The sequence below is a fragment of the Danio aesculapii genome, unplaced genomic scaffold (assembly GCF_903798145.1).
Source record: "Danio aesculapii unplaced genomic scaffold, fDanAes4.1, whole genome shotgun sequence".
NCBI classification, from domain to species: Eukaryota; Metazoa; Chordata; class Actinopteri; order Cypriniformes; family Danionidae; genus Danio; species Danio aesculapii.
In genome coordinates, this window is record NW_026613647.1 from 2,827 (window position 1) to 74,915 (window position 72,089).

A 72,089-nucleotide genomic window follows, 5' to 3' on the forward strand; every position below is an offset into this window, starting at 1 on the left:
TGGGCTATCCCAGGGGTCTGTCTCTCTCCCTGGGTTGCAGTTTGGGCTCTTGAGGGCCCCTTGCCTTCCAGCTGATGGATCTCTGACCTCAGCGGGCTGCCCCAGGGGTCTGAAACTCTCTCTGGGTTGCAGTTTGGGCTCTTGAGGGCCCTTTGGCCTCTAGCTGCAGGGTCTCTGACCCCAGCAGGTTGCCCCAGGGGCCAGCCCCTCTTCCTGGGTTGCAGTTTGGGCTCTTGAGGGCCTTTTGCCCTTTAGCTGCAGGGTCTCTGACCCCAGCAGGTTGCCCCAGGGGCCTCCCACTCTCCTTGGGTTGCAGTTTGGGCTCTTGAGGGCCCCTTGCCCTCCAGCTACAGGGTCTCAGACCCAGGCAGGCTGCCCCAAGGGTCTGCCACTCTCCCTGGGTTGCAGTTTGGGCTTTTGAGGGCCCCTTGCCCTCCAGTTGCAAGGTCTGTGACCCCACTGGGCTATCCCAGGGGTCTGTCTCTCTCCCTGGGTTGCAGTTTGGGCTCTTGAGGGCCCCTTGCCTTCCAGTTGATGGATCTCTGACCTCAGCGGGCTGCCCCAGGGGTCTGCCACTCTCTCTGGGTTGCATTTTGGGCTCTTGAGGGCCCCTTGCCTTCCAGCTGCAGGGTCTGTGACCCAGGCAGGCTGCCCCAGGGTCCAGCCACTCTCCCTGGGTTGCAATTTGGGCTCTTGAGGGCCCCTTGCCCTCCAGCTGCAGGGTCTCTGACCCCAGCAGGCTGCCCCAGGGGCCTGCAACTCTCCCTGGGTTGCAGTTTGGGCTCTTAAGGGGCCCCTTGCCTTCCCCCTGATGGGTCTCTGACCCCAGCGGGCTGCCCCAGGGGCCTGCCACTCTCCCTGGGTTGCAGTTTGGGCTCTTGAGGGCCCCTTACTCCAGCAAGCTACCCAGGGGCTAACTTCTTTCCCTAGACTTGTAGTCTGGACCCTAGAGGGCGCCCTTGCCCTCCACTTAAGGGTTCCCTGAACCAAGCAAGATTCCCGGGGGCCTAGCTCACTCCCTGGACTTGCAGTCTGGGCCCTAGAGGGCCCCTTAGCCCTCTACTTAAGGGGATCCTGACCCCAGCAAGCCACCCATGGGCCTACCACCGTCCCTGGACTTGCAGTCTGGGCCCTGAGGGCTCTCTTGACCTCCAGCTAAGGGGTCCCTGACCCCAGCAAGCTACCCAGGGGCCAACCTCTCTCCCTGGTCTTGCAGTCTGGGCCCTAGAGGGCCCCCTTGCCCTCACACTAAGGGGTCCCTGACCCCAGCAAGCTACCCAGGGGCTAACCTCTCTCCCTGGACTTGCAGTCTGGGCCTAAGAGTTCCCCTTGCCCTCCACTTAAGGGGTCCCTGACTCTAGCTAGCTACCCAGGGGCCAACCTCTCTCACTGGAATTGCAGTTTGGGCCCCAGAGGGCACCCTTGACCTCCACCTAAAAGGTCCCTGACCCCTGCAAGCTAACCAGGGACCAACCTCTCACCCTGGACTTGCAGTTTGGGCCCTAGAGTTCCCCCTTGCCCTCCACATAAGGGGTCCCTGACTCCAGCTAGCAACCCAAGGGGCCAACCTCTCTCCCTGGACTTGCAGTTTGGGCTCCAGAGGGCGCCCTTGACCTCCACCTAAAAGGTCCCTGACCCTTGCAAGCTACCCAGGGGCCAACCTCTCTCCCTGGACTTGCAGACTGAGCCCTAAGGGCTCTCTTGCCGACCAGCTAAGGGGTCCCTGACCCCAGCAAGCTACCCAGGGGCCAACCTCTCTCCCTGGTCTTGCAGTCAGGGCCCTAGAGGGCCCCCTTGCCCTCCACCTAAGGAGTCCCTGACCCTTGCAAGCTACCCAGGGGCCAACCTCTCTCCTGGTCTTGCAGTCTGGGCCCTAGAGTTCCCCCTTGCCCTCCACTTAAGGGGTCCCTGACTCCAGCTAGCTACCCAGGGGCCACCTCTCTCCCTGGACTTGCAGTTTGGGCCCCAGAGGGCGCCCTTGACCTCCACCCAAAAGGCCCCTGACCCCTGCAAGCTACCCAGGGGCCAACCTCTCTCCCTGGACTTGCAGTCTGAGGGCTCTCTTGACCTCCAGCTTAGGGGGCCCTGACCCCAGCAAGCTACCCAGGGGCCAACCTCTCTCCCTGGATTAGCGGTCTGTGCCGCAGAGGCCCCCTTGTCCTCCACCTAAGGGGTCCTTGACCCCAGCAAGCTACCCAGGGGGCAACCTCTCTTCCTGATTTTGCAGTCTGGGCCCCAGAGGCCCCCTTTCCCTCCACCTAAACAGTCCCTGGCCCTAGAAACCTACCCAGGGGCCTTCCTCTCTCCCTGGACTTGCAATCTGGGCCCCAGAGGCCCCCTTGCTCTCCACCTAAGGGGTCCCTGACCCCTACAAGCTACCCAGGGGCCAACCTCTCTCCCTGGACTTGCAGTCTGGGCCCTAGAGGGCCCGCTTGCCCTCCGCCTAAGGAGTCCCTGACCCTTGCAAGCTACCCAGGGGCCAGTCTCTCTCCTGGTCTTGCAGTCTGGGCCCTAGAGTTCCCCCTTGTCCTCCACTTAAGGGGTCCCTGACTCCAGCTAGCTACCCAGGGGCCAACCTCTCTCCGTGGATTAGCGGTCTGTGCCCCAGAGGCCCCATTGCCCTCCACCTAAGGGGTCCCTGATCCCAGCAAGCTACACAGAGGCCTACCTCTATCCTTGGACTAGCAGTCTGGGCTCTAGTGGCCCCATTGCCCTCCACCTAAGGGGTCATTGATCTTAGAAAGCTACCCAGGGGCCTACCTCTATCCTTGGACTAGCGGTCTGGGCCCAAGAGGCCCCCATGCCCTCTGCCCAGGAGGTCCCTGACCCCAGCAAGCTACCCAGGGGCCAACCTCTCTCCCTATACTTGCAGTTTGGGCCCCAGAGGGCACCCTTGACCTCCACCTAAGGGGTCCCTGACCCCAGCAAGCTATGCAGGGGGCAACCTCTCTCCCTTATCTTGCAGTCTGGGCCCCAGAGGCCCCCTTTCCCTCCACCTAAATAGTCCCTGACCCTAGAAACCTACCCAGGGGCCTTCCTCTCTCCCTGGACTTGCAGCCTGGGCCCCAGAGGCCCCCTTGCTCTCCACCTAAGGGGTCCCTGACCACTGCAAGCTACCCAAGGCCCAACCTCTTTCCCTGGACTTGCAGTCTGGGCCCTGAGGGCTCCTTTGCCCTCCAGTTAAGGGGTCCCTGACCCCAGCAAGCTACCCAGGGGCCTACCTCTATCCCTGGACTAGCAGTCTGGGCCCAAGAGGCCCCCTTGTCCTCCATCTAAGCGGTCCCTGACCCCAGGGAGCTACGCAGGGGCCAACCTCTATCCTTGGACTAGCAGTCTGGGCCCCAGAGGGCGCCCTTGACCTCCACCTAAAGGGTCCCTGACCCTAGCAACCTACCCAGGGGCCTTCCTCTCTCCCTGTACTTGCAGTCTGGGCTCCAGAGGACCCCTTGCCCTCAATCTAAGGGGTCCCTGACCCCTACAAGCTACCCAGGGGCCAACCTCTCTCCCTGGACTTGCAGTCTGGGCCCTGAGGGCTCTCTTGCCCACCAGCTAAGGGGTCCCTGACCCCAGCAAGCTACCCAGGGGCCTACCTCTCTCCCTGGTCTTGCAGTCTGGGCCCTAGAGGGCCCCCTTGCCCTCCACCTAAGGATTCCCTGACCCCTGCAAGCTACCCTGGGGCCAACCTCTCTCCCTGGTCTTGCAGTCTGGGCCCTAGAGGGCCCCCTTGCCCTCCACCTAAGGAGTCCCTGACCCTTGCAAGCTACCCAAGGGCCAACCTCTCTCCTGGTCTTGCAGTCTGGGCCCTAGAGTTCCCCCTTTGCCCTCCACTTAAGGGGTCCCTGACTCCAGCTAGCTACCCAGGGGCCAACCTCTCTCCCTGGACTTGCAGTTTGGGCCCCAGAGGGCGCCCTTGACCTCCACCTAAAAGGTCCCTGATACCTGCAAGCTACCCAGGGGCCAACCTCTCTCCCTGGACTTGCAGTCTGGGCCCTGAGGGCTCTCTTGCCCACCAGCTAAAAGGTCCCTGACTCCAGCAAGCTACCCAGGGGCCAACCTCTCTCCCTGGTCTTGCAGTCTGGGCTCTAAAGGGCCCCCTTGCCCTCCACCTAAGGAGTCCCTGACCCTTGCAAGCTACCCAGGGGCCAACCCCTCTCCTGGTCTTGCAGTCTGGGCCCTAGAGTTCCCCCTTGCCCTCCACTTAAGGGGTCCCTGACTCCAGCTAGCTACCCAGGGGCCAACCTCTCTCCCTGGACTTGCAGTTTGGGCCCCAGAGGGCGCCCTTGACCTCCACCTAAAAGGTAACTGACCCCTGCAAGCTACCCAGGGGCCAACCTCTCTCCCTGGACTTGCAGTCTGGGCCCTGAGGGCTCTCTTGCCCACCAGCTAAAAGGTCCCTGACTCCAGCAAGCTTCCCAGGGGCCAATCTCTCTCCCTGGTCTTGCAGTCTGGGCCCTAGAGGGCCCCCTTGCCCTCCACCTAAGGAGTCCCTGACCCTTGCAAGCTACCCAGGGGCCAACCTCTCTCCTGGTCTTGCAAACTGGGCCCTACAGTTCCCCCTTGCCCTCCACTTAAGGGGTCCCTGACTCCAGCTAGCTACCCAGGGGCCAACCTCTCTCCTTGGACTTGCAGTTTGGGCCCCAGAGGGTGCCCTTGACCTCCACCTAAAAGGTCCCTGACCCCTGCAAGCTACCCAGGGGCCAACCTCTCTCCCTGGACTAGCAGTCAGAAGGCTCTCTTGCCCTCCCGCTAAGGGGGCCCTTACTCCAGCAAGCTACCCAGGGGTCAACTTCTCTCCCTGGTCTTGCAGTCTGGGCCCTAGAGGGCCCCCTTGCCCTCCACCTAAGGAGTCCCTGACCCTTGCAAGCTACCCAGGGGCCAACCTCTCTCCTGGTCTTGCAAACTGGGCCCTACAGTTCCCCCTTGCCCTCCACTTAAGGGGTCCCTGACTCCAGCTAGCTACCCAGGGGCCAACCTCTCTCCCTGGACTTGCAGTTTGGGCCCCAGAGGGTGCCCTTGACCTCCACCTAAAAGGTCCCTGACCCCTGCAAGCTACCCAGGGGCCAACCTTTCTCCCTGGACTAGCAGTCAGAAGGCTCTCTTGCCCTCCCGCTAAGGGGGCCCTTACTCCAGCAAGCTACCCAGGGGTCAACTTCTCTCCCTGGACTTGCAGTTTGGGCCCCAGAGGGCGCCCTTGACCTCCACCTAAAGGGTCCCTGACCCCAGCAAGCTACCCAGGGGCCTACCTCTCTCCCTGGATTAGCAGTCTGAGCCCCAGAGGCCCCATTGCCCTCCACCTAAGGGGTCCCTGATCCCAGCAAGCTACCCAGGGGCCTACCTCTATCCTTGGACTAGTGGTCTGGGCCCCAGAGGCCCTCTTGTCCTCCACCTAAGGGGTCCTTGACCCCAGCAAGCTACCCAGGGGGCCAACCTCTCTCCCTGATCTTGCAGTCTGGGCCCCAGAGGCCCCCTTTCCCTCCACTTAAATAGTCCCTGGCCCTAGAAACCTACTCAGGGGCCTTCCTCTCTCCCTGGATTAGCGGTCTGTGCCCCAGAGGCCCCATTGCCCTCCACCTAAGGGGTCCCTGATCCCAGCAAGCTACCCAAGGGCCTTCCTCTATCCTTGGACTAGCGGTCTGGGCCCCAGAGGCCCCCTTGTCCTCCACCTAAGGGGTCCCTGACCACAGCAAGCTACCCAGGGGGCAACCTTTCCCCCTGATCTTGCAGTCTGGGCCCCAGAGGCCCCCTTGCCCTCCACCTAAATAGTAACTGGCCCTAGAAACCTACCCAGGGGCCTTCCTCTCTCCCTGGACTTGCAGTCTGGGCCCCAAAGGCCCCCTTGCTCTCCACCTAAGGGGTCCCTGACCCCTGCAAGCTACCCAGGGCCCCACCTCTCTCCCTGGACTTGCAGTCTGGGCCCTGAGGGCTCCCTTGCCCCCCAGTTAAGGGGTCCCTGAACCCAGCAAGCTACCCAGGGACCTACCTCTTTCCCTAGACTAGCAGTCTGGGCCCAAGAGGCCTCCTTGTCCTCCAACTAAGGGGTCCCTGACTCCAGCTAGCTACCCAGGGGCCAACCTCTCTCCCTGGACTTGCAGTTTGGGCCCCAGAGGGCGCCCTTGACCTCCACCCAAAAGGTCCCTGACCCCTGCAAGCTACCCAGGGGCCAACCTCTCTCCCTGGACTTGCAGTCTGAGGGCTCTCTTGCCCACCAGCTAAGGGGGCCCTGACTCCAGCAAGCTACCCAGGGGCCAACTTCTCTCCCTGGTCTTGCAGTCTGGGCCCTGAGGGCTTCCTTGCCCTCCAGCTAAGTGGTCCCTGACAGCAGGCTACCCAGGTTCCAACCTCTCTCCCTGGTCTTGCAGTCTGGGCCCTAGAGGGCCTCCACCTAAGAAGTTCCTGACCCCTGCAAGGTACCCAGGGGCCAACCTCTCTCCCTGGACTTGCAGTCTGGGCCCCAGAGTCCCACTTGCCCTCAACCTAAGGGGTCCTTGACCCCAGCAAGCTACCCAGGGGCCAACCTCTCTCCCTGGACATGCAGTCTGGGCCCTAAAGTTTCCCCTTGCCCCCCACTCAAGGGGTCCCTGTCTCCAGCTAGCTACCCAGGGGCCAACCTTTCTCCCTGGACTTGCAGTTTGGGCTCCAAAGGGGTGCCCTTGACCTCCACCTAAAAGGTCCCTGTCCCTTGCAAGCTACCCTGGGGCTAACCTCTCTCCCTGGACTTGCAGTCTGGGCCCTGAGGGCTCCCTTGCCCCCCAGTTAAGGGGTCCCTGACCCCAGCAAGCTACCCAGGGGCCTACCTCTATCCCTGGACTAGCAGTCTGGGCCCCAGAGGGCGTCCTTGACCTCTACCTAAAGGGTCCCTGACTCCAGCTAGCTTCCCAGGGGCCAACCTCTCTCCCTGGACTTGCAGTCTGAGGGCTCTCTTTCCCACCAGCTAAGGGGGCCCTGACTCCAGCAAGCTACTCAAGGGCCAACTTCTCTCCCTGGACTTGCAGTTTGGGCCCCAGAGGGCCCCCTTGCCCTCCACCTAAGGAGTCCCTGACCCTTGCAAGCAACCCAGGGGCCAACCTCTCTCCCTGGTCTTGCAGTCTGGGCCCTGAGGGCTTCCTTGCCCTCCAGCTAAATGGTCCCTGACAGCAGGCTACCCAGGTTCCAACCTCTCTCCCTGGTCTTGCAGTCTGGGCCCTAGAGGGCCTCCACCTAAGAAGTCCCTAACCCCTGCAAGCTACCCAGGGGCCAACCTCTCTCCCTGGACTTGCAGTCTGGGCCCCAGAGTCCCGCTTGCCCTCAACCTAAGGGGTCCCTGACCCTTAGCAAGCTACCCAGGGGCCAACCTCTCTCCCTGGACTTGCAGTCTGGGCCCTAGAGTTCCCCCTTGCCCCCCACTTAAGGGGTCCCTGACTCCAGCTAGCTACCCAGGGGCCAACCTGTCTTCCTGGACTTGCAGTTTGGGCCCCAGAGGGCGCCCTTGACCTCCACCTAAAGGGTCCCTGACCCCAGCAAGCTACCCAGGGGCCTACCTCTATCCTTGGACTAGCGGTCTGGGCCCCAGAGGCCCCCTTGTCCTCCACCTAAGGGGTCCTTGACCCCAGCAAGCTACCCAGGGGGCAACCTCTCTCCCTGATTTTGCAGTCTGGGCCCCAGAGGCCTCCTTTCCCTCCACCTAAACAGTCCCTGGCCCTAGAAACCTACCCAGGGGCCTTCCTCTCTCCCTGGACTAGCAGTCTGGGCCCCAGAGGCCCCCTTGCTCTCCACCTAAGGGGTCCCTGACCCCTGCAAGCTACCCAGGGCCCAACCTCTCTCCCTGGACTTGCAGTCTGGGTCCTAGATGGCCCCCTTGCCCTCCACCTAAGGAGTCCCTGACCCTTGCAAGCTACCCAGGGGCCAACCTCTCTCCTGGTCTTGCAGTCTGGGCCCTAGAGTTCCCCCTTGCCCTCCACTTAAGGGGTCCCTGACTCCAGCTAGCTACCCAGGGGCCAACCTCTCTCCGTGGATTAGCGGTCTGTGCCCCAGAGGCCCCATTGCCCTCCACCTAAGGGGTCCCTGATCCCAGCAAGCTACACAGAGGCCTACCTCTATCCTTGGACTAGCGGTCTGGGCTCTAGAGGCCCCATTGCCCTCCACCTAAGTGGTCACTGATTCCAGCAAGCTACCCAGGGGCCTATCTCTATCCTTGGACTAGCAGTCTGGGCCCAAGAGGCCCCCATGCCCTCCGCCCAGGAGGTCCCTGACCCCAGCAAGCTACCCAGGGGCCAACCTCTCTCCCTATACTTGCAGTTTGGGCCCCAGAGGGCACACTTGACCTCCACCTAAGGGGTCCCTGACCCTAGCAACCTACCCAGGGGCCTTCCTCTCTCCCTGGACTTGCAGTCTGGGCCCCAGAGGACCCCTTGCCCTCAATCTAAGGGGTCCCTGACCCCTACAAGCTACCCAGGGGCCAACCTCTCTCCCTGAACTTGCAGTCTGGGCCCTGAGGGCTCTCTTGCCCACCAGCTAAGGGGTCCCTGACCCCAGCAAGCTACCCAGGGGCCTACCTCTCTCCCTGGTCTTGCAGTCTGGGCCCTAGAGGGCCCCCTAGCCCTCCACCTAAGGATTCCCTGACCCCTGCAAGCTACCCAGGGGCCAACCTCTCTCCCTGGTCTTGCAGTCTGGGCCCTAGAGTTCCCCCTTGCCCTCCACTTAAGGGGTCCCTGACTCCAGCTAGCTACCCAGGGGCCAACCTCTCTCCCTGGACTTGCAGTTTGGGCCCCAGAGGGCGCCCTTGACCTCCACCTAAAAGGTCCCTGACCCCTGCAAGCTACCTAGGGGCCAACCTCTCTCCCTGGACTTGCAGTCTGAGGGCTCTCTTGCCCACCAGCTAAGGGGGCCCTGACTCCAGCAAGCTACCCAGGGGCCAACTTCTCTCCCTGGTCTTGCAGTTTGGGCCCCAGAGGGCCCCCTTGCACTCCACCTAAGGAGTCCCTGACCCTTGCAAGCAACCCAGGGGCCAACCTCTCTCCTTGGTCTTGCAATCTGGGCCCTGAGGGCTTCCTTGCCCTCCAGCTAAGTGGTCCCTGACAGCAGGCTACCCAGGTTCCAACCTCTCTCCCTGGTCTTGCAGTCTGGGCCCTAGAGGGCCCCCTTGCCCTCCACCTAAGAGGTCCCTGACCCCTGCAAGTGTAGTGGAAAGTTGCGCTGGATCTCGACAAACATCTTCTAGGTTTCAAAAAAGAGGCTGAGGTCTTCGAAGTTCTCAAGTTGAAGCAGTTTATTGTTACAGCAGAGATGGTCGATCGAGCTCTCTCCCACTCAATGTCCAAAAACCCACAGTTTATATACAGTTTCTTATCCATAGGTATCATGAGATATGATTTAACATCACCCTATTCCCGGCTCCAATAGGATCCTAGCTTTTTAATTAATGGCTGTATGTTTTTCTGTTTTTACATATCTTAAAGGTCACATAGCATGTGCTTACAATCATGTGTTTGCATATGATCATGTTGTTTCCATACTTTCTAAATGATTCTCCTTATGTATGCTATTTTGGCGAGGGTTGTTTTTGTCTTGTTCAACATATACATTGTCTAAATGTATTGATGTTTGTATGTCTCTTCTGTATCACTTGAATATAGGTCTTTCTATAAATTTTAACAGTATATTTTAATAGTAATCTATATTTTAATGGTGGCAGATTATATAGTGATTACATAATAAAAGTTCCACTATATATAGTGATTACATAATAAAAGTTCCACTATAAATCCCCCCTCAGGGGCTTTATCAAAAAAGTCCCTTTCCTAAATCCCTCGCTGAAGTGCAACTTAAGAATCTAACATTTCGCTCAGTTTTTAACATTCTTGTGCAACCAAAAAAGTTGCCCATCTACATCCTTATCAATTGTCAGCATCCTTGCGCCACACTTCAGAGGAGAAACGGAACCAAACATCTCCCTCCACTTTTGGCTTTAGAAGGAGTAAAAGATCCCGCTCTCCCTAACTAAATACTTTCTTGGGGAGTTTAACACTCAACAATTATTAGTCATGTTAAAACATATGCTTTGTCAACTTTGCTCACAGCAGTGGTTATATAACATATATACTTGATTAATCAACACACAAAAGAAAATCTCAATATTTGCAGAACATTCATAGCCCCTGTAAAAGAACTATATCTGATGTTTCATCCCACGTCGCCAGAGGTACTTCTGAGTACTGTCTGGTGTTGGAGCAGACAGTGAGGTTTTAAACCTCCAGTAGATTCTGCTCTTCTTCTCCTTTGTTGCTGGATACTGGAGTGTCCCTTGACCCGTAGTCATCTCCCCTCTTTCCTCGTGTACATCTCCGGTATCAGCTCCGGCAGCTTCGATGAACTCCTATATACACAGAATTTTATACTAGTAAACGGGTCTTAAAATGATTACACAATCTTTCAGTTCAGTCCATTCTATTTGCATTTTCCTGTATTAAGGTGATGCCTTGCTTAAAACCATTCTCTTTGGGATTTAAAGCCTTTATGAAATAGTAAAAAGCTAAAGAATTATATTATTATTATTTTTAAGACATTAAAGATGAAAGAAATTTAGGGTAGTAATTGTTCTCAAAACTCATCCAAATGTTCCAAATCTGGCCCAAGAACTTCATAGACATGGTCTCTGCAGTCATGCACAGTTCTATTAACTCGCACATCGACCATCTGCTTGGCAGGAGCTTTAGCTATAAATCTGAGAAGAGGGATAACACAACAAAAAAGAATAAAAACAAATATAGCAATTCTTTTGAATATTCCAATCTTAATTATTGTCCAATCGCAACTATTGTCCTAATGATCCATACATGGAGGCAAACTAGTCACTAAAGTACTTATCCTCTTCAGCATTCTCTTTTACTTCTTTCCTCAGATTTTCCAATTTTCACATGGCTTCAGTGAAAGATCCACCTAAGGCGGTATTATTTGGAATATAGGAGCAGCAAAGGGTGCAGTGATTTACCAAGCCATTTTATTTGTTAGGGCCAATTATTCTCCTAACACTTTAACGTCATCATTTGTGTAATTTATAAATCTTTGTTGGTTGTAATAAATGTAGTTAATCCACTGTAAAAATTGTCATTGCAATTATCCACACTATTATAGAGTCAAGTCCTTCTTTTACTATATCTCTTGTTTTAAACTCATCTGGTATTACACTAGGTTGGCCAATGTGAACTTATGAGTCAGGTGTATATTGTCTCTTAATTCAGTGCTTCCAATTCTGCTGTCTTTGTATGTCATTTTGCTTTTCAACTCAATCAGTTATTATCACTTCCTGTATTAGTTTAACTCTATTACAAATCCCTTTCCATTTCAATGGAATGTTGAGGTGTAATATTCCCCTTCCATAGATCCAGTAGTAGTCTGCTATTTGTTCATATTGTTTTATTAAAGGAAATAATCTTGGCAATTGGACATTTTGTCCAGTGCAATTACCAAGTGTGCTGTTAGCCGTCCTATCGCCTTTTTCTGAAACTGGCAACATTATATTCTTTATTGTAGCTGTAGCCATTTGGAAGGTTTGCATATAAACATTTTCTTTTCCCCACATTTGTCAGTCAAATGGCAAATTATTGCACAATTTCCTTTTAAATTTTCTCACATTTGTCGATCCACTTGTTTGGTTATAACATTCATATTCTAATTTCTTATTGCATATTTGTGGGAATCTCTCTTGTTGTTGCTTGAACTTTAATGTTCATTTCTTTGCTTCTTTTTTTAACCTATCATTGTTCTCTAATGTAAATTTGGTGCTTCCTATTATATCAAGACATTGGGCCTGGCAAAATGGGCAGTCACAGTACAGTATACTGAATTTTGTACAATATTTTTCTTCAGACGATTGTTCTTTACCTTCATTTTGTTGTGGGATATTCACCCCTTTCCAAGAAAATTAAGAAGTCAATTGTTGGATACTCTTGTCTGACTCCATCAGACTGGGATAATCCTTTACCTTTGGAGAAGTTACCTCTAGGCTTTCACTCATCTTCATTTGCATCATCATCAGCAGCAGCAGGAACATCTTCCTTCTGTCGTTCACTGTTCTGTTCCTGTGAATGAATAGCTTCATACATGGCAGTTAGTTTTTCTTATAAGACAAAATTCTTATTTGCCAATGTATTAGACAGGACATTAGCGTTCCATGCAGTGTTAAGTTCCTGTTTCTGTTAGTGTACATGTAAAAGCTCATTAAAGCACCTGTTTACACATCAGTCTAGTTTAATAATCCAAACTTAATCAAGTTTAGCATTTTCACATATTTTTAAAAAGAGCTTTGGCCCTAATGGATCTTCTTGTAGCTTTTGACCAGTCCTTGTGATTGTGCATGATAATTTCACTCTAGCCTTTGATTTATTCTTAATTAACAGTACTTCTTTAACATTTTTATTTATTTGTTTGCTTATTCATTTACTTATTTAGCTATTTTTAGTTTACTTCAATTACTCTAAATACTTTATGAATGCACACCCATTATTTGAAATTATTTCTGATGTTATTCCAAATGTAGAAATCATAGTTTTTCTTATTAGAAATATAATTAATCACCACAACCTGTTTTTAATCCTAACCTGTTAAGTAGTACAAACATGTATTTCTTGCCTTGTACTCATTTTAGTATAACCTCAAAACCCCCACTAAATGCTTGAATATCACTTAAGGTACTGGTTGCTGTCCCTTTCCTCACATTATATTTAGCACAGATGTAACATGGGCAAAACTCACTAATCACTGCATTTAATAAGGAGACCAATCTCCTTGCTGTTTAATTTTTCCTAATACTTCACCCTTGATCAAAATCATGTGCATCTGCAATACGTATACTGTACTTAGAAATGCTGTTGGTGCAATTATTCCTTTATGTATAGGCTATAGACTATGTCTTTTCCTCCCTTTCATGCTAGACTGTTCACAGAGATCTGTTTGTTGTTTATTTTCACAATGTTCTTTAATTGAGATTGTAGCTCTAAAAGCACTATAGGTGACTTACTACCTCACATCCTGTCGCTTATTTACTTTCAAATCTGTTACAGTGCTTTCTTCAATGACAGACTAATTTATCTTTCATCACCTCAAATGCCTTTATTGTATCTGTTTTTCCTGTTAATTCAGAACTGTATTTTTGCAGTCTTTCCTGTTTCATAAATTTTCTCCAGTGCTGTTTTTTTTTTGTAAAATTCTCTGTTCCATCAATGCTAAAATCAGTCATCCCTAAAAGTCATCATATGTTTTCTGCATTTTAACTGAGCTAAGTCTATATGGAGATAATTAAATCAGCTACATAGTGTAACAAACTACTATTCATCATAAGATCTTCAGGCACTTCGTTGTATGTATAATTTTCACCAGCAAATGTAAATACTAATTGGTACCTACCCTCCTCTGCTAATTACCTAAAATAAGCTGAACAGAAATGAATTACTTAACAATATTTGACATCAGGAAGAACATTTGTTCATAAAATGTAGGAACCTCAGCTGGAAGATTTTCTCTCATTGATTGTTCTTATAGCATCTGCTTTTTACCGGCTTTAATGCAGCATAATTAAAAAACTTATTTAAATTAAAATCAAATCTTATTAGTTACATACACAGTCATCATTTAACTTCTGAGCTATTTGTTCATTCAGATGTTGTATTCATTATTGTTTCTCTTTCTCTTGATATTTACTTCTTAAGGCAAGTCCATCATACTGATTGGGTCCACAGCGTTTATGTAATTTTTTGTAAAATCACTGAATCTATCTGGTCTGTTTTGCTCTTTTTTTCCTCATTATTCCTCAAATTTACTTCCCAATTTTAGGAATTTAGGATTCCCTATATATGCGAAACAAACTCTATTATATTTAAACCCTTTTTTCCTAAAATCATACTTTATTACACATAGAGCTTCTCACTGTTGACTTATTCTAATGTGCTGTTCTTTTTTTCCTTTAATTTCTTCCTGGTATTAATTTTCTAAGTCTAAATCTCTTTCAGGATCATACATTTCATAGACAAATTTTGCTTTTTACTAGCCCTGCTTCAGAAATGTTTAACTTAATGTATGATCCCCATTATCAATTGTCTTACTTTCATCTTCTATGTGTTATAATTAATAGATATTATCTTTTTATTCTGTAATCCTTATTTAATTCAAATTGCTTTTAATAAATGTGAAGTCCTAATTTATATAATACCTTCCTTCCTGACTAATTTGACAGGAGTCTAATTTGATTCAAGAAAGGGTCCACTTTTGTTTTAATTTGCAATGTACTTGATTTGCATCATAGTTCTACTGGGCTTTTGAGATTGAGTTTGCTAGGCCACAGCCAAACTTTCTCCCTCGCACCCCGAGGCAACTGTTTCATAGATGGTGCAGTCTTTGCATTGTTGCATTCAGGAATCCCCACATTTCCTGCATTTTGAAGGAGTTAATATGTAGAGCATTCCTCCTTCCTCTTGGTGATGGCTTCTTTTTCACCCAGCTGATGTTGCTGGAAAGCTTAGCTTTTTTGATCAGTTTATCAGTCTCTTGTTTCTCCTTCTTTAAGTGTCTCTTGAACATATGTGGATGGGTCAAGTCTCAGTAGTTCTCTGTATGCAGTGCGTGGCTCACTGCTTTAGTTCATGTAATAAGAGTCCACAGTCAACAATTTGCTCCTTGTGTTTCTCCAAACACCTTATTCTATTTCCCAGTGCCTTCAGGAATGTCCGGCAGGCGAAAAGACAAGGACCCTTCAAAGTCCATCTCCGTGCCCCTTAATTTAATATATACATTTGCTTAGTTATTATCTAAACATTTTTCCACTTTCCCATGTTTCCTTTATCAAATAAAGACTCCTCTCATCTATGTTCTTCTCTTTGCTGCCCAACAGCTGATTTTTTAATATTTATTACTAAATCATTTGTATTTTGTATTAATTTTCTATTTTGTTAGTTTTCTTCTAATTCCATTTCTTTAGCTTCAGCTTGTGCTTAACTTATTTATTTTTCTCCTAATTTATTCTAGTGTTTTCTCACTAGTTGGTCTTTCTTTACATTGTTTTAATTTCTCTAGCATTTTCTATACGTGTTTCAAGTTTACAGTACATATTTCTTACTCTTTTTTCACACTCATCATTTTACTTTTTACCTTTTGTCTTATTCTTTTCATTTATAATTATTATTTTTCAGAGTTTGTATTTACTCACACACTGCTTACATCAAATGTTCCTCCTCTTTGCCATTATTTTTCTTTTCTGTTCTCTTTTTGTTGAGTATTTAATTATAAATTATTTATATCTTAAATATTCATTTTTTTCTAAATTCTAAGTATTATTCCTCTCTGTTCCCAAATGTTTAACTTATTTCATTATTCTTTTATATAACACATTTTTTATTTTCCAAATTGTATTTACTTTACCATATCCTATACTCTTTACACCTCGTTAATATTAAATCAGATACTATTATTCACTAAATTAAATTCTAAGAATTTATATTATGATCTCTTTGTATGCACAAATGTCAACCTATGTTATATACTTCTCCTTAATTTAATATATTTCTCTTTATATTTTTCTATCTGAACTGAATTCATTTATTTCCTAAATATTATAATATCTTCCCTAAACTGCATCAGTCTCTTCTATATTTTCTTTATTACACAATATTTCACAGTCCATCTTTATATTATAATCTACAATGATGATTCTTTTATCTCACTCTTTATCACAAACACTAAACACAAATACTTAACCACACTCTCACATTCTAGTCCCTCAAATTTAGAGTACTCATTCACTCAACATTTGTCCCTTTATCTACAGGGCTCATTCAGTCATTCATTCCTCTCAGTGTACCACAGAGTGTCCATCCCTGCCATGCTCCACTTAAGGGACTGTGCAGAAGGGGGGCTCTGCCTGTCCACCAATATGGAATTTTACACAACCATTCACACAGACACAGTCACACACATCACTAAAGCAATAACCATAGGAATTTCCTTGCGCACGTCATTATAATCCAATCTGCTTTTAATCTCTTAACTGTCACCACACATTCAGAACTCACTCTTGAAATCTAAATCCGTTCTATGTATATCCTATATTGTTAAAAAACGTCCCAAATCTGAGTAACAGTTACTAGTTAACGTCTGTCGCTACCAAGGCCTCTTAACGAGCAAACACAGATCATTTGCATGCAAACTATTCTTTTTTTTTTTCTGGAATCCAAACCTCCCTCTATTACTTTTATTTCTTTTATTTCTTTTGGAGGAACAGTTAAAATGTCTTTATTATCACAAGCAGGTCCTGGGAGACAAAACAAACTTTTTTACATGCAAAACTGCTTTTCTTAATTGTTGTGGCCACTTTGCTTGCTTTGTCCCTCCAGCACAGCATGTGAAATTTTTATTCATTCTCTAATCAATTAATATTTTATCTGTATTTTAATCTCTTATAATACTCACTTTCTCTCACACTACACCTCAGTAATTTCTCTCTAGCTATCATCGTCTTTAAACACACACCCTACTCATGCTTTAACCTTCTAAATCTCTTACCATATGCATCTTCATTCACAAATGTCTCAGCATTTGCATTCTTATTCTCATTCTCATTCAATCTAATTATCTTTTCCAAAACATTCCCCATTCTCTTCGGTCCAGACCACATACATATATAAAAACACAACATATAGACTAACACAGGTCATCCACTGAGATCCAGCCCTCCCTGTAGGTGCTTTTGGGATCAGATTAAAGGCCTCCTCCCAATTTTCCTGCCTCTATCGGGAGAGTCTTACTCAATCCACAGGCGAGTACAGAGACGCGGAGCGCTCCTCTGCTCTAATCACACCTACAGCAAGCGATCATTTCCAGTGCTACCTCGCGCGCCTTGCTCCCACCTCTTGCGTAGCAATCCATGCATGTACCTCTCTTTCATACGCATATAATTTACAGCCATTCGTTAGTATATAATACAAAGCCATTAGTTTGTGCATAATTTACAGCCATTTGTTAGTACAAGCACATACCTTGACAACCTGGAAGACCTCTTTTTCTTATAAATAGTTCATTTCACTATTCTTTTATCACTTTATCAATTACTTTATCATTCTTTTTATTAATTTAGTCAATTCATAGGTTCTTTTTAATGGTGAGGTATTTTAAAAGTCAAGTTCAGGCGTCCGGCCCACCCCACAGCACACTCATCAGAGAACCAAAATAAAGCAAAATTCTGCTCACCTTTTTTAATCTGCGCGCTATTTGGTCTCAGCGTGAGTGTCTGCCAAAGATCGGCCCATTGACACCTTCCTTCGACTATCCTCAGTCCAGCCCCACGTTGGGCGCCAAATTATGTAGTGGAAAGTTGCGCTGGATCTCGACAAACATCTTCTAGGTTTCAAAAAAGAGGCTGAGGTCTTCGAAGTTCTCAAGTTGAAGCAGTTTATTGTTACAGCAGAGATGGTCGATTGAGCTCTCTCCCACTCAATGTCCAAAAACCCACAGTTTATATACAGTTTCTTATCCATAGGTATCATGAGATATGATTTAACATCACCCTATTCCCGGCTCCAATAGGATCCTAGCTTTTTAATTAATGGCTGTATGTTTTTCTGTTTTTACATATCTTAAAGGTCACATAGCATGTGCTTACAATCATGTGTTTGCATATGATCATGTTGTTTCCATACTTTCTAAATGATTCTCCTTATGTATGCTATTTTGGCGAGGGTTGTTTTTGTCTTGTTCAACATATACATTGTCTAAATGTATTGATGTTTGTATGTCTCTTCTGCATCACTTGAATATAGGTCTTTCTATAAGTTTTAACAGTATATTTTAATAGTAATCTATATTTTAATAGTGGCAGATTATATAGTGATTACATAATAAAAGTTCCACTATACAAGCTACCCAGGGGCCAACCTCTCTCCCTGGACTTGCAGTCTGGACCCCAGAGTCCCGCTTGCCCTCAACCTAAGGGGTCCCTGACTCCAGCTAGCTACCCAGGGGCCAACTTCTCTCCCTGGACTTGCAGTCTGGGCCCTAGAGTTCCCCCTTAACCCCCACTCAAGGGGTCCCTGACTCCAGCTAGCTAGCCAGGGGCCAACCTCTCTCCCTGGACTTGCAGTTTGGGCCCTAGAGTTCCCCCCTGCCCTCCACCTAAGGGGTCCCTGACTCCAGCTAGCAACCCAAGGGGCCAACCTCTCTCCCTGGTCTTGCAGTGTGGGCCCTAGAGGGTCCCCTTGCCCTCCACCTAAGGGGTTCCTGACCCTTGCAAGCTACCCAGGGGCCAACCTCTCTCCTGGTCTTGCAGTCTGGGCCCTAGAGTTCCCCCTTGCCCTCCACTTAAGGGGTCCCTGACTCCAGCTAGCTACCCAGGGGCCAACCTCTCTCCCTGGACTTGCAGTCTGGGCCCCAGAGTCCCGCTTGCCCTCAACCTAAGGGGTCCCTGACCCCTTGCAAGCTACCCAGGGGCCAACCTCTCTCCCTGGACTTGCAGTCTGGGCCATAGAGTTCCCCCTTGCCCCCCACTTAAGGGGTCCCTGACTCCAGCTAGCTACCCAGGGGCCAACCTCTCTCCCTGGTCTTGCAGTCTGGGCCCTAAAGGGCCCCCTTGCCCTCCACCTAAGAAGTCCCTGACCCCTGCAAGCTCCCCAGGGGCCAGCCTCTCTCCCTGGACTTGCAGTCTGGGCCCCAGAGTCCCCCCTGCCCCCCACTTAAGGTGTCCCTGACTCCAGCTAGCTCCCCAGGGGCCAACCTCTCTCCCTGGACTTGCAGTTTGGGCCCTAGAGTTCCCCCTTGCCCTCCACCTAAGGGGTCCCTGACTCCAGCTTGCAACCCAGGGGCCAACCTCTCTCCCTGGACTTGCAGTCTGGGCCCCCAGGGCTCTCTTGCCCACCAGCTAAGGGGTCCCTGACCCCAGCAAGCTACCCAGGGGCCAACCTCTCTCCCTGGTCTTGCAGTCTGGGCTATAGAGGGTCCCCTTGCCCTCCACCTAAGGAGTCCCTGACCCTTGCAAGCTACCCAGGGGCCAACCTCTCTCCTGGTCTTGCAGTCTGGGCCCTAGAGTTCCCCCTTTCCCTCCACTTAAGGGGTCCCTGACTCCAGCTAGCTACCCAGGGGCCAACCTCTCTCCCTGGACTTGCAGTTTGGGCCCCAGAGGACGCCCTTGACCTCCACCTAAAAGGTCCCTGACCCCTGCAAGCTACCCAGAGGCCAACCTCTCTCCCTGGACTTGCAGTCTGAGGGCTCACTTGCCCACCAGCCAAGGGGGCCCTGACTCCAGCAAGCTACCCAGGGGCCAACTTCTCTCCCTGGACTTGTAGTCTGGACCCCAGAGGCCCCATTGCCCTCCACCTAAGGGGTCCCTGATCCCAGCAAGCTACCCAGGGGCCTACCTCTATCCCTGGACTAGCGGTCTGGGCCCCAGAGGGCGTCCTTGTCCTCCACCTAAGGGGTCCCTGACCCCAGCAAGCTACCCAGGAGGCAACCTCTCTCCCTGATCTTGCAGTCTGGGCCCCAGAGGGCGCCCCTTCCCTCCACATAAGGGGTCCCTGACCCCAGCTAGCTACCCAGGGGCCAACCTCTCTCTCTGGACTTGTAGTCTGGACCCCAGAGGCCCCCTTGCCCTCCACCTAAAGGGTCCCTGACACCAGCATGCTACCCAGGGGAAAACCTCTCTCCCTGGAATTGCAGTTTGGGCCCCAGAGGGCGCCCTTGACCTCGACCGAAGGGACCCTGGCTGTGGGGAATAAAATTTAAAGTTTTCACAACAACACCGCAGTATAGCCAACCTAGAGCTGTGTTTGTTCCTGTAATTTTTCAGATTTTTGATACAATAACCTACGCTACAGCGCAAAAACTACGTTAAAAACGTGTCGCGTACTTCTTCCTTTATTGATTTTAAGTGCATTTCTGAACTGGCGATCCTCTGCTGTTTGCCTTTTCTATGGTTGCCATCAGCCATTCCTACACACACGCGGCACGGTCAATTTTCAAAATAGTTCAACTTTTGCCACTGTGTGGATTAATACTGAATGTGTGTTGTTGTTATTACTTGGAGTTAGGGTTAAGAGTAAAGCAATATGCTGGTGTTTAACTGCATCGCTTTATTGCATACCTGCATTGGGCTCTCACATACTCTCTGGCTGCTATACTTCATAGCCATGGTGGGCTTTTCTCTCTGTCTTGCACTGAACGTAGTCCACCAATCGCAACAGACTGGGTCATCGGACCAATCAACGCAGATTAGTTTAGCGCTAAGGTGGGGTTTGGGAACACATGAATCGCTGAACAAATCATATGGGAGTCATTGAGATAATCAGGTAAAAATAAATGCATATTATAAGATAATGAAAGTGTTTTTTGACCTTGCTTGCATATCAGCCTGTTGTTGGAGACCCCCAAAACCAAAATATAACCTTTTATAATGCAAAATAGTGGCTCTTTATAAAAGTATAGAAAGTATAGAAAAGAAAAAAAAGTATAGAAATTCTGTCAGCAATTACTCACCACTCCCTTGTAATAAGCCTGTTTGAGTTTCTCTTTTTGTTGAACAAGATATTTGGAAAAAAGTTGAAACCCCTTTTTTATACTATGAATGTCAATGGTTACAGATTTCCAACATTCTTCAAAATATCTTAATTTGTGTTCTACAGGAAAAAAAGAAACTCTAAAAAGTTAGGAGGATGAGAAACTTATAAGTACATTTTTATTTTTGTATAAAGTATCAAAAATGAAATTTAAAAAGTGATCAGTACATTAAAATTAGAGTATTAAAATTTTTCAGGACAAGTGTTGTAACATGAAACTGAGACACACCATTTACTCAATATCTGAAAGCATTTATGGTTTCCTTTAAAATGAGCCTATATCATAAAGCCTAGAACAGTGTTTCTCAACCACGTTGCTGGAGGACCACCAGCTCTGCACATTTTCAATATCTCCTTAACCAAGCACACCTGATTCAGATCATCAGCTCATCAGAGACTGAAAAACCTGTAATGGGTTTGACATACAGAGGCATCTAAAAACATGCAGTGTTGGTGGTCCTCCAGGAATGTGGTTGAGAAACACTGGACTAGAACGTTTATATTTTCATCTTATTGTATAGCAGGGTTTCCCAAAGTCAGGAGAGAATTCAATCTGAACCCACCTCAGTTTCACATTTCAAGAGCACCAATTGTGTGTCAGGGATTAAAAGTGTCAGATTATCACTTTGAAACAAAGTGTGTAAAGCTTGTAATCTTGTTAGTTTTTGTCTTTTTGGTGATGGTCCAAAATGAAACCTAATACAATAGTTTTCCTGTTTGATATTGCTTTAATGATATCCATTCGGCGTACAACATTTACTGTAATTGGCTGACACTCTTCACCGCAGTGAGCATTTGAATGGGTGAGGATGGTAGTTTGCAGAAAAGAAAAGTTTATTTGAAAATTTGTTTTCAGAAATGCTTGAACAGAGAAGTTTGCGTGAATTTTGCTCCAATACATTTCAAGACTTTTTTATTGGATTAGTAATAATAAAGAGTTGTGAAGAGTGGATATTGCCAAATGTCACAATAAAACAAAAGTTTAGTCCACTGATGGTATCCAGACACATTAGACTACTTTTTATATTGCACCACCATCATGTTACTTTTGACCAACCTCTGGTCACTTGTCATTTTGCCCCTTTTGCACTTGTTAACAATGCATTTTAAAATTGGAAAAGGCATTTCCTTTTTTTAATAGTTTCTGTTAGGAAAAAGGAATTACAAAGGAATTTTTTAACATATGTTTGTCTTTTTTATTTTCATTAATCCATACTAATGAAGCATTTTCTTCCCGTGAGCATAGAATTTGCAAGTCTTTTGCTTTTTGTTGTGCCGAGAATTCATAGAAAAAGAGTATGTATGTATGGGTGCAGCCAATGGAGGACTGGAGAATGATTGACAAGTGATGAATTTCACTAAACTCCACCTGGTAATTCTGTAAATTGAATTATTTATTTGTATACAATAAATTGCTAATATGTTAAACCTTGAAGAAAAAATGCTCCTGACCTTTTTTATTGAAGACATATGGAATTTATTGATTATTCCAACATTCAATTTATGTATGAGCATGCTTATTGAATTCAAGTTTTGTTATAAACTTGTGAAGTATTACCTTCTCAAGTATGGTTTTACCCATACTCAAAATTGATCCTCGGCTTTTAACCAATCCAAGCGCATGCACACACGAACACACTTTTGCTTCCAGCACCTATGGGGAATTAGAGGTTAGATTCCTTTCTCAAGGGCACCGCAACAGGGTATCGAAAGTGGAGAGAATCCAGATTATTCACTTTCTGCTGGGACTGAGAATCAAACCTGCAACCTTTTGATTACAAGTCCAAGTCCCTAACCATTATGCCACAACTGCCTCTTTTGCAGACTTTCAGAAATTCTAGAAAAAACTTTGAGACTTCCTGCTGTATAGTACACCTGTGAACAGACAGAAATGTATGTTATGAAATGCAGTCCACTGATTCAGCGCAGAGGTAATCCTCCACTCAGAGGGTCGTCACACTCAGGCTGCTGTAATAGGCACGATCTTTGACCTCCACCACCACAGCTTTGAAATCTCCATACATGGTCTTCTACAGCAGCAGATAATTCAGTTCAAGAATTAAGCATAAAAACTACAATATTCTGTATGAGACACAGTGGGTACGGAAAGTATTCAGACTCCCTTAAAAATTTCACTCTTTGATATATTGCAGTCATTTGCTAAAATGATTTAAGTTCATTCATTTCCTCATTAATATTCACAAAGCACTCCATATTGACAGAAAAACAGAATTATTGACATTTTTGCAGATTTATTAAAAATGAAAAACTGGAATATTGCATGGTCCTTCAGACCCTTTTCTTTGACACATATTTAACTCATGTGCTGTCTTTTTCTTCTTATCATCCTTGAGATGGTGCTACACCTTCATTTGATTTCAGCTGTGTTTGATTATACTAATTGGATGTTATGTGGTCTTGCGCACATTTTTAACCCTTTTTTAACTCAAACTTTATTTTTGTTGTCCTGTGTACTAATCTTGTATTTGGGGACTATATGACTCCTACAATTTTGTTTACTTCTCAGCTATGCTTTATTGATTGTTTTGGGAGATACAACATACTTCTGTACCTACTTTCCCACAAAAATCCTCAACTACCCCTGTATGTGAAATATTATCTATGTGTTAAGTGTAGACTTCTGCCAACATAGGCTCATTCTGAAAACAGCCCTAAATCAAGTCAAGTTTTATTGTAATTCCGTTACATGTGTGGACATACAGAGAAATTAAATGTTGTCGCACAGGACAACGGTGCTACAATACATAAATTAATTATAAACACAAATACAACACTGGACATAAGAGCTATTTTTAAAAAAGACTATACATTTCTGGAGATCGCAAATTATGTAGCCAGAAGTACGTATGGCTGCATTTTGTCTAAAACAAACACTACAGGGCGGTATGACATCGCTCCTTTTCACACTTCCCAGCTGACCACTTACCTCTGTATGGACGGCTTTTCCACTGTTACCAGTTTGTCCAGTGGCTTGCCACATATGTCGGCAGACTTGAGATGCAGAGAGGAGTTAATTGTGATGATGGGGTTTGAGTCTGGTTAGGAACGGTTCCAAAAAGCAGGTATGACAAAAACAGAGGGTGAGAATGTGGTAAAATCTGAAAACGTGGTAAAAATCAGGCAAGGGCTTTTCTTTTTTTGGATTTCTTGCCGGTTGGGTTTAGGGAAGTGGGTGAGTGGGTCAATCTGTGTTTTTGAAAAGACTATTGGTTGGGCTTAGGGAAGGAGGAGAGTGGGTCAGTCATTCAGTCAGTCGACAGCGGCCTCTGGTGGATTAACTTGAGAACAGCAGGTGCGAATGGCACTCACGAGAGAAATTTGATATCTCAAAAAGCGTACACAGCAGCCACAATGATGGATTCACGAAAACAAAAACTGCCCCTCCTGGGACGTATTTGGTGCTCTCTAAAAATGTATATAAAGGTATGTTTTCAGAATGAGTCTGGGTTGCAACCCATTTGTTGCTTAGTGATGAAGCTAAAAGTATTAATTTACAAAAGAAAATGTTTTGTGCAACTGAGGACCATAGAGAGCCATTATGTGGCCAACCGCTAACACACAAGAATAACTTTAATTACATATGTATTTTATTAAATATTTTAATCACTGGTCATCAACAGCATGCACTCTGTACTCACACACCTGGACAATAAAAACACTTATGCACGAATGCTGTTTGTTGACTTCAGCTCAGCATTCAACACTGTCATACCCTCTAAGCTAATGATCAAACTTAGAGACCTGGATATCGACACGTCTCTCTGCAACTGGGTTATGGACTTTCTGACTAACAGACCTCTGAATGTTAGATCAGGCCACATCTGCTCAACCACCGTCACACTCAACACTGGTGTACCACAGGGCTGCATGCTGAGCCCCTTCCTCTACTCCCTTTTTACCATCGACTGTAGGCCTGTGAACAGATCCAACACCATCATCAAATTTGCAGATGACACCACAGTGATTGGTCTAATCAGCAATAATGATGAGACTGCCTACAGGGAGGAGATACAGCATCTGGCCACCTGGTGCACCGACAATAATCTGCTCCTTAACACCAACAAGATCAAGGAGCTCATTGTGGACTTCAGGAAGGGACGAACAGGCTTGCATGATCCCATCCACATTAATGGGATGGCCGTTGAGCCTGTCTCATCCTTCAAGTTCCTGGGGACCCACATCTCTAAGGATCTTTCCTGGACCACCAACACCTCCAGCCTGGTCAAGAAGGCTCACCAGCGCCTTTTCTTCTTGAGGCAACTCAAGAAGAACCAGCTTTCATCAGCCGTCTTGGTGAACTTCTACCGCTGCACACTAGAAAGCATCCTGACCAACTGCGTCACAGTCTGGTATGGAAGCTGCTCTGTTGCTGAGTGTAAGGCACTGCAGCGGGTGGTGAAAACTGCCCAACGCATCACAGGAACTACACTGCCAGCCATTGAGGACATCCAGAAGAAACACTGCCTGCGCAGAGCACGCAGTATTCTTAAGGACACCTCTCACCCTGCTCACAGACTGTTTTCTCTCCTGCCTTCCGGCAGGCGCTTCAGGCTCCCCCGGACAAAAACCTGCAGACTGAGGAACAGCTTTTTCCCCAGAGCTGTCTCCCTTTTGAACTCTGCCCCTCACTGACTCTTTTGCCCCCCCAATACACCCCCCACACTCCTCTAACTTATACTCCTCACAATCACTGCACTATTTAACATTTGCACATTTAAAGTTTGCACATATTCATTGCACTACATTGCACTGATTCATTTATTTGAACTGTACATACCCACTGCACATGGACATTTGTAATTGCATCCTGTACATATATTCATTTATTGTAAATCTGTTCATAGCCAATACAACCTGTATATAATGTTCATAGTACATCTATCTGTAAATATTACCACAGTTTTTCTATAACTGCACTTTATAACTTATACCTATATCCTGCACTTGCTGCTATTGCACTGCTGGTAGACCGAAACTGCATTTCATTGCCTTGTACTTGTACATGTGCAATGACAATAAAGTTGAATCTAATCTAATCTAATCTAATCTAATCAATATGAGTTTTTTTAGACCAGTTGTCAGAAACATTTCAGATTTCTCTTAAGCTGAGTAGCAGTTATTGTTGCATTCTTAACTTTAAATGTCATGTCATCAGTGCAATAAGACTCATGTTCTGATATCATATTAGCTAATGTCTGTTCTCTTTGAAACACACAATACATAAATACAACTTTAAATGCTGAAAAGCCAAGCAGTCTAACTGCACATTTATTCCTCAAGCCCAGAAAGAGTCATTTGGATCCTGAGTAATTGAAATTTTTCACTTTTTAATGGTAGAACTGTTTACAATACAGCATTTTTGCAAATTCATAACATTTTGCATGTATAAATATATTTAAAAAGTTCTAATACAAAACCAGTTGCATTCTTTTATGTACAATAAAATGCACTTAATATATAATTAAATAATAAATTAAATGTTCATTGGTGTATATTGTTGATGCAGTGTGAAATAAAATCTTCACAAATCATTTTTTCACAAAAAAAGGCCAAAAGCTGGGAAGATACACAGTAATATCTACACAATTCAATTTGTGTCTAATGTATCTGTTCACAATATTCTTACAGACAACGATCACTGAGGATTAGTGATCAATTCTTAATGCTAGTTCAAAATAATTAATTTACAAAATGCACTTACTCTTCGCCAATTAATCTTGCTAAATTATTTAAGCTGTTATCTAAGAACTGTCCTTTACCACTGGTGATTTATTAGTTAGTTATGGTCTCCTAAATGAGGTCAATCATTAACTTGTGGTTATAAACTGTTATAAAAAAAAAAAAAAACAATCAATATGACCCGTCTTCTAGGGACACAGCATAATAAGGAACTAGATCGTTTCTGTTTTAAACCAGCAGAACAATCGGCACTATAAAATGTAGTTGATAAAAACAACTTTTAATAAAAAAAAACAAAACCACTTATTTAGATACAATTATTACCCCATGCTACCATTCAGGAAATACACAACCAGTCAAAAGGTTGGAACAATTCAGTTTTTTCTCACCCGTGTCTCTTATGCTCACCAAAGTTTCACCTATTTGATAAAAATTATCCAGTAAAAATGTGAATATTTTAAAATATTACAAATGAATCTGCACTGCAGTATTCATTTCTTACTTAACCCATACCCAAAAATGTACATCCAAAAACCACCTTTTTTCAATACATAGACAGATTATTTAATGTAATCAGTGGCTGAATTCCCTGAGATTAAAACCTTTGGCCTTGGCTCCTAGCGCCATGCACTAATTTAAAAAAAGTTTAACATCTACATGCAGAGGTTTATTCACTCATTTTCTTCGACTTAGTCCTTTTATTATCAGGGGTCACCACAGCAGAATGAACCGCTAACTTATCCAACATATGTTTTACATAGCGGATGCCCTTTCAGCTGCAACCCAGTACTGGAAAACATCCATACACACTCATTCACACTCATACACTACGGCCAAGTTTTTTCAGTTCACCTATGGTGCATGTCTTTAGGCTGTGGGGAAAACCGGAGCACTAGGAGGAAACCGACACCAACACGGGGAGAACATGCAAACTCCACACAGAATTGCCAACTGGTCCAGCCGGGACTCGAACCAATGACCTTCTTGCTGTGAGGCGACAGTGCTAACCACTGAGCCACCGTGTCACCACATGCAGATGTAACAAAGAATTTATCAGGAGACTCCATTCATGGGCAGGACCAGTGCTTTGGTTAGAGTGTAGCGAACCTCAGGCATCTGCTTGAAACCCTGTAAAATTTGGGAGCCCACTAATCCATTTACCGCTGTCAAAATTGAGTGTATGTCCTTTTTCCTACAAACAAGAAAAAAAAGTTTTTAGTAGGTGAGTATATGGTTAGAGTTTGGGGTCTCACCACCCTCAATACCTTGACTGAGGTGACCCCCAACTGCTCCATGTGGGCACCACATCAAAACTGACTGCCCACTAGTTTTTATATAGTTAAAGTCACAATTATTTCCCCTCCTGTGATTTTTTTTTTTTTTTTTTAAATATTTCCCGAATGAAAGAATTTTGCACAGTATTTCCTATAATTTTTTTTCTTCTATAGAAAGTCTGATTTATTGTTATTTCAGCAAGAATAAAGGCCGTTTTTAATTTTTTAAAAAACATTTTAAGGTAAATATTACTAGCCCTCTAAAGCAATATTTTTTTGATTGTCTATTAGGGCTGCTCGATTATGGGAAAAAATCATTATCACGATTATTTTGGTCATAATTGTAATCACGATTATTCAAAACGATTATCAGTTGAAGTCAAAACTATTCACCCTCCTGTGTATTTTTTTATATAAATATTTCCCAAATTATGTTTAACAGAGCAATTTTTCACAGTATCTCCTATAATATTTTTCTTCTGGAGAAAGGCTTATTTGTTTATTTCGGCTAGAATAAAAGCAGGTTTAAATATTTTGAAACCTATTTTAATAGCTCAGTATTATTAGCCCCCTTAAGCAATATATATTTTTGATTGTCTACAGAGGAGACTACTGTTATACAGTGACTTGCCTAATTACCCTAGTTAAGTCTTTGAATCGCACTTTAAGCTGAATACTAGTGTCTTGAAAAATATCTAGTAATATATAATGAAATCAGTTATTAGAAATGTGTTATGTTTAAAAATGGGTTAAAAATAACCATTAAACAGAAATTGTGGGGGGGGGGGGGGGGGGGGGGGGGCTGATTGCTAATAATTCAGGAGAGCTAATAAGTCTGACTTCAACTTTTTTCCCTCCCTGTAAATAAGGGAAATAAATACAATAAAATAAAAATCTAAAACAAACTGTGCTTTAAGCATATTCACTGTAAGAAAAAAACTTTAATTATAGCTACAAAAGTCCTTCAGTCAAGAGCCATAAGGGGCTTTGCCCTTTGGTGTTTGATGATTAATAAAAAAAGTCGGCAGCAGGAATATTGCACGCTGTGACTTTAAGAGCAGTGCGGTTCAGATATGTATGGTTTCTCTTTCACATGACTTTTGATTTTCAACTTGATTGTTTATTACACAAATGAGGGTTAATATGAATAATCACAAAACACCGCGCTCTGACACAAATGTGCATGTATTTGACCATTGAAGCGCTCGCATTAAGATGGCGTTAGAGGCTCTGCTCATCTCCGAGACTAAGCGCGCACACACACATGAATGATTCGAATGTACATCAGTGAATGATGCGCATCCCGTGCTGCAAAAGTTACATTACAGTTCATGCTTTTAGTAATGTTCACGTGAAACTGAGCTTTGCAGAACAACAAATGTGTACAACTAGAAAGGGGGCGTATATGATGCAATAATCGTTTATCTGGATTAATGTATTTTCATAATCGTTAGAAGCCAAAATAGAAATTAAAACCGAATTTTAGATTAATTGCACAGCCGTATTGTCTATAGAACAAACCATTGTTGTACATTTACTTGCCTAGTTATCTTAACTTGCCTCATTAACCTAATTAAGCCTTTAAATTACACTTTAAACTGAATACTAGTGTCTTGAAAAAATATCTAGTAAAATATTTACTGTCATCATGGTGGAGATAAAACAAATCAGTTATTAGAAATTAGTAATTAAAACTATAAGTTATTAAAACTGTTAATCAGAAATTGGGGAAAAATACAGTGGGGCTAATTCAGGATGGCTAATTATCTTGACTTACTTAACTGTATATTATATAATATATTTTTACAAATGTAAAACATATTATGGTGTTTTGAGTGAACAAACCACATTTGTTGCCATGATGCTTTGCACTTTTGATCAACACTGAAAACTGATGCTAAAGTGCTGCTATTTAAAGTGCATACTTTTGGTTTTTTGTTTTCTGCAATTGGAATAAATGAATCAATCCTTCACCTTTCTGAGAGTCTACTCTACTTTGTTTGGCCAGATGACCCAATCTCTTGTGACTGGTCTAGCATTTATGACCATGTTGGAAACCAGAGCCCCATTGTGATACTCATGGCAGCTACACTACTTGCAAACATTAAAATGAACAGTAAGGATGGTGTCAGTTTTACCATATCAATATAAATCAGAGACCTTATTTGATGGAAATGCATGTAAAGCTGATTTTACTTCTCACTGTGCAGAAACCATATATCTGAAAACCATATAACATTAGGTTATTTCCGGTTAAAATAATATAAGTTCTAAATTATCACTAACATGCTCTAAAATAATTAAAAGAAATAAATTATTACCCACAACTCACAGTGGACAGCCACTTTCCAGCTGCTTGCAGAGCTCCTGAATAAAGATGGACCCATTTCTAATGTGGCGGTAGGATCTAAAATGCTCCACGTTGCAATAGCAAAGAGGAAATCTGCATCCATAGGGATACTGTAATTTCCTGCAGCATGAGCATCCTCCTCATATGTTTCTTCTCTGTGGCGTTCTCCCGTTTATGTGCCATCCACAAACCTTGCTGTCTCATATTGCCCTGACAGGCCTGAATGAAGAAAAGTTTTGGGTTTATTGGCTAGAGAACGGCATTCAGCAAACGGCTGTGTGAGTTCACGAATCGGAATTGGTTTTCCGTCTGTTCCCAGAACAGTGCCTTTCTCTCCATGGGTGAGGATGCAGCAAACAAAAGCATCCATCTGAGAATGATCCTTCTCTGCAAATTCTTTAATCACATTTCGCATGTCTGAGGCTTGCAAATCGTCCCGCACTTCAACTTTGAAATACATTTTCTCAAAGACTTTGGTGAGATCATCTAAGAGACAGAGTAAAATAGAGTTACGTATTTACCAAAAAGCCATTAGCAGCTATGGTTTTGCAGCTCAATTGATTAACTATTAATAAGATTTCTTCAAATTTCTAAATAATATTGCTACTTGAAATTATGAAGACACCTTATTAGTACAAAATAAAATAATACAAAATCAACAAATAAACATTTCATTCAAGCACATACCAATTGGTAGCAAATTCATAATAAGGTTATACTTTATAGGTACACCTGTCCAACTGCTCATTAAAGCGAATTTCCAATCAGCCAATCACATGGCAGCAACTGCATTTAGGCATGTAGACATGGTCAAGACGATCTGCTGCAGTTCAAACTGAGCATCAGAATGGGGAAAAAAGTTGATTAAGTGACTTTGAACATGGCATGGTTGTTGGTGCCAGACAAGCTGGTCTGAGTATTTCAGAAACTGCTGATCTACTGGAATTTTCACGCACAACCATCTCTAGGGTTTACAGTTAATGGTCCGTAAAAGAGAAAATATCCAGTGAGAGGCTGTTCTGTTGGCACAAATGCCTTGTTTGCCAAGGTCAGAGGAGAATGGCCAGACTGGTTCGAACTGATAGAAAGGCAACAGTAACTTAAATACTCGTTACAACCAAGTTATGCAGACAAGTAACTCTGAACGCACAACATGTCCAACTTTGAGGCAGATGGGCTACAGCAGCAAAAGACCACACTGGGTGCCACTCCTGTCAGCTAAAACAGGAAACTGAGGCTACAATTCACACAGGCTCACCAAAATTGGACAATAGAAGATTGGAAAAACGTTTCCTGGTCTGATGAGTCTCCATTTTTTGCTGCTTGGATGGTAGGGTCAGGATTTGGCATCAACAACATGAAAGCATTAATCCATCCTGCCTTGTATTAACGGTTTAGGCTGCTGGTGGTGGTGTAATGGTGTGGGGGATGTTTTCTTGGCACACTTCGAGCTCGTTGTTACCAATTGAGCATCGTGTCATCGCCACAGCTTACCTGAGTATTGTTGCTGACCATTTCCATTACCTTATGACCAATGTGTACCTATCTTCTGATGGCTACTTCCAGCAGGATAACGTGCCATGTCATAAAGCCAAATGATGTCAGACTGGTTTCTTGAACATGACAATAAGTTCACTGTACTCAAATGGCCTCCACAGTCACCAGATTTCAATCCAAAAGAGCACCTTTGGGATGGGGTGGAACATGAGATTCGCATCATGGATGTGCAGCTGACAAATCTGCAGCAACTGCGTGATGCTATCATGTCAATATGGACCAAAAACTCTAAGGCAGTTCTGCAGGCAAAAGTGGGTCTAACCCAGTACTAGTAAGGTGTACCTAATAAACTGGCCGGTGAGTGTGTGTGGTGTATATGTGTGTGTTGTGTGTGTTGTATATATATATATATATATATATATATTATATTATATATATATATATATATTATATACACATTTTTTTCCCCTCAAAATGCACTAAATACCTTTATCTCTGTGAGTCCCTCTCCGGTTTGCAAGTGATGCACTTTCAAAGTTATAATTGTTGATGATCAAACAATATCCAAGAGGTCGATTTGACATGGAATAACACTCTTTCTGCTCTGTCACTGTGGAAATAAGCAAGTTTAGGAGAAGGTCCAGGCCCTAGCTAGTAGTAACAGATTATTTAAAACACTTACCTGCACGCTTCCTTTTAGGATAATGGTCAGAAATATTGCATGTGGACTGAAGAGGCTCACGCTGTCTTTTAGGTGAATTATTCTTTTGGACACCTTTGTGTTTTTTCTTTATCTTCCTTCATGACATAAAATTAAATACATACTATAAAATCAAAATATTATGGCCTAGAAATATAATTATATTAAACAGCATGTACCGCAAATAACTTCCACCGAATGGAAAACTTACCTGTGACGTATTTTTCCTCTTTGGTTCATCTGTTTTGATTTTCTCTTGCTCATTTGTGGAAGCCCGATTTATTTGATTATTGTTGTTAGAATTACCAGTTTTATCCATCTGACAGTAATAAAATCATAAATTGTAAGCACACATTAAAGAGAAAAGATATGCTGTGTTTTTATACACTTTAAATACCAAGTGTTGATGCACTCTTAAGCACAATTGCGTGGAGAAGGCTTTTTACATAAAAATAAAACATGAACACGTAAAACCAGACACTCACCTCGGTCAGTCGAAAGAAAAGCTTAACTAGCTCAATGCAGAAGACTCTGGAATAAAATATGTCGATATAAGTGATTGCAGATTTGACGGAGTGGAAGTGGACTGAGACACGAAGCGAGAGAGAGAGAGGAAGAAAAAAAAACTAACAAAAGCCCGCGAATCTTGGACTCCGCCCCTAGGAAGAAAATTAAATAGCTGCAGGTCTACTGGAGAATGTCAAAGTGAAACAAAACCTTTAAAATACTTTCATTCAACACATTAAGCATGGGCATCATCTCATTTCTGTCAACCATTATGTGCAATATTTGTCAATATTATTATTCATGTATACAACCTGCAACAATAACCAGCTTATTCATTTTTACTACTTTCTCACTTTTTCTATTTTTGTAGGAAAAAAGAGGATTCACCTAGATTGACATTAAAATTTTACTAATGGATATAGTTTTATAGACTACAAGTCTTAATATGCATATGAGGAAAATCTTAAATGACATGACACAATTTGAATTGAATATTAGACCACCAGCAAAATGTGTAAGCCACGAAGAAGTGTTTGTACAACAAAATACAGGTGGTATAAAACTAATAGTGATCAAATTACCCATGAATATTTTTCAAAAATAGAGCTTTAGTAAAAATGGAGCACTTCACCCTCGACTATGCACACTGAGAGAAACCGAAAGTAAAACTAAACTGAAAATATATAGTGCAGTATCTTAAATGTCCAGTAGGTGGCGAGTCAAAACCACAAGTCGTCACCTTGGAATTATAAAGTTCTATCTGAAAAATCTGAATGATGTAGAGATATTGAGCTTCAAAGCTTTTGCATTCCATACAGCAAACAGTATGTGTAACATTTGTTTTGTTTTTTAAATAAGAAGTCTCGAAATGTAAAAAAAACTTATAAAAAACATCCCATAATTTAAATGTGTCATTTAATAAGAATGTCAATAACTCAATTTTGACAAAAATGTCAGATGGAACATTGTAATTCTAAGGTGACAAAGTAGCTACAGTATATGTGCCTGCACAACAGTGATATAAAATAATCAAAAATTTATCAAATCTAAATATAAAATCAAAAATGTATATTTTGGTGGGCTGAATCTCAGTTGTGGGCCAAAGGGAGGAGGAGGGGGTTTTAAATGGCAGATTGAGACCCTGACCTATGCAAATGGCAATAAACAAAAAATTCTATTCCCTTTATTTTAATTAGCATGTTGAAACCTTCCGTGATCCTTCATAACATTTGAGCATTTTATAGTTATAATTAAAATATTTTATTTAAAGGGCACCTATGGTAAAAAAAATCTACTTTTCAAGCTGTTTGGACACAAATGTGTGTAAGTATAGTTCAAATTTAACAACATAAAAACGGTGGACCACTTGGAGCGGTTTTCAGATCGACCGCAACTTTACGTAGGAGTGCGGTCCCCCCGCCCACCAATATTGATTGACAGCTGCAGGTATTAACATGTCCGGTAGTCATGTGTATATTTATATCATCAAGACAGGACGAGCGCAAAGCAGCCGGGAATAAAAGGTGTGTTCAGTTCGCTACGTTCATCAATCATCATCAAACGTGATCAAGAGTAAGTTTCACAAGTTTAAAATGTTTTAAAACAGAGCATGTGTGTAATGAACTACAGCGATTCACTTCAGATGCACTTAATCAGCACAGCCGCGTGTCAGAACAATTATAAAGGAAGACGCTTCAATCGCGCTTTGAGGACGATAAATCAGGTTTATTTTGAACATTAATATAAGAGATATCCATACAGCAGTGGATATTAACAGTATCATGTCACATATGCGTGCAAAACGAGTGCAAAGCTTAACGCGCTGTCTCTCTCTCTGTGTGGTGTGTGGTCTGCGTGTCTAAGCTATGTGTGTGCGTGTGTGTCTGCGCAACATTTGTGTGTGTGCGTGTGTGTGTGTGTGTGTCTGCGCTGTGTTTATGTCCTTGCTGTGTATGTGCGTGAACTTTGTAATGACATTTGTGTGACTCGTTGCAAATCCACAAAAAAGCATCAAATGCTGATTGTTAAAGTTCTTACTGTAGTATTTCTCACACACGTTACGTGAGATCTGCTTCCTGAGGCAGCCGAGGGCAGCATTTGCTGACAGGCACTTGGGAACGGTGGGCGGGGAGGACTAGCCTTAAAGGGCCAGTACATAAAGACAGCAAAACCTTTTTTCCAGCTATAATATAGACACTTCAAACAGCTATAATAACTAATCTGAGGGGTGTTTTGAGCTGAAACTTTACAGACACATTCTGGGGACACAAAAGACTTATATTAAATATGAAAAAGGGGGTAACCTATGTGCCCTTTAAATTAAAATTAGAAAGCTTTCAGAGTGTAACCACATTCATGATTTGAAGGTTGTGAATCAAATAGTGAGTTAGACTGTTAACCCAAAGGTTGCTGCTTTAATTCCTGGTCTTGGCAGGAATTGAAGATGGAGGGGAATGAATGAGCTGCACTCTCTCCATCTTCAATACCCAGCTCAGGTGCCCTTGAGCAAGGCATCTAGATTAGATTAGATTAGATTCAACTTTATTGTCATTACACATGTACAAGTACAAGGCAACGAAATGCAGTTTCGGTCTAACCAGCAGTGCAATAGCAGCAAGTGCAGGATACAGGTATAAGTTATAAAGTGCAGTTATAGAAAACTATGGTGATATTTACAGATGGATGTACTATCAACATTATATACAGGTTGTATTAGCTATGAACAGATTTACAATAAATGAATATATGTACAGGATGCTATTAATAGCAGAAATGTGCAGATAGATAAACATAATTACAAATGTCCATGTGCAGTGGGTATGTACAGTTCAGATAAATCAATCAGAGCAATGAGTATGTTCAAACTTAAAATGTGCAAATGTTAAATAGTGCAGTGATTGTGAGGAGTATAAGTTAGAGGAGTGTGGGGGTGTATTGGGGGGGGGGCGCAAACGAGTTAGTGAGGGGCAGAGTTTAAAAGGCAGACAGCTCTGGGGAAAAAGCTGTTCCTCAGTCTGCTGGTTTTTGTCCGGGGGAGCCTGAAGCGCCTGCCGGAAGGCAGGAGAGAAAACAGTCTGTGAGCAGGGTGAGAGGTGTCCTTAAGAATACTGCGTGCTCGGCGCAGACAGTGTTTCTTCTGGATGTCCTCAATGGCTGGCAGTGTAGTCCCTGTGATGCGTTGGGCAGTTTTCACCACCCGCTGCAGTGCCTTACGCTCAGCAACAGAGCAGCTTCCATACCAGACTGTGACGCAGTTGGTCAGGATGCTTTCTATTGTGCAGCGGTAGAAGTTCACCAGGACGGCTGATGAAAGCTGGTTTTTCTTTAGTTGCCTCAAGAAGAATAGGCGCTGATGAGCCTTCTTGACCAGGCTGGAGGTGTTGGTGGTCCAGGAAAGGTCCTTTGAGATGTGGGTCCCCAGGAACTTAAAGGATGAGACAGGCTCAACGGCCATCCCATTAATGTGGATGGGATCATGTGAGCCTGTTCGTCCCTTCCTAAAGTCCACAATGAGCTCCTTGGTCTTGCTGGTGTTAAGGAGCAGATTATTGTCGGTGCACCAAGTGGCCAGATGCTGTATCTCCTCCCTGTAGGCAGTCTCATCATTATTGCTGATTAGACCAATCACTGTGGTGTCATCTGCAAATTTGATGGTGTTGGATCTGTTCACAGGCCTACAGTCGATGGTAAAAAGGGAGTAGAGGAAGGGGCTCAGCACGCAGCCCTGTGGTACACCAGTGTTGAGTGTGACGGTGGTGGAGCAGATGTGGCCTGATCTAACATTCTGAGGTCTGTTAGTCAGTGGGTCCATAACCCAGTTGCAGAGAGACGCGTTGATATCCAGGTCTCTGAGTTTGATCAGTAACTTAGAGGGTATGACAGTGTTGAATGCTGAGCTGAAGTCAACAAACAGCATTCGTGCATAAGTGTTTTTATTGTCCAGGTGTGTGAGGACAGAGTGCAGTGCTATGGAGACGGCATCATCTGTGCTCCTGTTGCCACGGTAGGCAAACTGATGTGGGTCCAGTGTGGATGGCAGACAGTCTTTTAGATGTGCCAGGACCAACCGCTCGAAGCACTTCATGATGATGGGTGTGAGTGCTACAGGGTGGTAGTCATTCAGGCATGTTGGGCTGGAGTGTTTGGGCACTGGCACAATAGAGGTGGTTTTAAAGCATGTTGGCACAGTTGCTAGGTTAAGCGACAGGTTGAAAATGTCTGTGAATACCCCAGTGAGCTGTTCTCCACATGCTTTGAGGACGCGCCCAGGGATACCCTCTGGTCCTGCAGCCTTACACACATTGATCCGACTCAGTGCGGTGTAGACTTCTGAGGAGGTGAGTGTGATAGTTGAGTGGTCGGTTGAGGTAGTGTTCCTGGTGTAGGGTTCTGTATTGTCTCTTTCAAAGCGGGCATAAAAGTCATTTAGCTCGTTCAGGAAGGAGACATTTGGGCTGTGGGGGTGGACTGGGGTTTGTAGTTGCTGATGGCCTGGACGCCCTGCCACATGCGCCGAGGATCAGAGTTGGAAAAGTGCTCCTCTAGCTTTAGCTTGTAGCAGTGCTTGGCCTTTTTGATGCCCCTCTTCAGATTAGCCCTGGAAGTGCTGTAGGCCTGTGCATCCCTGATCTGAAGGCAGTGTTGCGTGCCTTCAGCAGGAGGCGCACCTCCTTGTTCATCCATGGCTTTTGATTTGGGTATGTGGTGATCTGTTTCTGGGTTGTAACACTGTCTATGGTGGTGTTGATATATTCCAGAACAGAGGAAGTGTAACTGTCAATGTCTGTGTGAGAGCCACATGTGGCCTGGGAAGCAAACATACTCCAGTCTGTGTGTTCAAACCTGTCCTGGAGTGTGGAGTCCACCCCCGCTGGCCACACTTTGATGGTCCTTACTAATGGCTTCACACGGTTGGCGAGGGGTGAGTACTTGGGGGTGAGAAACAAACAAAGGTGATCTGATTGACCCAAGTGGGGGAGGGGGGGTCACAGCATATGCTTCAGGCATGTTTTGTAAACTTGGTCTAAAGTTTTGTTTCCCCTTGTGTGGCAGAAAATGTTTTGATGGAATTTGGGGAGCACTGTCTTTAAGTTTGAGTGATTAAAATCCCCTGCAACAATAAAAGCAGCCTCCGGGTGAGCAGTCTGTTGTTTGCTGATGGCTGCATGAAGTTCATTCATAGCGAGCTTGGCATCAGCGTCGAGAGGGATATAAGCGGCAGTTATTATGGTGGAGGTGAACTCCCGTGGCAGATAAAACGGTCTACATTTAACCATTAGAAATTCCAGGTTAACAGAGCAATGTCTCCCAACGACGACAGAGTTTGTGCACTAAGCTTTGTTAATATAAATGCATAATTCTCCGCCTCTGGTCTTACTGGAGTCATCCGCCGTTCTGTCTACTTGGAATGTTTGATGCTCCGTTAGCGATATAGCGTTGTCTGGTATCCCGCTGTTTAGCCATGTTTCTGTGAAAATCATGACATTACAGTTCCATAATCTTTTGCTGTGGTTGATGCGCAGTCGAATCTCATACATTTTGTTCACCAGTGACCGTACATTGGCGAGAAAGATGCTGGGTAAAGAGAGCCGGTGTGGTGTTAGCTTTAGCTTGGCTCTTAGCCCGCCACGCTTCCCCCGTCTGTGTTTACGTTCTCTGCGCCGCCTTCGAGCACTTCCGCCCGGCTGGGTAGGTCTCTCAGGCCCGGGTGTTCTGGCGATCTCAGGGATGATTCGAAGATTGTTAATAAAACTGTCCGGAATGCACAAACCAATATCCAAGATGTCCTGTCGGGTGTACGATGTAAAGGCACTGCTGTTCTGCACTAACAGACCCGAAATGAGCAGGAATAATACTGCAAAATTGCAGAAACTGGAGAGACGCTGAGCTTCGCGAACTGAACGCGCCGCCATCTTGCCGTCATATCTAACCCCTAATTGCACCCCGGGTTCTGGAAGCAATGCACTGCCCACTGCTCCGGGTCTATGTTCCCAGTGTCTGTTTGCTCTAACGTCTCACTAAATATCTGGGTGTGCTTTTGCATATGTTAAAAGCAGAGGACCAATTTCGAGTGTGGGCTGTGTTGAGGCCCACTCTTTAACTGTCACAGAGAGGAGGCCCACTGTCTAAATTTCTTACATAAGGCCTAGGATTGCTGGCTACACCACTGGGTAAAATCATACTTGACTAGGCTCACTCCACTTCACTCCTTACACAGTTGAAGTCACAATTATTCGCCCTCCTTTTTCTTTTCAAATATTTCTTAAATGAGCATTTTCACAGTATTTCTTATGTTTTTTCTTATTTGTTTTAATTTGGCTAGAATAAAAATAGCTTTTTTCATTTTTAAAACACATTTTTAGGTCAATATTATAAGCCCCTTGAAGCAATATTTTTTAATTTATTTGTATTCAATTTGTTAGTTCTCAACTTTATTACGTCACTCGACATGCCTATATCCACTATGAAATCCATTTATATTTCAAGAGTTCACACTTAGCTGATGATTGATTATAAGCAAGTTTGGACGTTTGATCCCAGGAGAGAGTGCTGAGCCCAAAATGTCCTTGAGCCCTGGGCTCCCTCCTGTTTGCAGGGCGAGAGGGGCTTCGAGCTCAGGTAGATCTTGACAACTCCCCCTTGATAAGAGCTGATGACTAAAATTTATTGCACAGAAACGACAGCCATCCTGGACTAGAACTGGTGACTTCCCACTGCGATGCAACGGTGCCAGCCACTGGGCCGCCGTGCCACCCTATGAAGGGAAAGGTGGAAAAGTAGGGGTGGAAGAGGGGATTCTTCAAATCGAAGATGACTGTAGTGAGAAACTTTAGCTCTTTTATAGTGGGTTAGGAATCGTCTTATTGGTGGATCATACGTAGCTAATGCAAGACCAGCCGTGTTCAATCATAAACGTGATCCTCTCGAAATTAGTTTATAAATAAACTTCACTTAGTGTTACCTCCACAATGTTAATTATCAATGGCAAGAAAACTTATTTTGTTAATGATTGTTGCTGTTAGTGATTTTTTTGTGTTATGTTTTTTTTTTTTAAATCAAAAGGTAATGGATTGAACACTACAACATATGAAATATTGTTTTATTGACATGGAGGAAACAGAATAACTGGCACAGTCCCAATTCTTCATTCAAGATGCAACATCCAGTAAAATGACAAGAAAAGTACATTTATAATTATTATACAGATTTAATTGCAAAATGTGTCATTCTGTCACAAAACATAGCTTACTAAACTGTGAAATGAGAAAAAAGCAGTCCGATGGTGTATTGATGACATGCTAGGAAATATGTCAGATATCAGTAAAATAGAGAAGAAAGCACAAAAGGGAAAGGAAAGACCTATTTAGCCAATCAAAAATTACTTACGCACAACTAGTGTAGTCAGTTGGCGTTTCTGTGTGGAGTTTGCATGTTCTCCCCATGTTCACGTTGGTTTCCTCCGGGTGCTCCGGTTTCCCCCACAAGTCAAAAAACATGTGGTATAGGTGAATTGAATAAGCTAAATTGTCTGTAGTGCATGTGTGTGAATGAGTGTGTATGGATTTCCCAGTGATGGGTTGCAGCTGGAAGGGCATCCGCTGCATAAAACATATGTTGGATAAGTTGGCGGTTCATTCCGCTGTGGCCACCCTGGATTAATAAAAGGACTAAGCAGAAAAAGAAAATGAATGAATAATTGAATGAATGAACAACTGGTGTAAATGGTTGAATTTTTTTTTAAATATCCCAAAAAAATTACTGCAAAAAAGAGCAATCAACAAAACAGTATCAACAACCCAAATTAATATCATCAATTCATCTAATTTGCCAACTTTGTTGGCCATGTTGCCTTAGCCCACGTGTCAAAGCCAGTTCCTGGAGGGCCGCAGTTCTGCACAGTTTAGTTCCAATCCCAATTAAACACACCTGATCAAACTAATTGAGTGCTTTAGGCTTGTTTGAAACCTACAGATAGGTGTGTTGAAGCAGGGCTGGAACTAAACTCTGCAGGGCTCCGGCCCTTCAGGAACTGACTTTGACACTCCTGCCTTAGCCTGTGTTTATACTTGCTGTTCAGTTCTCTAAACTGGTTAATATGGTATTGTAAGAACCAAAACAAGCTTTACTTTGACATTAATGAAATGTCTAAAACACAAATTAATAAAACTGCATATTATCAATTATAACTTAATTAAACAATAGATTAGACTATAAAATTTAATTAAATGCTATTCTCTAATTGGTTCTAAAAGTCCCTGTGAAATCAAAAATGTACGTTTTTTGGGGGTTTATTTTGAAAATGTTTGGTTAGTAGGTTGTAAAGTTGTAAAATGTTACAAATTGATGACAACAAATGGCTTTATAGCCATGGATTTTGACTTAGACTTGTATGTGTTTATTTTTGATTAAAAAATGGTAGTTAGCTAAATCGTGCATGACTTGAGGTTAAGTAAATAAGCAGGAAATGTCTCGGTGAACCATCCATTTAAATAATGTAGCATGTTTCAAGTCACTTCAGTGGGACCTTAAATTTATTCCTCTTTATTTGAGCAGAATAATTAATGAAATGTTTCAGACATTTAAAAAGTGATCCGTACATCAAATTAGAGTATCAAATTATTTACTAGTCTTGTAAACAGGTAACAGTCACAGCACACTATTTACCTAATATCTGAAAGTGTTTCTACATTAGGAGGTTCATTATTCAGTCAGAAATGCATGTTGTAAACTGAAAATCCACTGATTCAGCGCAAAAGGAATCCTCCACTCAGAGGGTCGTCACTCTCCTGGGTAAAGGTGGCCACACCGCTGTAGTGTGCATGACCTTTAACCTCCACTACCACAGCCTTGAAATCTCCACACGTGGTCTCCTTCAACAACAGATGATTCAGTATAAGTATCAAGCTTATAAACTACTATATCCAGGACTACACTCTTAAATGACTGAGAAATACACATAAATAACTTATTTACAGCAATTAAAAAGGGGAATCTGAGTTTCTATGCTACAGGTACCTCTGTTGCTGTTCCTGTAAACACTGATCCTGTAGCTCCGCTCTGGAAGCTTCTGGTCTGGTTCAGTCCGATCAGGCCTTTATGGTACTGAAGAGCTACTCGAGCAGTGACGCCTGAACCTGTAGGGCTTCTGTCCACCTGACCAGACATTCAACAAACCTCTGTCACACAGACTGAAGAGCAAAAGACCAGTCCTGATCAATCTACTGATATTAAACATCTAACGTCATGTGCCTGCATTCAAATAAATGTCAGCGAGACACAAATAATTTTACCTGCGCATCAGCAAACACACACACATTGGCTGTGGGCTCTTCAGAAAAAGCATCTTTGCCGTCTGTAAGGATTGTGCCATAGAGGAAGGCCAGATCTTCACTGACTGGATGATACAGCTTCACCTAATATCATTACAATAATTAGCTCAGTAAATTGTGCTAATTGTTTATGTAAATTACAGGCAAATAAAACCCAGCATGGTATGTTTTATCTATTATCTACTATAATATTGTATTTTTTTTTAACTATGTGCAAGATGACAAAAACATTGAGAGTCTAAAAGCATTTACTGCTTGATGAAGCCTTATTAGAATGCAGCTGTAATGACCCAATAATTCAAGTACTGAAAGAATCTTTTATATATTTTCATTAATTCATTTTCTTTTCGGCTTAGTCCCTTTATAAATCAGGGGTCGCCACAGCGGAATGAATCACCAACTTATCCAGCATATGTTTTAAGCAGTGAATGCTCTTCCAGCTACAACCCATCACTGGGAAACAACCATACACTCTCATTCACAAACATGCACTACGGCCAATTTAGTTATTCACCTATAGCGCATGTCTTTGGACTGTGGGTGAAAACGGAGCAACCGGAGTAAACCCACACGAACATGAGGAGAACATGCAAACTCCACACAGACATGCGAACTGACCCAGCCGAGGCTCGAACCAGCAACTTTCTTGCTGTGAGACGGCATCGCTACCCACTGTGCCACCTCTTTATTCATAAGATGAAAAAAGAAATTCTGTTTTTAATGAACCACTGATGTCACTTTGTTTTGTTTTGACAATGTCTTTGGTTCCTTTTCTGTATTTTAATGTCTTAGAACTGTTGCCGTCTATGGAGGATGAGAGAGCTCTCTGGTTTCATCTAAAATATCTTCATTTTTATTCCAAAGATGAATAAAGGCCTCGGGGACTGGAAAAAGAGGGCAAGTAATTAAAAAAGAAGTTTCAATTTTGGGTAAACTAACCCTTTAACCCATGAACTGTCGTCCCCATTTTTTTAAGAAAGACATGAATATGATTGCAATCTTTAACATTTTCGTGCATGATTTTAAGCCTGGTATTAAATTAAGACAGATATTAAATTGTGGCTGATGTTAAAAAAGTTAAATAAAACAAAAGTTATGTTTGTGCAAATAATAAAACAATAAATGTATATTTTAATTAATTATATACAAAAACATTTATTTACAAAACAGGTTTTAGTCTAAAATTGGCATAAAATTTGAAAAATTACATTCCAAATTTGAAGTTAAAAGAAGTCAAAAGGTTACAGTAAGATTTTGTTATGGCGCAATACCAAGCATGACCACCAAATGACATTCAGTGACAGTAAATGTGTTTTAATCTATTACTCTTCCTACAACAACTGTGGTGAAATGTATTCAGATGTCTTAGACCGTTCCAACGATATATAATTTGTCATGATTAGATTAGGATTTAATTGCAAAAAAGATCTTAAAAAAAAAATCTAAACTTAAGTGTCCCGGTCGCGAGACGGTGTCAGCTAAAGGCTGGTTTATATTTCTGCATCGATTGATCGGCATGACCCATGGCGCATGCCTTGCGCGTTGCCATGCATTTATACTTCTGCATGCTGTTTGTGTTGCTCTGCAATATTATTTCCAAAACGCTAGCTGGCAGTAAGTTATGTTCCTCTGTGTTGAGTTTCTTTGCTGGTGTTTTGTTTTTTCTGAATGCTACTTTAATGTACAATTAACTAATACTCGCTCATTTAGAGGCGGGAACTAGTGGACATGCAACAATTTTAATAATAAAGTAAACCCAAAACAAAAGTTTCCATATGGGGCTCCTTCACAAGACTCGACAGTTGTTAAACTGCTCTCCGTGCCAACCATCCTTGTCAACACGACTAAGCCGACCAATCACAGAGCTTGTAGTGCAGTTACATTTTTTTAAAAGGTGTGCGTCAGCGTCATCCATGGCGAGAGGTATGCCACCGCCGGACCATACACCTTGACGCAGAAGTATAAATCAGCCTTAAGAGTTATCAAAGCAGCAAGAGTGCTGTTTTCACATAAATATTATTTACTTTTTAGTTTTATTAAATTTTAGAACTTCAATTTAAATGTTCTTTTTGAGTGCAAAAGTAAAATAAAACTTTTTAACTTAATGTTTATACTTTATTTTAGCTTCATTTCAAGTAACAAAAATGTTTTAAAATATTCCTCTCCATAACAACACTGGGCCAGTTACCTGTGATTTGACAGCCTCGCTCACAGCAGTGGCTGCATCCACCAAATCTCTAGTTTTGGACTTGTTGACATCCATTCCAAACTTCTCAGCACTCACAAAAGCATAAAGAGCTCCACCATAACTGATGTCCACAGTGACGGTCCCGTATCCCTCTACAGCGACACTCACATCTACAAAAATAAAGGATGAATAATGACCAAACAGCTCCTTAAAACACTACTTAAATGTATTAAAATGTTCTATCATACTAAATTATATTACATACAGTTGAAGTCAGAATAATTAGCCCTCCTGAATTATTAGCCCCTCTGTATATTTTCCCCCAATTTTTGTTTAACGGAAAGAAGTGGAGTTATATGGAGTATAACAGCAAATTAAAGTGTGTGCATGTGTGTCTGTAGGTGTGTGAGAGTGACCTTTGCGCACTTACCTTAATGTATCTGAGAACTACATGGAGTAAATAAAAACAAAGACCTATTTATGCACCGGCTGCCTTTTGATGTTGAGAAGTATGGACAGCCTCTGTGTGAAATGCTTGTGTTTTATTGATGCTAAGGCCAGTTTAAAAGCTTAAAATCTTTCAGTGATACACTTTCCATTAAAACACAATGACATAATAATGTTATAATAACAACATAATAAATATAAAATTATTCCTAAACATAATAGTTTTAATAAGTAATTTCTTATAACTGATTTATTTTATTTTTGCCATGATAATAATACATAATATTTTTCTAGATATTTTTCAGATACTAGTATTCAGCTTGTTAAAGTGACATTTTAACTAGGCTTAACTGGGTAAATTATGGGTAGCTAGGTAAGTCCGGGTAATTAAGACTTTTCTGTAGAAGAAAAAATATTATGAGAAATACTGTGAACATTTCTTTGGCTCATTAAATATCACTTGGAAATGAGGGCTAATATTATTGTGACTTTAACTGTACATTTACATTTCTTTTAAAATATGATATAAAAAAACAGATTGCTATGAAATGTAATAATATAACATAATACATTCTTCTTAAGTGCCATCACAAAAACAACCAAATGTGGTGTTATTTTTCTGCTGATAACATTTCATGATTAAACAACGCTGCTCACCTGTAGCGAAAGCGAATGCGGGCACACTGTAAAACCTGACAGCTCCAGTTTTCCCATCGGCATATTGCGTAAAGGCCTTGACAAGCCACAGGGGCAGTGTATGTTAATCTGCGTCTCTGGTGAAGTGGGCTCTTTAACCAGACCATAATCAACAGCGAAGCGGTCCGAGCGGCAATGACAGCGTGGCCAACACATGGTGCTGTAGCCTTCATTATGCAGAAACAGGACGCCCAGGTCAGCTTCTGCTAACTCCACTTTGACCAGGAGGGCTCCATACATATCATTATGTCCACGGGGCTCCAACATTAAGACCTTGCGAAGATGATCGAGATGCTCTCTCACCGTAACGCCGTTTGGCAAGGATGGTGTCGCCCTTGCACCTCTGGAAAGCCACTCAGGATGATCGGCAGCGGTTCTTCCACCTGTGTGCATGTCCACTACTGACAGCACAGAGCCGCAGTGAGGGGCAGCTTGGGAACGCCATTCAGCACACTAGTGAGACAAAAATAATATAATCTGTAAGAGAATCCACGGTAAAATACCTGTAAAAATGAGACAAAGTTGGGTACATTAAGTTTAGTGACCTCTCAATTCAGAGTGTTACTGACAGATGTATTTTAGCATCACTAATTATTGTAGATTAACAGGTAACGTTTGTGGACATTTCTGTTTTTAGTTTTTTTTTATTACTTTTAGTTATCTGGCTTTAAGATGGCAAGAATATGAAAAATAAAATCTATCATTTTTTCCAAAATAAATTGTACTTAGTAATTTTTTGTAATACCAGTAACTATAAGTATTTATCTATTATTTTAGGTTTTTTATATTAGATTATTTATATTATATAATAATTAAAATCTACATAATGGATTATATAAGTGTAAATAAGTACATTATAAGGTAAAATTTATATACAAATGAAAAATGTTTTGAATAAAAAAAAAAGTAAATTAAGGAATATCTCCATCAAAAATGTATAATTCTGTCATTATCAATTACTAATCATTGTCATTTTTGGATGAACTACTGTTTTAAACTCAACTATGGCAATGGTCTGCTTGACAATTAACTATAAGGACATTCAGTGACAGTAAACTGAGTTTTAATCTATATTACTCTTCCTATGTAACAAAAAGCTGTGTAAATGTGTATCAGATGTTTTAGACCTTTTCACGATACAGTATATAGTTTGTCATGATTAGATTAGGACTTAAAAGTGCAGTATGTAAGTAGTTTGACACCCAGTGGTTGATATAGGTATTGCACTCCTGATTCAAACACATTTTCACTCATCCCTCCTCTGACAACTCCACACAACATAGGTTGCCAGATTGACGACACCAATAGGCCAACCAAGGTTGCCTGACTATCAAGCCTAAGGCTGATTTAAACCGTTTTCTAACTAATGCACAGCACGTGACGTGATAGAAGAAATATTTTCCATACTAAAAGCAGTTTTTTGTATTTATATTTATAAAAATAAATTATAATTTTAGAAACAGCTTCTATTTCTTGCAGCTGAACAAAAGAAACACTGACAATGATCACCTCAGGTACACCTCATGTGCTTTATTCAGTTTTAAATGCTTAATAATGTGAGTTTGAATGCCATTTTATTAGACGTTATTGCCATACTACTGAAAGCATTAGCAGACAGTTCACCTCAGTTCTAGAAACTAAAATAAATCATTTGAAATTGAACTTTAGAACTGTGACTCAGTGCAAGCCAACAAATATCAGATCAGCATGTATATTAAGTAATAATACGTTTAAAGAGGTTTTATATGTATTAATTAGATTGTAAACCTTACCATTTAGCTAGAGCGCAGTGCAGTAATGTTATTGTATAACATAAATTTCTGCCATGTTGCATTTGGTGCAAACAGCCAAACTGCTTATCACTGCAAATCTCCTCACGTAGCTTGTTGTTAGGACATGGGGTTACAATGTAACCTGCTCACCTAATGTTTAAATTCATAATATTTATATTATTTGCTAATTAATAACCACCTCATGCGGAACTGAATCTGCGTCTCATTTCGGAGTCTGCTACTGTCAACCGGAAGTGGTATTTCAGTGATGGACGTGTATGAGAGCCATCATGACAAAATTAATCAAATACAATGTTTTCCACCAAGGCAACCCGGGTGTTGAAATATAATTGGCTAAACTGGCATTGGGTGGGTTAAAAGAATCAAAACAAAGACAGCCGTCGCAGCACGTAACGCACATTATTAAAGCAGAATATCTGACTTCAGCATTGTTTTACAGGAGAAAAAATGTCACTTAGCATGTTTCTTAAATATCTACAAACATTTTATGGCATTTTTAAGCTTTAGAAGAGTCAAAAACATACAAGAAGCACCTTTAATTGCAAAAAAAGTGATGCACACAATTTATTATTTATAACAGGCCTAACAAGATTTTTTTAAATGTTGCATATTTATACTTCTCTCCATTTATAAGCCCGTTCCTGCCTCTAAATAAAACCATTTTTAAAGTTATTGTTACTTAATCTCAGAATTTTGACTTTATAACTCAGTGTGGCGGAAACAGGCTTTCATATATACTACTGAGAATGGCCACATTTTAAACAAACACTAGCCCAGATAGACACATTTCAGTTTAGTTTGAGATTATTGTTCAGGAATTCATATTTGTCTTTATTTATTTGCTACTAAATAAACTGCTATGAGGCTGGGTAATTAATAAACAAATCTAAAATTAATAATGGTGCTTTAAAGGGGTTTAACTTTAAAAATTAAATTGGACAAATTGGTTGTTTTAAAGTAAAACTGAGGGCTGAGATTGCAAAGATATGTTTTAATCGAATATAATCTAAATGTTGTCTTGGCTAATTTAACACATTTCTGTTTTGGAGTAATCAGTGTGTGTATATGGTGAGACCAATGAATAAAGGGATAGTTCACCCAAAAATTTATATTCTGTCATAATTTACTCACACATTACTTGTTTCAGACCTTTATAAAGAAAGCTGGAAACCTGCAATCATGGAGCATCAGTTGTTTTTCCTATTAATGGTTACAGGTTTTCAGCTTTCTTCAAAATATCTTGAAACTACTTAAGGGTGAGCAAATAGTGAGCCAATTTTCATTTTAGGGTGAACTATAACTTTAATATTAGGCTACTTCTTTTTATTATCAATATTTTTGTCTTCAAACATTTTGGAACCATAAAAAGCTCATTTCCTTAATCCCCCCTAAACTACATTAACCCTGAAGGCTAATAGACAAATTCACTGCAACACACATTTACTGTGACAGAATTAAGCCCAGCGTGAGTTTTATGAAAGTAAATTGAAGTCGAATATGGCGAAAGGCTTACCGTCCTAGCTGAACACAGCAGCCAGACACTTAAGGTTATGACAAAGTTCAGTAAAATAGTCAACGCAAATGAAACCTTTTGTTAACAATTAAACTGTTAACAAATCTGTGTTCATTAGAAAACGACTCGAGGTAATGACCGCAACGTTATAATGTAAACTCTTCTCCAGCCTGCTCTCTTATTTTTAGGATTTGCCCAAAAACTCCTCTTGGAAAGTTGTGGTGGGTGAATCGCTCACTACCGCCCCTATGTGGCCTGGATGAGAATGACACTCCGTCACAATCAGACCATAACCTCCTTTTCCCTTTCACACAGTGAGACCGTCACATTTTATACAGTCATTGAGTGATACCGGTAAATATCAAAAATACTTTAATATTTGCTAAAAATTACTATAGTGTTGTTTCATGTGGGAGTAGAGCCCAAAATATTACAACACTAGTAATTTCACCAGCTAAAATTTTTAAGTCAGTTCTTTGTTGTAGTGTGTCATAGGAAATATGAGTTTACATTTCACTTATTATTTGTAATTATGCCATGTGATTTTTTGTTTGTAAAATGAGTTTGACAGCAGCTGATCCTCCACACTGAGATCAGTAAATCAGGAGAACTGAAGAACATCTCCAAGACACTTCAAGAAACCTGCCTGCAAAGTTTCACTACTGAAAACTGGACAATTATAGATTGTGTAAATTGCTGTAAAAGTGAGGCTGCTTTCAAAAATACATGAATACATTTTCTTTTTCAGTGAACTTATAGTTTAAACCCAATTAAATTAACATTTGGTTGGCATTATCAATCTTTTTTCTTTCTTATTATTAGTTGTGTCTATCTTCCACAAAATAATGATGCACCACATTACTTTTATTAGTATTGTTCAAACTTAGCATAGCACATAGCACCACATACTATTTCACATTCTATTTGCTATTAATTAATCTTTTCAGATATAATGTATTATTTTATTCTACATTATTGTATTGAATTTGTACTATTATAATAATGTGTGATTCATTACTATTTATAAACTGTTTTTGTTAACTGTCATAAAGAAAAAAGATGACTATTGATGACCAGCACTATTTTGATAATGGAGATACATTTTTTGATAATACATCTTTCTTTATACTATAAAATATACATTATAAGTTTGAGCTTTCTTGCTTCTGGGTAACTGGAGTTTTTTCACACCAAAAAATTAAAATCAGTAATTAAATGTAGGCGTCATTGTATTTTATATCTGACAAAACCCTCCGTTCTTCGTTCAGTCGCGTCTGTTTATAGCGCACTAATGGCCGGTTTAAGATGGCGGCCGCGATGAATTATCAACGGACCGAAGCGGACCATGAGGCGTCTAGCTAACTATTATATAATGATTTAGCCTATATTTCGAGACACAACGTTGTGACTACATTACTCTCCGGTAGCTTAAACTGAATATTTCATTTATTTTTTAGAGATCGCATACAGGTTAGATACAGATTGATTAATTTAATATATGCCTGAAAAATAAGACGCTCACATTTGTCGATCCACTTGTTGGTATACATATTAATTTATTGCATTTGGGAATCTCTCTTGTTGTTGCTTGAACTTTAATGTTCATTTCTTTGCTTCTTTTTTTAACCTATCATTGTTCTCTAATGTAAATTTGGTGCTTCCTATTATATCAAGACGGGCCTGGCAAAATGGGCAGTCACAGTACAGTATACTAATTTTGTACTTTTGTACAATATTTCTTCAGACGATTGTTCTTTACCTTCATTTTGTTGTGGGATATTCACCCTTTCCAGAAAATTAAGAAGTCAATTGTTGGATACTCTTGTCTGACCCATCAGACGGGATAATCCTTTACCTTTGGAGAAGTTACCTCTAGGCTTTCATCATCTTCATTTGCATCATCAGCAGCAGCAGCAGGAACATCTTCCTTCTGTCGTCACTGTTCTGTTCCTGTGAATGAATAGCTTCATACATGGCAGTTAGTTTTTCTTATAAGACAAAATTCTTATTTGCCAATGTATTAGACAGGACATTAGCGTTCCATGCAGTGTTAAGTTCCTGTTTCTGTTAGTGTACATGTAAAAGCTCATTAAAGCACTGTTTACACATCAGTCTAGTTTAATAATCCAAACTTAATCAAGTTTAGCATTTTCACATATTTTTAAAAAGAGCTTTGGCCCTAATGGATCTTCTTGTAGCTTTTGACCAGTCCTTGTGATTGTGCATGATAATTTCACTCTAGCCTTTGATTTATTCTTAATTAACAGTACTTCTTTAACATTTTTATTTATTTGTTTGCTTATTCATTTACTTATTTAGCTATTTTTAGTTTACTTCAATTACTCTAAATACTTTATGAATGCACACCCATTATTTGAAATTATTTCTGATGTATTCAAATGTAGAAATCATAGTTTTCTTATTAGAAATATAATTAATCACCACAACCTGTTTTTAATCCTAACCTGTTAAGTAGTACAAACATGTATTTCTTGCCTTGTACTCATTTTAGTATAACCTCAAAACCCCACTAAATGCTTGAATATCACTTAAGGTACTGGTTGCTGTCCCTTTCCTCACATTATATTTAGCACAGATGTAACATGGGCAAACTCACTAATCACTGCATTTAATAAGGAGACCAATCTCCTTGCTGTTTAATTTTTCCTAATACTTCACCCTTGATCAAAATCATGTGCATCTGCAATACGTATACTGTACTTAGAAATGCTGTTGGTGCAATTTTCCTTTATGTATAGGCTATAGACTATGTCTTTTCCTCCCTTTCATGCTAGACTGTTCACAGAGATCTGTTTGTTGTTTTTTCACAATGTTCTTTAATTGAGATTGTAGCTCTAAAAGCACTATAGGTGACTTACTACCTCACATCCTGTCGCTTATTTACTTTCAAATCTGTTACAGTGCTTCTTCAATGACAGACTAATTTATCTTTCATCACCTCAAATGCCTTTATTGTATCTGTTTTTCCTGTTAATTCAGAACTGTATTTTTGCAGTCTTTCCTGTTCATAAATTTTCTCCAGTGCTGTTTTTTTTTTGTAAAATTCTCTGTTCCATCAATGCTAAAATCAGTCATCCCTAAAAGTCATCATATGTTTTCTGCATTTTAACTGAGCTAAGTCTATATGGAGATAATTAAATCAGCTACATAGTGTAACAAACTACTATTCATCATAAGATCTTCAGGCACTTCGTTGTATGTATAATTTCACCAGCAAATGTAAATACTAATTGGTACCTACCCTCCTCTGCTAATTACCTAAAATAAGCTGAACAGAATGAATTACTTAACAATATTTGACATCAGGAAGAACATTTGTTCATAAAATGTAGGAACCTCAGCTGGAAGATTTTCTCTCATTGATTGTTCTTATAGCATCTGCTTTTTACCGGCTTTAATGCAGCATAATAAAAACTTATTTAAATTAAAATCAAATCTATTAGTTACATACACAGTCATCATTTAACTTCTGAGCTATTTGTTCATTCAGATGTTGTATTCATTATTGTTCTCTTTCTCTTGATATTACTTCTTAAGGCAAGTCCATCATACTGATTGGGTCCACAGCGTTTATGTAATTTTTTGTAAAATCACTGAATCTATCTGGTCTGTTTGCTCTTTTTTCCTCATTATTCCTCAAATTTACTTCCAATTTAGGAATTTAGGATTCCCTATATATGCGAAACAAACTCTATTATATTTAAACCCTTTTTCCTAAAATCATACTTTATTACACATAGAGCTTCTCACTGTTGACTTATTCTAATGTGCTGTTCTTTTTTCCTTTAATTCCTGGTATTAATTTTCTAAGTCTAAATCTCTTTCAGGATCATACATTTCATAGACAAATTTTGCTTTTACTAGCCCTGCTTCAGAAATGTTTAACTTAATGTATGATCCCCATTATCAATTGTCTTACTTTCATCTTCTATGTGTTATAATTAATAGATTATCTTTTTATTCTGTAATCCTTATTTAATTCAAATTGCTTTTAAAATGTGAAGTCCTAATTTATTAATACCTTCCTTCCTGACTAATTTGACAGGAGTCTAATTTGATTCAAGAAAGGGTCCACTTTTGTTTTAATTTGCAATGTACTTGATTTGCATCATAGTTCTACTGGGCTTTTGAGATTGAGTTTGCTAGGCCACAGCCAAACTTTCTCCCTCGCACCCCGAGGCAACTGTTTCATAGATGGTGCAGTCTTTGCATTGTTGCATTCAGGAATCCCCACATTTCCTGCATTTTGAAGGAGTTAATATGTAGAGCATTCCTCCTTCCTCTTGGTGATGGCTTCTTTTCACCCAGCTGATGTTGCTGGAAAGCTTAGCTTTTTTGATCAGTTTATCAGTCTCTTGTTTCTCCTTCTTTAAGTGTCTCTTGAACATATGTGGATGGGTCAAGTCTCAGTAGTTCTCTGTATGCAGTGCGTGGCTCACTGCTTTAGTTCATGTAATAAGAGTCCACAGTCAACAATTTGCTCCTTGTGTTTCTCCAAACACTTATTCTATTTCCCAGTGCCTTCAGGAATGTCCGGCAGGCGAAAAGACAAGGACCCTTCAAAGTCCATCTCCGTGCCCCTTAATTTAAATATATACATTTGCTTAGTTATTATCTAAACATTTTTCCACTTTCCCATGTTTCCTTTATCAAATAAAGACTCCTCTCATCTATGTTCTTCTCTTTGCTGCCCAACAGCTGATTTTTTAATATTATTACTAAATCATTTGTATTTTGTATTAATTTTCTATTTTGTTAGTTTTCTTCTAATTCCATTTCTTTAGCTTCAGCTTGTGCTTAACTTATTTATTTTCTCCTAATTTATTCTAGTGTTTTCTCACTAGTTGGTCTTTCTTTACATTGTTTTAATTTCTCTAGCATTTTCTATACGTGTTTCAAGTTTACAGTACATATTTCTTACTCTTTTTTCACACTCATCATTTTATTTTTACCTTTTGTCTTATTCTTTTCATTTATAATTATTATTTTTCAGAGTTTGTATTTACTCACACACTGCTTACATCAAATGTTCCTCCTTGCCATTATTTTCTTTTCTGTTCTCTTTTGTTGAGTATTTAATTATAATTATTTATATCTTAAATATTCATTTTTTTCTAATTCTAAGTATTATTCCTCTCTGTTCCCAAATGTTTAATTACATTATTCTTTTATAACACATTTTTTATTTTCCAAATTGTATTTACTTTACCATATCCTATACTCTTTACACCTCGTTAATATTAAATCAGATACTATTATTCACTAAATTAAATTCTAAGAATTTATTATGATCTCTTTGTATGCACAAATGTCAACCTATGTTATATACTTCTCCTTAATTTAATATATTTCTCTTTATATTTTTCTATCTGAACTGAATTCATTTATTTCCTAAATATTATAATATCTTCCCTAAACTGCATCAGTCTCTTCTATATTTTCTTTATTACACAATATTTCACAGTCCATCTTTATATTATAATCTACAATGATGATTCTTTTATCTCACTCTTTATCACAAACACTAAACACAAATACTTAACCACACTCTCACATTCTAGTCCCTCAAATTTAGAGACTCATTCACTCAAAATTTGTCCCTTTATCTACAGGGCTCATTCAGTCATTCATTCCTCTCAGTGTACCACAGAGTGTCCATCCCTGCCATGCTCCACTTAAGGGACTGTGCAGAAGGGGGGCTCTGCCTGTCCACCAATATGGAATTTTACACAACCATTCACACAGACACAGTCACACACAACACTAAAGCAATAACCATAGGAATTTCCTTGCGCACGTCATTATAATCCAATCTGCTTTTAATCTCTTAACCACCACACATTCAGAACTCACTCTTGAAATCTAAATCGTTCTATGTATATCCTATATTGTTAAAAAACTTCCCAAATCTGAGTAACAGTTACTAGTTAACGTCTGTCGCTATCAAGGCCTCTTAACGAGCAAACACAGATCATTTGCATGCAAACTATTCTTTTTTTTTATCTGGAATCCAAACCTCCCTCTATTATTTATTCTTTTATTTCTTTTGGAGGAACAGTTAAAATGTCTTTATTATCACAAGCAGGTCCTGGGAGACAAAACAAACTTTTTTACATGCAAAACTGCTTTTCTTAATTGTTGTGGCCACTTTGCTTGCTTTGTCCCTCCAGCACAGCATGTGAAATTTTTATTCATTCTCTAATCAATTAATATTTTATCTGTATTTTAATCTCTTATAATACTCACTTTCTCTCACACTACACCTCAGTAATTTCTCTCTAGCTATCATCGTCTTAAACACACACCCTACTCATGCTTTAACCTTCTAAATCTCTTACCATATGCATCTTCATTCACAAATGTCTCAGCATTTGCATTCTTATTCTCATTCTCATTCAATCTAATTATCTTTTCCAAAACATTCCCCATTCTCTTCGGTCCAGACCCATACATATATAAAAACACAACATATAGACTAACACAGGTCATCCACTGAGATCCAGCCCTCCCTGTAGGTGCTTTTGGGATCAGATTAAAGGCCTCCTCCCAATTTCCCTGCCTCTATCGGGAGAGTCTTACTCAATCCACAGGCGAGTACAGAGACGCGGAGCGCTCCTTCTGCTCTAATCACACCTACAGCAAGCGATTTCCAGTGCTACCTCGCGCGCCTTGCTCCCCTCTTGCGTAGCAATCCATGCATGTACCTCTCTTTCATACGCATATAATTTACAGCCATTCGTTAGTATATATACAAAGCCATTAGTTGTGCATAATTTACAGCCATTTGTTAGTACAAGCACATACCTTGACAACCTGGAAGACCTCTTTTTCTTATAAATAGTTCATTTCACTATTTTATCACTTTATCAATTACTTTATCATTCTTTTTATTAATTTAGTCAATTCATAGGTTCTTTTTAATGGTGAGGTATTTTAAAAGTCAAGTTCAGGCGTCCGGCCACCCCACAGCACACTCATCAGAGAACCAAAATAAAGCAAAATCTGCTCACCTTTTTTAATCTGCGCGCTATTTGGTCTCAGCGTGAGTGTCTGCCAAGATCGGCCCATTGACACCTTCCTTCGACTATCCTCAGTCCAGCCCCACGTTGGGCGCCAAATTATGTAGTGGAAAGTTGCGCTGGATCTCGACAAACATCTTCTAGGTTTCAAAAAAGAGGCTGAGGTCTTCGAAGTTCTCAAGTTGAAGCAGTTTATTGTTACAGCAGAGATGGTCGATGAGCTCTCTCCCACTCAATGTCCAAAAACCCACAGTTTATATACAGTTTCTTATCCATAGGTATCATGAGATATGATTTAACATCACCCTATTCCCGGCTCCAATAGGATCCTAGCTTTTTAATTAATGGCTGTATGTTTTTCTGTTTTTACATATCTTAAAGGTCACATAGCATGTGCTTACAATCATGTGTTTGCATATGATCATGTTGTTTCCATACTTTCTAAATGATTCTCCTTATGTATGCTATTTTGGCGAGGGTTGTTTTTGTCTTGTTCAACATATACATTGTCTAAATGTATTGATGTTTGTATGTCTCTTCTGCATCACTTGAATATAGGTCTTTCTATAAGTTTTAACAGTATATTTTAATAGTAATCTATTTTTAATAGTGGCAGATTATATAGTGATTACATAATAAAAGTTCCACTATACAAGCTACCCAGGGGCCAACCTCTCTCCCTGGACTTGCAGTCTGGACCCCAGAGTCCCGCTTGCCCTCAACCTAAGGGGTCCCTGACTCCAGCTAGCTACCAGGGGCCAACTTCTCTCCCTGGACTTGCAGTCTGGGCCCTAGAGTTCCCCCTTAACCCCCACTCAAGGGGTCCCTGACTCCAGCTAGCTAGCCAGGGGCCAACCTCTCTCCCTGGACTTGCAGTTTGGGCCCTAGAGTTCCCCCCTGCCCTCCACCTAAGGGGTCCCTGACTCCAGCTAGCAACCCACGGGGCCCCTCTCTCCCTGGTCTTGCAGTGTGGGCCCTAGAGGGTCCCCTTGCCCTCCACCTAAGGGGTTCCTGACCCTTGCAAGCTACCCAGGGGCCAACCTCTCTCCTGGTCTTGCAGTCTGGGCCCTAGAGTTCCCCCTTGCCCTCCACTTAAGGGGTCCCTGACTCCAGCTAGCTACCCAGGGGCCAACCTCTCTCCCTGGACTTGCAGTCTGGGCCCCAGAGGCCCCCTTGCCCTCCACCTAAGGGGTCCCTGACACCAGCAAGCTACCCAGGGGCCAACCTCTCTCCCTGGACTTGCAGTCTGGGCCATAGAGTTCCCCCTTGCCCCCCACTTAAGGGGTCCCTGACCCCAGCTAGCTACCCAGGGGCCAACCTCTCTCCCTGGTCTTGCAGTCTGGGCCCTAAAGGGCCCCCTTGCCCTCCACCTAAGAAGTCCCTGACCCCTGCAAGCTCCCCAGGGGCCAGCCTCTCTCCCTGGACTTGCAGTCTGGGCCCCAGAGTCCCCCTGCCCCCCACTTAAGGTGTCCCTGACTCCAGCTAGCTCCCCAGGGGCCAACCTCTCTCCCTGGACTTGCAGTTTGGGCCCTAGAGTTCCCCCTTGCCCTCCACCTAAGGGGTCCCTGACTCCAGCTTGCAACCCAGGGGCCAACCTCTCTCCCTGGACTTGCAGTCTGGGCCCTAGAGGGCTCCCTTGCCCACCAGCTAAGGGGTCCCTGACCCCAGCAAGCTACCCAGGGGTCAACCTCTCTCCCTGGTCTTGCAGTCTGGGCTATAGAGGGTCCCCTTGCCCTCCACCTAAGGAGTCCCTGACCCTTGCAAGCTACCCAGGGGCCAACCTCTCTCTCCCTGGTCTTGCAGTCTGGGCCCTAGAGTTCCCTCTTGCCCTCCACATAAGGGGTCCCTGACCCCAGCTAGCTACCCAGGGGCCAACCTCTCTCCCTGGACTTGCAGTTTGGGCCCCAGAGGCCCCCTTGACCTCCACCTAAAGGGTCCCTGACCCCTGCAAGCTACCCAGAGGCCAACCTCTCTCCCTGGACTTGCAGTCTGAGGGCTCACTTGCCCACCAGCCAAGGGGGCCCTGACTCCAGCAAGCTACCCAGGGGCCAACTTCTCTCCCTGGACTTGTAGTCTGGACCCCAGAGGCCCCATTGCCCTCCACCTAAGGGGTCCCTGATCCCAGCAAGCTACCCAGGGGCCTACCTCTATCCTTGGACTAGCGGTCTGGGCCCCAGAGGGCGTCCTTGTCCTCCACCTAAGGGGTCCCTGACCCCAGCAAGCTACCCAGGAGGCAACCTCTCTCCCTGATCTTGCAGTCTGGGCCCCAGAGGGCGCCCCTTCCCTCCACATAAGGGGTCCCTGACCCCAGCTAGCTACCCAGGGGCCAACCTCTCTCCCTGGACTTGCAGTCTGGACCCCAGAGGCCCCTTGCCCTCCACCTAAAGGGTCCCTGACACCAGCATGCTACCCAGGGGAAAACCTCTCTCCCTGGACTTGCAGTTTGGGCCCCAGAGGGCGCCCTTGACCTCGACCGAAGGGACCCTGGCTGTGGGGAATAAAATTTAAAGTTTTCACAACAACACCGCAGTATAGCCAACCTAGAGCTGTGTTTGTTCCTGTAATTTTTCAGATTTTTGATACAATAACCTACGCTACAGCGCAAAAACTACGTTAAAAACGTGTCGCGTACTTCTTCCTTTATTGATTTTAAGTGCATTTCTGAACTGGCGATCCTCTGCTGTTTGCCTTTTCTATGGTTGCCATCAGCCATTCCTACACACACGCGGCACGGTCAATTTTCAAAATAGTTCAACTTTTGCCACTGTGTGGATTAATACTGAATGTGTGTTGTTATTACTTGGAGTTAGGGTTAAGAGTAAAGCAATATGCTGGTGTTTAACTGCATCGCTTTATTGCATACCTGCATTGGGCTCTCACATACTCTCTGGCTGCTATACTTCATAGCCATGGTGGCTTTTCTCTCTGTCTTGCACTGAACGTAGTCCACCAATCGCAACAGACTGGGTCATCGGACCAATCAACGCAGATTAGTTTAGCGCTAAGGTGGGGTTTGGGAACACATGAATCGCTGAACAAATCATATGGGAGTCATTGAGATAATCAGGTAAAAATAAATGCATATTATAAGATAATGAAAGTGTTTTTTGACCTTGCTTGCATATCAGCCTGTTGTTGGAGACCCCCAAAACCAAAATATAACCTTTTATAATGCAAAATAGTGGCTCTTTATAAAAGTATAGAAAGTATAGAAAAGAAAAAAAAGTATAGAAATTCTGTCAGCAATTACTCACCACTCCCTTGTAATAAGCCTGTTTGAGTTCTCTTTTTGTTGAACAAGATATTTGGAAAAAAGTTGAAACCCCTTTTTTATACTATGAATGTCAATGGTTACAGATTTCCAACATTCTTCAAATATCTTAATTTGTGTTCTACAGGAAAAAAAGAAACTCTAAAAAGTTAGGAGGATGAGAAACTTATAAGTACATTTTTATTTTTGTATAAAGTATCAAAAATGAAATTTAAAAAGTGATCAGTACATTAAAATTAGAGTATTAAAATTTTTCAGGACAAGTGTTGTAAACAAAACTGAGACACACCATTTACTCAATATCTGAAAGCATTTATGGTTTCCTTTAAAATGAGCCTATATCATAAAGCCTAGAACAGTGTTTCTCAACCACGTTGCTGGAGGACCACCAGCTCTGCACATTTTCAATATCTCCTTAACCAAGCACACCTGATTCAGATCATCAGCTCATCAGAGACTGAAAAACCTGTAATGGTTTGACATACAGAGGCATCTAAAAACATGCAGTGTTGGTGGTCCTCCAGGAATGTGGTTGAGAAACACTGGACTAGAACGTTTATATTTCATCTTATTGTATAGCAGGGTTTCCCAAAGTCAGGAGAGAATTCAATCTGAACCCACCTCAGTTTCACATTTCAAGAGCACCAATTGTGTGTCAGGGATTAAAAGTGTCAGATTATCACTTTGAAACAAAGTGTGTAAAGCTTGTAATCTTGTTAGTTTTTGTCTTTTTGGTGATGGTCCAAATGAAACCTAATACAATAGTTTTCCTGTTTGATATTGCTTTAATGATATCCATTCGGCGTACAACATTTACTGTAATTGGCTGACACTCTTCACCGCAGTGAGCATTTGAATGGGTGAGGATGGTAGTTTGCAGAAAAGAAAAGTTTATTTGAAAATTTGTTTTCAGAAATGCTTGAACAGAGAAGTTTGCGTGAATTTTGCTCCAATACATTTCAAGACTTTTTTATTGGATTAGTAATAATAAAGAGTTGTGAAGAGTGGATATTGCCAAATGTCACAATAAAACAAAAGTTTAGTCCACTGATGGTATCCAGACACATTAGACTACTTTTTATATTGCACCACCATCATGTTACTTTTGACCAACCTCTGGTCACTTGTCATTTTGCCCCTTTTGCACTTGTTAACAATGCATTTTAAAATTGGAAAAGGCATTTCCTTTTTTTAATAGTTTCTGTTAGGAAAAAGGAATTACAAAGGAATTTTTTAAACATATGTTTGTCTTTTTTTATTTTCATTAATCCATACTAATGAAGCATTTTCTTCCCGTGAGCATAGAATTTGCAAGTCTTTTGCTTTTTGTTGTGCCGAGAATTCATAGAAAAAGAGTATGTATGTATGGGTGCAGCCAATGGAGGACTGGAGAATGATTGACAAGTGATGAATTTCACTAAACTCCACCTGGTAATTCTGTAAATTGAATTATTTATTTGTATACATAAATTGCTAATATGTTAAACCTTGAAGAAAAAATGCTCCTGACCTTTTTTATTGAAGACATATGGAATTTATTGATTATTCCAACATTCAATTTATGTATGAGCATGCTTATTGAATTCAAGTTTTGTTATAAACTTGTGTATTACCTTCTCAAGTATGGTTTTACCCATACTCAAAATTGATCCTCGGCTTTTAACCAATCCAAGCGCATGCACACACGAAACACTTTTGCTTCCAGCACCTATGGGGAATTAGAGGTTAGATTCCTTTCTCAAGGGCACCGCAACAGGGTATCGAAAGTGGAGAGAATCCAGATTATTCACTTTCTGCTGGGACTGAGAATCAAACCTGCAACCTTTTGATTACAAGTCCAAGTCCCTAACCATTATGCCACAACTGCCTCTTTTTGCAGACTTTCAGAAATTCTAGAAAAAACTTTGAGACTTCCTGCTGTATAGTACACCTGTGAACAGACAGAAATGTATGTTATGAAATGCAGTCCACTGATTCAGCGCAGAGGTAATCCTCCACTCAGAGGGTCGTCACACTCAGGCTGCTGTAATAGGCACGATCTTTGACCTCCACCACCACAGCTTTGAAATCTCCATACATGGTCTTCTACAGCAGCAGATAATTCAGTTCAAGAATTAAGCATAAAACTACAATATTCTGTATGAGACACAGTGGGTACGGAAAGTATTCAGACTCCCTTAAAATTTCACTCTTTGATATATTGCAGTCATTTGCTAAAATGATTTAAGTTCATTCATTTCCTCATTAATATTCACAAAGCACTCCATATTGACAGAAAAACAGAATTATTGACATTTTTGCAGATTTATTAAAAATGAAAAACTGGAAATTGCATGGTCCTTCAGACCCTTTCTTTGACACATATTTAACTCATGTGCTTTTTCTTCTTATCATCCTTGAGATGGTGCTACACCTTCATTTGATTTCAGCTGTGTTTGATTATACTAATTGGATGTTATGTGGTCTTGCGCACATTTTTAACCCTTTTTTAACTCAAACTTTATTTTTGTTGTCCTGTGTACTAATCTTGTATTTGGGGACTATGACTCCTACAATTTGTTTACTTCTCAGCTATGCTTTATTGATTGTTTTGGGAGATACAACATACTTCTGTACCTACTTTCCCACAAAAATCCTCAACTACCCCTGTATGTGAAATATTATCTATGTGTTAAGTGTAGACTTCTGCCAACATAGGCTCATTCTGAAAACAGCCCTAAATCAAGTCAAGTTTTATTGTAATTCCGTTACATGTGTGGACATACAGAGAAATTAAATGTTGTCGCACAGGACAACGGTGCTACAATACATAAATTAATTATAAACACAAATACAACACTGGACATAAGAGCTATTTTTAAAAAAGACTATACATTTCTGGAGATCGCAAATTATGTAGCCAGAAGTACGTATGGCTGCATTTTGTCTAAAACAAACACTACAGGGCGGTATGACATCGCTCCTTTTCACACTTCCCAGCTGACCACTTACCTCTGTATGGACGGCTTTTCCACTGTTACCAGTTTGTCCAGTGGCTTGCCACATATGTCGGCAGACTTGAGATGCAGAGAGGAGTTAATTGTGATGATGGGGTTTGAGTCTGGTTAGGAACGGTTCCAAAAAGCAGGTATGACAAAAACAGAGGGTGAGAATGTGGTAAAATCTGAAAACGTGGTAAAAATCCGGCAAGGGCTTTTTTTTTTGGATTTCTTGCCGGTTGGGTTTAGGGAAGGGTGTGAGTGGGTCAATCTGTGTTTTTGAAAAGACTATTGGTTGGGCTTAGGGAAGGAGGAGAGTGGGTCAGTCATTCAGTCAGTCGACAGCGGCCTCTGGTGGATTAACTTGAGAACAGCAGGTGCGAATGGCACTCACGAGAGAAATTTGATATCTCAAAAAGCGTACACAGCAGCCACAATGATGGATTCACGAAAACAAAAACTGCCCCTCCTGGGACGTATTTGGTGCTCTCTAAAAATGTATATAAAGGTATGTTTCAGAATGAGTCTGGGTTGCAACCCATTTGTTGCTTAGTGATGAAGCTAAAAGTATTAATTTACAAAAGAAAATGTTTTGTGCAACTGAGGACCATAGAGAGCCATTATGTGGCCAACCGCTAACACACAAGAATAACTTTAATTACATATGTATTTTATTAATATTTTAATCACTGGTCATCAACAGCATGCACTCTGTACTCACACACCTGGACAATAAAAACACTTATGCACGAATGCTGTTTGTTGACTTCAGCTCAGCATTCAACACTGTCATACCCTCTAAGCTAATGATCAAACTTAGAGACCTGGATATCGACACGTCTCTCTGCAACTGGGTTATGGACTTTCTGACTAACAGACCTCTGAATGTTAGATCAGGCCACATCTGCTCAACCACCGTCACACTCAACACTGGTGTACCACAGGGCTGCATGCTGAGCCCCTTCCTCTACTCCCTTTTTACCATCGACTGTAGGCCTGTGAACAGATCCAACACCATCATCAAATTTGCAGATGACACCACAGTGATTGGTCTAATCAGCAATAATGATGAGACTGCCTACAGGGAGGAGATACAGCATCTGGCCACCTGGTGCACCGACAATAATCTGCTCCTTAACACCAACAAGATCAAGGAGCTCATTGTGGACTTCAGGAAGGGACGAACAGGCTTGCATGATCCCATCCACATTAATGGGATGGCCGTTGAGCCTGTCTCATCCTTCAAGTTCCTGGGGACCCACATCTCTAAGGATCTTTCCTGGACCACCAACACCTCCAGCCTGGTCAAGAAGGCTCACCAGCGCCTTTTCTTCTTGAGGCAACTCAAGAAGAACCAGCTTTCATCAGCCGTCTTGGTGAACTTCTACCGCTGCACACTAGAAAGCATCCTGACCAACTGCGTCACAGTCTGGTATGGAAGCTGCTCTGTTGCTGAGTGTAAGGCACTGCAGCGGGTGGTGAAAACTGCCCAACGCATCACAGGAACTACACTGCCAGCCATTGAGGACATCCAGAAGAAACACTGCCTGCGCAGAGCACGCAGTATTCTTAAGGACACCTCTCACCCTGCTCACAGACTGTTTTCTCTCCTGCCTTCCGGCAGGCGCTTCAGGCTCCCCCGGACAAAAACCTGCAGACTGAGGAACAGCTTTTTCCCCAGAGCTGTCTCCCTTTTGAACTCTGCCCCTCACTGACTCTTTTGCCCCCCCAATACACCCCCCACACTCCTCTAACTTATACTCCTCACAATCACTGCACTATTTAACATTTGCACATTTAAAGTTTGCACATATTCATTGCACTACATTGCACTGATTCATTTATTTGAACTGTACATACCCACTGCACATGGACATTTGTAATTGCATCCTGTACATATATTCATTTATTGTAAATCTGTTCATAGCCAATACAACCTGTATATAATGTTCATAGTACATCTATCTGTAAATATTACCACAGTTTTTCTATAACTGCACTTTATAACTTATACCTATATCCTGCACTTGCTGCTATTGCACTGCTGGTTAGACCGAAACTGCATTTCATTGCCTTGTACTTGTACATGTGCAATGACAATAAAGTTGAATCTAATCTAATCTAATCTAATCTAATCAATATGAGTTTTTTTAGACCAGTTGTCAGAAACATTTCAGATTTCTCTTAAGCTGAGTAGCAGTTATTGTTGCATTCTTAACTTTAAATGTCATGTCATCAGTGCAATAAGACTCATGTTCTGATATCATATTAGCTAATGTCTGTTCTCTTTGAAACACACAATACATAAATACAACTTTAAATGCTGAAAAGCCAAGCAGTCTAACTGCACATTTATTCCTCAAGCCCAGAAAGAGTCATTTGGATCCTGAGTAATTGAAATTTTTCACTTTTTAATGGTAGAACTGTTTACAATACAGCATTTTGCAAATTCATAACATTTTGCATGTATAAATATATTTAAAAAGTTCTAATACAAAACCAGTTGCATTCTTTTATGTAAATAAAATGCACTTAATATATAAAATAATAAATTAAATGTTCATTGGTGTATATTGTTGATGCAGTGTGAAATAAAATCTTCACAAATCATTTTTTCACAAAAAAAGGCCAAAAGCTGGGAAGATACACAGTAATATCTACACAATTCAATTTGTGTCTAATGTATCTGTTCACAATATTCTTACAGACAACGATCACTGAGGATTAGTGATCAATTCTTAATGCTAGTTCAAAAATTAATTTACAAAATGCACTTACTCTTCGCCAATTAATCTTGCTAAATTATTTAAGCTGTTATCTAAGAACTGTCCTTTACCACTGGTGATTTATTAGTTAGTTATGGTCTCCTAAATGAGGTCAATCATTAACTTGTGGTTATAAACTGTTATAAAAAAAAAAAAAACAATCAATATGACCCGTCTTCTAGGGACACGCATAATAAGGAACTAGATCGTTTCTGTTTTAAACCAGCGAACAATCGGCACTATAAAATGTAGTTGATAAAAACAACTTTTAATAAAAAAAAACAAAACCACTTATTTAGATACAATTATTACCCCATGCTACCATTCAGGAAATACACAACCAGTCAAAAGGTTGGAACAATTCAGTTTTTTCTCACCCGTGTCTCTTATGCTCACCAAAGTTTCACCTATTTGATAAAAATTATCCAGTAAAAATGTGAATATTTTAAAATATTACAAATGAATCTGCACTGCAGTATTCATTTCTTACTTAACCCATACCCAAAAATGTACATCCAAAAACCACCTTTTTTCAATACATAGACAGATTATTTAATGTAATCAGTGGCTGAATTCCCTGAGATTAAAACCTTTGGCCTTGGCTCCTAGCGCCATGCACTAATTTAAAAAAAGTTTAACATCTACATGCAGAGGTTTATTCACTCATTTTCTTCGACTTAGTCCTTTTATTTATCAGGGGTCACCACAGCAGAATGAACCGCTAACTTATCCAACATGTTTTACATAGCGGATGCCCTTTCAGCTGCAACCCAGTACTGGAAAACATCCATACACACTCATTCACTACGGCCAAGTTTTTTCAGTTCACCTATGGTGCATGTCTTTAGGCTGTGGGGAAAACCGGAGCACTAGGAGGAAACCGACACCAACACGGGGAGAACATGCAAACTCCACACAGAATTGCCAACTGGTCCAGCCGGGACTCGAACCAATGACCTTCTTGCTGTGAGGCGACAGTGCTAACCACTGAGCCACCGTGTCACCACATGCAGATGTAACAAAGAATTTATCAGGAGACTCCATTCATGGGCAGGACCAGTGCTTTGGTTAGAGTGTAGCGAACCTCAGGCATCTGCTTGAAACCCTGTAAAATTTGGGAGCCCACTAATCCATTTACCGCTGTCAAAATTGAGTGTATGTCCTTTTTCCTACAAAACAAGAAAAAAAAAGTTTTTAGTAGGTGAGTATATGGTTAGAGTTTGGGGTCTCACCACCCTCAATACCTTGACTGAGGTGACCCCCAACTGCTCCATGTGGGCACCACATCAAAACTGACTGCCCACTAGTTTTTATATAGTTAAAGTCACAATTATTTCCCCTCCTGTGATTTTTTTTTTTTTTTTAAATATTTCCCGAATGAAAGAATTTTGCACAGTATTTCCTATAATTTTTTTTCTTCTATAGAAAGTCTGATATTGTTATTTCAGCAAGAATAAAGGCCGTTTTTAATTTTTTAAAAAACATTTAAGGTAAATATTACTAGCCCTCTAAAGCAATATTTTTTGATTGTCTATTAGGGCTGCTCGATTATGGGAAAAAATCATTATCACGATTATTTTGGTCATAATTGTAATCACGATTATTCAAAACGATTATCAGTTGAAGTCAAAACTATTCACCCTCCTGTGTATTTTTTATATAAATATTTCCCAAATTATGTTTAACAGAGCAATTTTTCACAGTATCTCCTATAATATTTTTCTTCTGGAGAAAGGCTATTTGTTTTATTTCGGCTAGAATAAAAGCAGGTTTAAATATTTTGAAACCTATTTTAATAGCTCTATATTATTAGCCCCCTTAAGCAATATATAAATTTGATTGTCTACAGAGGAGACTACTGTTATACAATGACTTGCCTAATTACCCTAGTTAAGCCTTTGAATCGCACTTTAAGCTGAATACTAGTGTCTTGAAAAATATCCAGTAAAATATAATGAAATCAGTTATTAGAAATGTGTTATGTTTAAAAATGGGTTAAAAATAACCATTAAACAGAAATTGTGGGGGGGGGGGGGGGGGGCTGATTGCTAATAATTCAGGAGAGCATAAGTCTGACTTCAACTTTTTTCCCTCCCTGTAAATAAGGGAAATAAATACAATAAATAAAAAATCTAAAACAAACTGTGCTTTAAGCATATTCACTGTAAGAAAAAAACTTTAATTATAGCTACAAAAGTCCTTCAGTCAAGAGCCATAAGGGGCTTTGCCCTTTTGTTGTTTGATGATTAATAAAAAAAGTCGGCAGCAGGAATATTGCACGCTGTGACTTTAAGAGCAGTGCGGTTCAGATATGTATGGTTTCTCTTTCACATGACTTTTGATTTTCAACTTGATTGTTTATTACACAAATGAGGGTTAATATGAATAATCACAAAACACCGCGCTCTGACACAAATGTGCATGTATTTGACCATTGAAGCGCTCGCATTAAGATGGCGTTAGAGGCTCTGCTCATCTCCGAGACTAAGCGCGCACACACACATGAATGATTCGAATGTACATCAGTGAATGATGCGCATCCCGTGCTGCAAAAGTTACATTACAGTTCATGCTTTTAGTAATGTTCACGTGAAACTGAGCTTTGCAGAACAACAAATGTGTACAACTAGAAAGGGGGCGGTATATGATGCAATAATCGTTTATCTGGATTAATGTATTTTCATAATCGTTAGAAGCCAAAATAGAAATTAAAACCGAATTTTAGATTAATTGCACAGCCGTATTGTCTATAGAACAAACCATTGTTGTACATTTACTTGCCTAGTTATCTTAACTTGCCTCATTAACCTAATTAAGCCTTTAAATTACACTTTAAACTGAATACTAGTGTCTTGAAAAAATATCTAGTAAAATATTTACTGTCATCATGGTGGAGATAAAACAAATCAGTTATTAGAAATTAGTAATTAAAACTATAAGTATTATTAAAACTGTTAATCAGAAATTGGGAAAAATACAGTGGGGCTAATTCAGGATGGCTAATATCTTGACTTACTTAACTGTATATTATATAATATATTTTTACAAATGTAAAACATATTATGGTGTTTTGAGTGAACAAACCACATTTGTTGCCATGATGCTTTGCACTTTTGATCAACACTGAAAACTGATGCTAAAGTGCTGCTATTTAAAGTGCATACTTTTGGTTTTTTGTTTTCTGCAATTGGAATAAATGAATCAATCCTTCACCTTTCTGAGAGTCTACTCTACTTTGTTTGGCCAGATGACCCAATCTCTTGTGACTGGTCTAGCATTTATGACCATGTTGGAAACCAGAGCCCCATTGTGATAACTCATTGGCAGCTACACTACTTGCAAACATTAAAATGAACAGTAAGGATGGTGTCAGTTTTACCATATCAATATAAATCAGAGACCTTATTTGATGGAAATGCATGTAAAGCTGATTTTACTTCTCACTGTGCAGAAAACCATATATCTGAAAACCATAACATTAGGTTATTTCCGGTTAAAATAATAATAAGTTCTAAATTATCACTAACATGCTCAAATAATAAAGAAATAAATTATTACCACAACTCACAGTGGACAGCCACTTTCCAGCTGCTTGCAGAGCTCCTGAATAAAGATGGACCCATTTCTAATGTGGCGGTAGGATCTAAAATGCTCCACCGTTGCAATAGCAAAGAGGAAATCTGCATCCATAGGATACTGTAATTTCCTGCAGCATGAGCATCCTCCTCATATGTTTCTTCTTCTGTGGCGTTCTCCCGTTTATGTGCCATCCACAAACCTTGCTGTCTCATATTGCCCTGACAGGCCTGAATGAAGAAAAGTTTGGGTTTATTGGCTAGAGAACGGCATTCAGCAAACGGCTGTGTGAGTTCACGAATCGGAATTGGTTTTCCGTCTGTTCCCAGAACAGTGCCTTTCTCTCCATGGGTGAGGATGCAGCAAACAAAGCATCCATCTGAGAATGATCCTTCTCTGCAAATTCTTTAATCACATTTCGCATGTCTGAGGCTTGCAAATCGTCCCGCACTTCAACTTTGAAATACATTTTCTCAAAGACTTTGGTGAGATCATCTAAGAGACAGAGTAAAATAGAGTTACGTATTTACCAAAAAGCCATTAGCAGCTATGGTTTTGCAGCTCAATTGATTAACTATTAATAAGATTTCTTCAATTTCTAAATATATTGCTACTTGAAATTATGAAGACACCTTATTAGTACAAAATAAAATAATACAAAATCAACAAATAAACATTTCATTCAAGCACATACCAATTGGTAGCAAATTCAATAATTTAAAGGGGTTATACTTTATTAGGTACACCTGTCCAACTGCTCATTAAAGCGAATTTCCAATCAGCCAATCACATGGCAGCAACTGCATTTAGGCATGTAGACATGGTCAAGACGATCTGCTGCAGTTCAAACTGAGCATCAGAATGGGGAAAAAAGTTGATATTAAGTGACTTTGAACATGGCATGGTTGTTGTGCCAGACAAGCTGCGTCTGAGTATTTCAGAAACTGCTGATCTACTGGAATTTCCACGCACAACCCTCTCTAGGGTTTACAGTTAATGGTCCGTAAAAGAGAAAATATCCAGTGAGAGGCTGTTCTGTTGGCACAAATGCCTTGTTGATGCCAGAGGTCATAGGAGAATGGCCAGACTGGTTCGAACTGATAGAAAGGCAACAGTAACTTAAATAATCACTCGTTACAACCAAGTTATGCAGACAAGTAACTCTGAACGCACAACATGTCCAACTTTGAGGCAGATGGGCTACAGCAGCAAAAGACCACACTGGGTGCCACTCCTGTCAGCTAAGAACAGGAAACTGAGGCTACAATTCACACAGGCTCACCAAATTGGACAATAGAAGATTGGAAAAACGTTTCCTGGTCTGATGAGTCTCCATTTTTTGCTGCTTGGATGGTAGGGTCAGGATTTGGCATCAACAACATGAAAGCATTAATCCATCCTGCCTTGTATTAACGGTTTTAGGCTGCTGGTGGTGGTGTAATGGTGTGGGGGATGTTTTCTTGGCACACTTCGAGCTCGTTGTTACCAATTGAGCATCGTGTCATCGCCACAGCTTACCTGAGTATTGTTGCTGACCATTTCCATTACCTTATGACCAATGTGTACCTATCTTCTGATGGCTACTTCCAGCAGGATAACGTGCCATGTCATAAGCCAAATGATCTCAGACTGGTTTCTTGAACATGACAATAAGTTCACTGTACTCAAATGGCCTCCACAGTCACCAGATTTCAATCCAAAAGAGCACCTTTGGGATGGGGTGGAACATGAGATTCGCATCATGGATGTGCAGCTGACAAATCTGCAGCAACTGCGTGATGCTATCATGTCAATATGGACCAAAAACTCTAAGGCAGTTCTGCAGGCAAAAGTGGTCTAACCCAGTACTAGTAAGGTGTACCTAATAACTGGCCGGGAGTGTGTGTGTGTATATATGTGTGTGTGTGTGTGTGTATATTATATATATATATATATATAATATCTATATATATAGTATATATATATATATATATATAATACACACATTTTTTTCCCCTCAAAAATGCACTAAATACCTTTATCTCTGTGAGGTCCCTCTCCGGTTTGCAAGTGAGCACTTTCACAAGTTAATTGTTGATGATCAAACAATATCCAAGAGGTCGATTTGACATGGAATAACACTCTTTCTGCTCTGTCACTGTGGAAATAAGCAAAGTTTAGGAGAAGGTCCAGGCCCTAGCTAGTAGTAACAGATTATTTAAAACACTTACCTGCACGCTTCCTTTTAGGATAATGGTCAGAAATATTGCATGTGGACTGAAGAGGCTCACGCTGTCTTTTAGGTGAATTATTCTTTTGGACACCTTTGTGTTGGTTTTCTTTATCTTCCTTCATGACATAAAATTAAATACATACTATAAAAATCAAAATATTATGGCCTAGAAATATAATTATATTAAACAGCATGTACCGCAAATAACTTCCACCGAATGGAAAACTTACCTGTGACGTATTTTTCCTCTTTGGTTCATCTGTTTTGATTTTCTCTTGCTCATTTGTGGAAGCCCCGATTTATTTGATTATTGTTGTTAGAATTACCAGTTTTATCCATCTGACAGTAATAAAATCATAAATTGTAAGCACACATTAAAGAGAAAAGATATGCTGTGTTTTTATACACTTTAAATACCAGTGTTGATGCACTCTTAAGCACAATTGCGTGGAGAAGGCTTTTTACATAAAAATAAAACATGAACACGTAAAAACCAGACACTCACCTCGGTCAGTCGAAAGAAAAGCTTAACTAGCTCAATGCAGAAGACTCTGGAATAAAATATGTCGATATAAGTGATTGCAGATTTGACGGAGTGGAAGTGGACTGAGACACGAAGCGAGGAGAGAGAGAGAGAGGAAGAAAAAAAACTAACAAAAGCCCGCGAATCTTGGACTCCGCCCCTAGGAAGAAAAATTAAATAGCTGCAGGTCTACTGGAGAATGTCAAGTGAAACAAAACCTTTAAAATACTTTCATTCAACACATTAAGCATGGGCATCATCTCATTTCTGTCAACCATTATGTGCAATATTTATCAATATTATTATTCATGTATACAACCTGCAACAATAACCAGCTTATTCATTTTTACTACTTTCTCACTTTTTCTATTTTTGTAGGAAAAAAGAGGATTCACCTAGATTGACATTAAAATTTACTAATGGATATAGTTTTATAGACTACAAGTCTTAATATGCATATGAGGAAAATCTTAAATGACATGACACAATTTGAATTGAATATTAGACCACCAGCAAAATGTGTAAGCCACGAAGAAGTGTTTGTACAGACAAAATACAGGTGGTATAAAACTAATAGTGATCAAATTACCCATGAATATTTTTCAAAAATAGAGCTTTAGTAAAAATGGAGCACTTCAACCCTCGACTATGCACACTGAGAGAAACGAAAAGTAAAACTAAACTGAAAATATATAGTGCAGTATCTTAAATGTCAGTAGGTGGCGAGTCAAAACCCAAGTCGTCACCTTGGAATTATAAGTTCTATCTGAAAAATCTGAATGATGTAGAGATATTGAGCTTCAAGCTTTTGCATTCCATACAGCAAACAGTATGTGTAACATTTGTTTTGTTTTTTAAATAGAAGTCTCGAAATGTAAAAAAAACTTATAAAAACATCCCATAATTTAAATGTGTCATTTAATAAGAATGTCAATAACTCAATTTTGACAAAAATGTCAGATGGAACATTGTAATTCTAAGGTGACAAAGTAGCTACAGTATATGTGCCTGCACAACAGTGATATAAAATAATCAAAAATTTATCAAATCTAAATATAAAATCAAAAATGTATATTTGGTGGGCTGAATCTCAGTTGTGGGCCAAAGGGAGAGGAGGGGGTTTTAAATGGCAGATTGAGACCCTGACCTATGCAAATGGCAATAAA

At 41.3% G+C, this 72,089-nt stretch overlaps 1 protein-coding gene and 2 pseudogenes across 1 annotated transcript; all 3 read right to left on the reverse strand.

Annotated features, from left to right (window-relative positions):
* Positions 1-26,039: 26,039 nt before the first annotated feature.
* On the reverse strand, positions 26,040-33,411 carry LOC130220089 (caspase-8-like; annotated as a pseudogene).
* A 7,694-nt stretch (positions 33,412-41,105) lies between these two features.
* Positions 41,106-45,684, reverse strand: LOC130220091 (trans-L-3-hydroxyproline dehydratase-like; the record flags this gene model as incomplete). The annotated part of the gene is given in 9 exon segments (XM_056452485.1): positions 41,106-41,462; positions 41,608-41,745; positions 41,883-42,005; positions 44,110-44,279; positions 45,214-45,297; positions 45,300-45,555; positions 45,557-45,589; positions 45,591-45,629; positions 45,631-45,684. Coding segments are annotated over 9 exon segments (1,023 nt in total), but the record flags the coding sequence as incomplete, so codon positions are not given.
* Positions 45,685-64,857: 19,173 nt separating this feature from the next.
* On the reverse strand, positions 64,858-70,739 carry LOC130220092 (caspase-8-like; annotated as a pseudogene).
* Between the last annotated feature and the right edge of the window lie 1,350 nt (positions 70,740-72,089).